Source organism: Tenrec ecaudatus, chromosome 6 (genome assembly GCF_050624435.1).
Source record: "Tenrec ecaudatus isolate mTenEca1 chromosome 6, mTenEca1.hap1, whole genome shotgun sequence".
NCBI lineage: Eukaryota > Metazoa > Chordata > Mammalia > Afrosoricida > Tenrecidae > Tenrec > Tenrec ecaudatus.
This window is the reverse complement of record NC_134535.1, coordinates 156,089,455-156,161,543: the sequence shown is the minus strand read 5'-3', so window position 1 is coordinate 156,161,543 and position 72,089 is coordinate 156,089,455. Positions and strand designations below refer to the sequence as shown.

The window sequence follows — 72,089 nt, the reverse complement described above, 5'->3', positions numbered from 1 at the left end:
ATTTATTAATATAAGCAAGTATGCAATCACTTATGTGTCTCTCAACATATCATATGACATACAGATTCTAAAAGAGTGAATAATCAGATGCCAGAAATGACAATTGCTTAATTTATAAAGCCTTTTTCTTGTATGAAAGAAGGGTGATGTGAATTGGAAAGGCAGGGTTTCATTCCCAAAGGAACACCTTTTGTCAAAAATTTAACCTATTACTCAATGCCATTGAGAATATATAGTTTTAAAAGTGTGGGTTTTTTTAATCCTTGAACAACAAGCCCCCACTCCCACCCCCACGCAGGTAAATTAAGGTGTCCCTGGTCACAAATGGTTAAATGCTCAACTGTTCACTAAACCATTGCTCACTCTAGCAACCTGCTTCCGTAAAGATTACAGCCTCAATGAAAACATTGAGGGGCAGTGCTGGTCTGTCCCTTAGAGTCCTATTGAAATCCACTCCTCCATAATGGACACTGCCTAGGGATCTAGACACCTAAAAGATATTTATATGCTATCTTACATTAGTCATTGTTAGCTAAGTTTAACAGGTAGTAAAATTGATGCGGGTAGCCTACCTGCACTCAAATGAAGTTCTTTTTGCCTAGCAAAATTTTGTATTTCTCTCAGTTTGATGCATTTCAGAATAACTTAATTTTAGGTAATTAATGTAGGATTAATTCAGGATGATGGGCCATGAAACCTATTTACCATATTGCATTCTGACTCTTGAATTATTTATACATGTTCATCATTATATCAAGTTAGAACTTATTAATATGGCATAATAAGGGAAAAAGCAAAGCTAAAATGATTGTACACTTTTGATTTATTAACTTTATGTAGTGTGGTTCTTATTAACCAATACGTAAGTGTAAATTTAGATAGAAAAATGATTACTCAGAATATATATCAAATATTAAAATGTTACAGATAAAAAACATCCTCTTCCATAGGATATTGATAGTATACTAAAATATTTTTATTAAACACACATTTTTTAACATGACTGATATTGATATGTCTAGCGGTGTGACTTTAAAATAAATTTTTTTTTAAAATCACTCAACTCTACTGGACATCCCCTCACAGAAGGGTCTCAGGGAGGAGACAAGCCAGTCAGGGTGTGATGTAGCAACGATGAAACATACAATTTTCTTCTAGTTCCTAAATGCTTTCTCCTTCCCCACTATCATGATCCCAATTCTACCTTACAAATATGGCTAGACCAGAGGATGTACACTGGTACAGAAAGGAAACACTTGGAATCCAGGGTGGATGATCCCTTCAGGACCAGTGGTAGAGCAGCCATACTGGGAGGGTAGAGGGAGGGTGGGCTGCAAAGGGGGAACTGATTACAAGGATCTACATATGACCTCCTCTCTGGGGGATGGACAACAGAAAAGTGGGTGAAGATAAACGTTGGACATGGCAAGATATGACAAAATAATAATTTATAAATTATCAAGGGTTCATGAGGGAGTGGGGAGCGGGGAGGGAGGGGAAAAAATGAGGACCTGATGCCAGAGACTTAAGTGGAGAACAAATGTTTTGAGAATGATGAGGGCAATGAATGTCCAGATGTACTTTACACAATTGATGCCTGCATGGATTGTGATAAGAGTTGTATGAGCCCCTAATAAAACGATTAATAAAAAAATTACTCAACTTGCTGACCTGTACTTTTGCTAAATTGAAAAGTTGAATGATCCATAGACATTTGGAGATTAATGCCATCCCAATAGCTGACATACAAAGAGCACATGATACCAGTGCTTTACTTTACTCCTGTTGCATGTTTGTACATGAAAAATAATTCCGTTTGCAACATTGTTCCTCTTTCTTTTGAGACCACGATCATTGGCTTGTTTTGGTTTTCATATATGGACTCAATCACCGTCTTCGGACTGCCACAACATCCAAATTAGCAGGTCCTGAATGAGTGAGATTAGAGTGTATGCTATACTACTCTAGTGTGTACTATCCAATTGCCCTGTCAAAGAAGATGTGACTTTGATAGCCATTCTGTATCACATTTCACAACGTCGAGGATGAATAAAAGATGGCTTGGTTATTGTGTGCAATGAAACTGCTATGAAATTCAGATAGTTTATCTCTGTTCTTCTCAAGGCCCTTAGTCAGTCAAAAATCTTGAAGAAGTAGGTGAGAACAGAAAAAAAAATTAATAGACATTATTGTGAACAATAACTGTACAAGGGAGAACTCCATCAGCATATTGGTACCCGTGCACTTTTACCCTGCAAAAGAACATAATTTAAATATTTATAAAATGTGATTTACATGAAAATATCATCCTACTTTTCATTGACTGTGCTCTTCCTGTGTCACTCAAAGTTGCCTTCTTTAACTATACATTTGGAAGCAAATTATATTATGATCCAAAACACAAAAAGTAAATACAATGTAGGATGGGGAGCTTGGAAGAAGCAAAGTGACTGCCGGCAGAGTGAAAAGAAACTAGCTTGTTGAATTTTCACACCCTGAACTACTGAGCAGGCTTATTTAAATCTATTCTCCTTTATGAATTATACATGACTATCATCACTGAGGTACACTCCCAAGGTAAAAACATTTTAAATGACAACTTACTGATAAGCTGTCAAATGGGAGAAAATCCACTCATTTCCTGAAATCTGTAGTTGATATTTTTTATTAATGTTTTAAATTATTCCCTGGCAGCAGTGTATTCTGGTTTGCCTTTGACGTTCCCAGAAGAGTTTCATGAAGAAGCTTGATCTCGCTTTTCACTGTCAACATGCAACACATCTGCATATATAGTTGTGAAAACAATGCAAAAGTGTTTGGTTGAGGGCCTTTTGCAGAAAGCACGTAGGGTCTCTTTGCTCTCACGTGCCTGTGCCAGTAAGAGAGATTATGCAGGTGTTTGCCTGCAGGAGAATCCTGCTAATTAGGGAACAAAGTAGACAGTGGAAACCAATCTGCAGGCATTTTCAGGTAAAAATGTTCAAGGAGCAAGTCCAAGGACTGATTCGCACGGTTTTAAGAACCGGGACATATTTATCTGTTGCATAAACTCACACAGTCCCTGATTTCTACGATGGGTAGGTTGTGGAAATTTTCAGATAAATGGTCCTGTATAAAAGGAATAACAATAACACCATCAAGACTGATCCTTATGATCCTAGTGCTGAAAAACCACCAGCCGACTCAAAGTTTACTTTTAATTCACAAGAGCCTTTTGGGCACTGTCTTGGTTACTCGTGGTGCAACCAGTATTTTCCCAGGAGAACATGACGGGCCAGCTTCACCTCAGGCCCTGCTGTGGCCCCATCTTCTGATGGTACACATTCTGAGCAGTGACGTCTCATCCATCATCTAAGTATTTGTTCACAAAGTACACCAAATATTTTCTGTACTGGGTAAAAGAGATAGTGCCTGCCCTAAAGGGCTTTGTCTCCTGGTCCAGAAGTATCATCCTTGGAAATAAATGTCAATTCCCATTTTCTTGCTCTGTCTAATGGACCTGTGTATAGGCAATTTGCTTGTTTGCCAACCAGAAAGCAAACTCTAGATCCTGGCTGTGTAGAACCGAGAGTTTAGAAGTCTTGTGTTTCAAAACTCTCATACAGTGGTGTTGATAACAGTGTATCTGTATGACTTATGACCCAATGAGTCTTTTTCCTCCTTTTTCTAGGAAAGAAATTAAATAAATTATGGAGTTTCAGATACATTAAAATGCCTATGCAAGCTTAACAGCGATTATATTTAAGAACATGGTAAAAATTCCCAAAATAAGAGTTGAGAAAACAAAAGACTACCTAACATTATGTTAAATCCAAGGCCTACAGTGCTTTTGTTGCCATTAGGTGCCATGGAGCCAATACCAGTAAACCCTCTGTACAGCAGCGTGTGCTCACCCTATCATTGTTGCTATGTTAGATGTACTTAGCTATTTATGCACCCCCTTATGCACGCAAACACAGACACATATGATATACCATTAAAGGTATTGCTACTGCAGTTCCTGTTTATATATTCATGGCTTCATTCCAAATTAATGTGATTAAACATGCTTGGTGATCAGTGGGTGGTTGTAAGCAGTTTTCTCAGTAATACGCTTGCTTTAGTCTCATTTGGGCAAAAATTCCAACCAAAATGCAGGCTGTCAAGGTGATCTGCTAGACCCATTAAAGACCAAGATGAGAGGACCTCTCAGAAGTTGATGGCCATTGTTTAGGGGATTCCAGAACGGTTAGCCTTGAAAGATTTTCTTAAAGAATTAAGAACAATTGCAGGGGCTTGTTAGGTAGAAGTCTTAAGAAAATCAAAAACTGCACTGATGAGAAAAAGGACAAGGACATCGTGTTAAAGATTTTTTTTTTCCCATCATGACAATTCATGTCCTCATGCTCCAAACGTATCAAGAATTGTCTTACATGAATTTAGATGGCTATCTTTATCGCCTTTACTCTACAGCTGTGCTTTGGCCCCTTCAGGCTTCTTTTAGTTCCCCAAACTCAAAAACAATTTAGAAGGAACCTGATGTAAGACCCTCGATGATGATAAAATTGCAGTTTTGATGTTACTCAAAAGAAGAGTATGAGGGAGGGGTTAGAGAGATGAAGACACTGCCTATGTTCCTAGAGGACAGGCCCAGTCATGAAAACTTCACAGTTTGATATGTGTATTTGATAAAGGTTTCTATGATTCTGTAGCAATCCTTTCATATCCAGTGAGCATGGTGGTGTGGTAGGTTATACACTGGGCAGCTAGCTACAAGCTCGGTCATTCTAAAACACCAGCCACTTCTCAGAAGAATGACGAGGGTTTCTACTGGGAAGATTTACAGTTTACAATCTTGGAAACTGATGGGGATCATGTTACTCTGTTCTAGAGAGTAAAGTATGAGTCAGAATGGACTGGGTGGCAGAGTTTCAGTATTTTATATGATACACACTCACACATTTAAACTTGTGTATGTGTACACCAAGTAAACTGGTATTCAAATAATAAAACAAATCCGTATTTTTCAATTATATCCCCCCTCCTAGTTAAAACAATGATAATAAAATGTTACCTCTATTCATTGTCATGCATTGTTTAAGTCATCAATTATTTCATATGAAATCAATGGTACAACACATTGTTTTAATATGTGAAAAAATATCATTGCACATGATCCTTGGAAACCTTTTACTTTATGTGTAAAGAAATAGAAAGAGAAACTATTATAAATAAAAGTTAAAATGGTGAGTATATCAGAGCAAAAGGGTAGACAGTAGGCTACGCATGCTATGTTGTGAATGAAGGAAGATTTTTTATTTCAACATACTGAATTCTATATTGTTGTTGTTAGGCACCTTTGAGTAGGTTGGACTAAACATCAAAATGTAACACTGCCTGGCCCTGCACCATCCTCACAATTATTGCTTGAGCCAGTGGTTGCAGCCACGGTGTCGATCTTCCTGCTTTTTTGTTGATCCTCTGCCAAGAATGATGTCCTTTTCCATGGACTGGTCTCTCCTGATAACGTGTCCAAAGTATGTGCGATGAAGTCTCATCATCTTTACTTCTAAGGAGCTTTCCAGGTGGGTTGCTTCAAAAACGACGTTGTGTTTTCTTCTGACAGCTAAATGTATTTTCAATATTCTGCCCCAAGATCATAATTCAAAAGCATCAATTCTTCTGGGGACTCCTCTATTTATTGTCCAATTGTACACGCACATGCGGCGGCTGAAGATACTCTGACTTAGGTCAAGGGCACTTTCGTGTTCACTGTGACATCCTTTCTCTTTAACACTTGAAAGCAGTCTTGTGCAGCAACTCTGCTCAAGGAAATGTCTCTTGGCTTCTTGACTGCCACTTTCAAAAGCATTGACGGTGCATCTAAACAAAATGAAATCCTGGGCCACTTTCTATTTATTATGATGTCTACCATTCCAATTGTTAAGTTATTCTGTTTGATTGGTTTTTGTTAAGTTAAAATCCATACCAAAGGTAGTGGTCCTTAATCTTCATCAGCAAATACTTCAAGTTCTCTTCACTTCAACAAACAGGATTGGAGCATCTGGAGAGCACAGGTTGTTATGAAGCAAAAGCCTTCCTCCACACCTGACGCCATACTCTTCTTCATCGAACCCAGTTTTTCAGATTATTTATCCACTATAGCTTTTGAATTATTCAAATGAAAGGATAAAACCCTCACACACAACTTTCTGATTTTAAACCATGTATTATTCCCTTGGTCTGGTTCTTGTACACATTCCGCACGAGAACATGGAAGTGTTCTCTCATTCCCATTTTTCTTAATGTTAACAGCATTTGTTATGACTCACATAGTCCCTAAAACATAGGCAATTATCTTTCTGATATTCTCCACTTTCAGATGAGATCCATTTAACAGGAGCAATAATAGCAATAATACCACATCATCTTCTGATTCTCACTTGGATTTCTGGCAGCTCAATGTCAAGGTACTGCTGAAACCATTGTTGATTATATTGGCAAGGCGTTTATGGCCTGTGATATTCCTGATACTGTTGAATGATTTCCACATTTCTTTTGGGTCACCTATCTTTGCAATGGGTGCAAATATGGATCTCTTCCAGTTAACTGGCCAGAGGGCTCTCTTCCAAATTTCTTAATATAGATGAGTATTTCCAATGCTTCCTCAGTTGGTTGAAACATTTCCATTGGTGTTTTGTCCATTCCTGGAATGTTGTATGATTATAATATCTTCTTCCTACAGTATTGTTAGGACTTGATCAGATACTCCCTCTTGAAATGATTGACGCACAAGCACTTCCTTTTGGTGCCACGTCTCAGGGTGTTCCTCCCCTTGTCTTTCGATGCTTCTTGCATCATTCCATATTTTGCCCATGGAGTCCTCCAAGATTTCAACTCAAAGCTTGACTGTTTCTTTGCTTCAGGTCTTTTGGCTTGAGGTATGGTGAGCAGGTTCTTATTTGTGGCTTTTGTCCTACAGGTCTGTCTTCAGGTAGGTTGTTGTCAGGTGCCATTGAGCAGGTTCCAACTCATAGCGACTCTGTCCAAAACAGAACAGAACACCCCCCACCAGTTCTTCCCCACCCTCACAATTGTTTTCATTTTTGAGCTCATTATTGTAGCCAATGTGAGAGTTCATCTCTTTGAGGGCCCCCCTGTTTTTCGACTGCCCCACCATTTTCCCAAGCATGATGTCCTTGTCCTCCAAATTGGTCTCTCCTGACAACATGTCCAAAATACTTGAGATAAAGTCTTGCTGTCTATGCTTTTAAGGCGCATGCTTGCTGTCCTTCTTCTAAGACAGATGTGTGCGTTCTTTTGGCAGTCCATGGTTTCTTCAATACTTTTCACCAGAACCATATTCAAATGCATCCATTCTTCTTCAGTCTTCTTTATTCAATGTCCAATTTTCGCATGCATCTGAGACCATTGAAAATACAATTATATAAGTGAGACCTATCTTAGTCCTCAGCGTAAACTCCATTTTCAGCATTGCTTAAGAGGCCTTCTGCTATAGATTTATGCAATGCAATGTGCTGTTTGATCTTTCATTTGGCTGCTGCTTCCATGAGCATTGACTGTGGATCCAAGCAAGATAAAATTCCTGACAACTGCAAACTTTTCTTCATTGATCATTAAGTTAACTTTTGGTCAATTTGTGAGGATTTCTGTCTTCGTCACTTTGAGTGGTTATCCACACCGAAGACTTCAATCCTTGGCTTTCATCAGCAAGTAAATCCAGCCCTCCTCATGTTCAGCAAGCAAGGTTAGGACATCTGCCTATCACAGGTTGTTACTTTCATTGTAGTACTTTATTTTGTTTTCCTGAACTGCACTTAGAAATGTCATATTTAGCTTTTTTATTTTGTGGTATATTAGCTACTACAAATGATATCTCAGAAGATAGCTATTGTAAAAGGATAAATGCCATAGCACAAAGCATTTCTCTCTTTGGAAGATCAAATTGATTTTAGTAAAATATTTTATGTCTTATTTCCCATTAGATACCTTGAAATGATTGAGACTCTGGTAATTTTTTTGTGGCTCATTTGCATTCACTGGCAGATGACCCAGGCATACCAATCCTAGTTTATGTGGCCTGTCTAAATTAGTAACGATAATTCAAAATGTTTGTAAATCTCAGTAAACAACTTTATTACAAATTCAGAGATATAATTTAAGAAATGTATTTTACTTATTCCGAGTTAATGAAGACTCTATACATAGAAAAGTTACAGTTTGATACATGTTTCTGGGATTAAATGAATAATTGTATAGATTAAGCCAACAATATATGTTACTATTAACATTCTGAAAATAGCATAAAGTCACATCATTTAAGGTACATCTATTTACACTGATTCAAAGGAGTGCAACTAATTAACACAGATAATAAACTATTTCCATCTGTGTTATAGCCTTGCTTTTATACTCTTCTGTGGTGTTTGTAAAGTTCAACATCAGCCACAATTAAAATGACCTGAGAAAATGTTTATGGGGGTGCAAGAATGCTGTGAAAAAAAACAAAAACTTGGAGTTTGATAGATCAGATTTATAATCCAATGAATTGAGCTACTCAACTCTCTCCAACTATCATATTCCTCTTTTGTAAATTGGAAATAATAGTTATAAACAATAGCACATTGAGCCAAGTATTCTGTTTCAGTAGGTTCACAGGTACATCGATGCAGAGGAACTGTGGCCCAGGACCAATATTTGACAGATTATACCTAGAAATCCAAAGTTGTGGCTATAAACTTGGAGAGCATGAATGTATTTGAAATATTTTCAATTATGAAATGTATATGAGTCATTAAGTCTAGAAGGCAGACTGTAAGAGTCAGAACTCTTAAAATGATCCCCCAAATCTTGCCAGTTGCTATACATATTCCAAATAATGCACTATTGAATTTTGGAAATGAGAGAGTTACAGATGTGTCAGATGTCAATCTATTGTTATGTTACGCTGTATTGCAGTGGTGCAGAGATTTTTGAAGACATAGTTAAAGGCACAAAGCAGTTGGTTTTTGCTTCACCAAAATAAACATATACACCCTTAAAAGAGGGACTAGATCTTTCCTCAGTAGATAAATGTCCTCTTTCTGGCCTTGAAGAAGCAGCCAGCCTTATTGTGAACTACCGATGGAGATGGCCTCTCTAGTTTTCAATGGCTTCAGACCTGCAAGAACAAGAGGCTGCATTCTGCTGAGTACCTAGATTTACTTGCACAAAGACCCCATGATGAGAACACAGCTTGGATGCTCTCTTGATTGCAGTCTTGTGAGACCTTGAGTAGTGGGCTCAGTGAAAGCGTGCCTAGATCAGTAACTCATGCAACTGTTGGATATTAAATGCGTGCTGCTGTACACGACCACGTTTGTGCCAATTGCTTGTGAAGTTGTCGAAAACAAAGACCTCCAGCCAGAATGTTCATGGAGAATAGAGAGCTGGTGTAAAAAATATGTGAATCAACTTGCTCAAAGCCAATTGCTGTTGAGTTGACGTCAAGACACGAGGACCCCTATTGGTCAAAGTAAAACTGTTATGCGTAGCGTTTTTAAAAGCTGATTTGGGGGGGGGGGGGAGTAAGTAGCCAGGTCTTTCTTTCTTCGAGTCTATAAATAGACTCAAGTATTCACGCTTTTGGTAAGCAGCTGAGCACATTAACTATTTTACTATCTGTGGGCCCCAAGAGGAATTTGTTGTAAGTTTTGTTAGTTGTTGTCAATTCCAATGTATGGTGACCCCAAGTGTGCCGAGATAACTGCCCCACAGCGTCTTGAAGATTAACCGTGACAATCTGGAAGCAGATGACTTCTCTTCTGAGGGACCTCTGGGTAGGTTTGAACTGCCAACTTTTCAGCTAGCAATGGAGGCCTTAACCATTTACTTCACCTGGCCAATAGCAAATGAGTGTTATAAGTCATCATGCTCATCATTCCTGGAAAGATGAAGTGCTATGGTGACAGAAGCTAGGTATCCTGGAAAAGAAGTAGATGCAAAACTATTACATGATTAAAAATATAGATTGGAAGTGGAAAAATAAGAAGGAATTCTGGAGTTCTTTTCCCATAAAGACACATCACAAACCAAGTTTACAGTTGGGTGGATCAATGACCTTTCTTCTTCCTGGAAACTATCTAGCCGAGTAAATTTTGACCAGATTAATTGTCAGATAGCTCATGACTGTGACTTCAACTTTATCGTAGCCAGCACGTCCTGGCGATACATGTAGTATATATATCGACTCTGACTACACCTGAAAGACTGGATCTTACCGGGTAGGTGCGACCAAAGTCACTTCAGAGGCCACCAAATAACATGTTTTTCTGTCTCTGGGAACGTCAATAGGTTTGCTGACATGGGACAGGGTGAAAGAGAAAGGAGAGGGATCGGATGAGGTCAACAGTCTGAGGAAATGAGAGTGGGCAGGAGTAGGAGACTGTTTATCTGCTTTTACAGACATTTTCATTTATTTTTTAGAAAATGTTACTCATCTGATTTTGCAATATTTATAGCTGTACTTATCCTTGTTTCTGATAAGAGAAGTACTTATATTTTTCTTTGCATTTCTGATCCAGGTTTTGTTATCTTGAAAGTCTAAACATTTGTCCATATACATGAACATTATATACTGGAAAGCAAGAGTCATCATCAGAGATACATGTTATTATAACTATGTAGATGTTTCTTTGGCAGTTGGAATTAATACAACTGCAGATCATAGTGGTGTAAATGTACATATATACTTTCTCATAAAGGTGTCGATTCCTGCCATCTTGTAGTTAATGTATAATTTGAATATTCCTGGACTCCAAAGTTATGGAACAAAAACCAATACCTGGAAAATATCTATGAATATCCTGAAAGTTTTGTCTTAGATTAATAGTCTGTAATTAAATTGGAAAGATAAATGTGTTTTTAAATTGGATTAAAATATTTTTAAAAAAACATGATGGACATTTTTAAAATAAGAAAAGCATAGTCTGAATTATTTTAAAATTTAAAAATATATTCTTTTGGGGAAATTTGATGCTTTAGTATTATATGTAATTTCCTTATAGTGAAATACCGTTACACTAGTTTCCAATAAGTCTGCTAGCTATTTATTTGGATTCTGACAGTCCAACACTAGTAATAAGAGACAGAACATAGATCGTGATACAAAATAAGAAGTATAAGGGCAATATGACTCTCGGTGGTGAAATGACTCATCCATTGCACAGTAACCCAGACCCTCCATCTCTTCCCTCTTGATTAGTCTCATATGCTTGTCACTTCATGGCTGTAAGATGGTGTGTCTCTTAGACAAAGCTATGTGGGTGGGTTATGGACTACAAAAGAATCAAGACTAATGACTGAAGAGATTTCCCGTAAGAAGCTTTGCCTCTTTCTTTCAGGAGGGATGGCCTTCCCATGCTCTCTGATCAGATTTCATTGGCTGGAATCATCACCTGGACACCTTTATTTTATAGATAAAGTGAACTTTTGAATATGAAGCCCATTGCTTCTTCAAACAAAATCAGCACGTTTTCAAGGGTGAGTGAGAAGAGATGACTTTGGCTGGACATTAAGTAAGACGCCCCACATTTGTGCACATGCCAATGTTTGCCGTAGTGCCACAGAAACCCTCTTCTGGATTGTGCAGAAAGGTCTTGTCATTGCTTAATTCATTTATCTGTGCTAAATCATGCGTATCAGACATAATTCTGTGAATTAGTAAGAATAGACTATGTTTATGTAAAGGTACTAAACAGGAAGATGTGCTGTTGGGATTTTTTTCAGTGCAACTCCACAAACTTTTGAAGATCTGAAATGCTCATGTATTTATTTATTCATGTACCACTCATTTAAAGAAATTAGTACTTGAACATCTACCTTGTATCAGAAGCTGTATTATTCAGGGTGGATATAAGGATGAGAAAAATATGGTGTAATGTCTGGGTAATTCAAATAATGACTTCTACTAGAAAGATAGATTCCAAATAAGTAGAGCCAACACATGCCAGCTACAACGGGGCAAGTAGGATAAAATGGCCCACAGTCCTATGAGGACCAGACTACACATGCTTCACTTAGTCACCAAAGTGAGGGATACAAGATGATTCTCTGTACAGGTCCCAGTCTACCATGAACCATGGTCTCTAGGAGGTTATAGTAAGCGATTATGTTTAGGACAAGGAGCCAGTCAGAAAACTAGGCTAACAATTATATTTTCAACCTTCAGTCTTTCTTTTACTCAGTTTGTTTTAATTAGGAGAACTATTTTGCACTATGTTTGGGTCAAGAATTAAGCTAGAAGCTGCTAGACATTCTTTTGGTTACATTTTTTGTAAGTATATGATCGTCTTCACAGACTGTGATGGAGATAGACATGGCTGAAACCTTGCTGTTAGTGTGACGGATGAGTAGAATCATCGATGAGGTATTATGTTCAAATTTACCCATCTCATGTAATTTAATAATCACCTGTTTTCCTGTTGTCATCTTTATATTTGTTTATTTGCTGCTATTACAGCATCCCCTTCACGAAGAGAACACAGTCACTTGGGCAACTTTTAGGAAGCACGTCACCAGGCCTCCATGGAGTATAATGGGAATCACCATTTATAACTGTGTACAAAATCTTGTGGGGAACAATATACTATGACCCTAGATCCTACTCTTTGGATGCATTCTAAATAATCCTTTTCACAGAAAGTGAGTTTCATATCCTTTGCATTCTTAAATCAAGGTTCACCCACTGGACATAAGCCCTCCAATGGCAAGTCTTGAAATACAAATGCCTCCAACAGTCACTTATAATTGATGCGTTTTGAGAGGACTGTTTGTGACAATCTTTATAAGTTAGGCGGTAGCCTTCAAAATCTCAACACGCCAAAGGGATATATGCTTGCCCATCGGCTCAGTTAAAGAAGCAGGGCACACCACCACAGAGTCTCAGGACACCCATTCTGCAAACCAGGCCACACACTTACTGTTCATGTTTCCTTTTACCCGGCAGAGAGTGCGCGCTGGAACAAGACAAGTGTCACAGTCCTGGCTCCAAGCATTCTCGTTCTGCCTAATTAACAGTTCTGACTTCTGCACACACAGCCAAGGCAAATAGCTACTCGCTCTGATGCCAGGTTTCAGGGGTAACTCCTTGTTACCTAAGACACTTTCCTCACCTAAGCACCAATGACTAAAATTCAGTCAATGAAATCAACGTCTTTTAATCCCAAATTAGCCGTGAAATCTAACATGGAAACACAAAAGCACATTCGACAGCCTTGTCCAATTCAAAGTCACCTCCCTACATGCGATGTCGCTTATTTCTCAATGTCTCCTGGAGTGGGCAGGGCCAAGGTCTTTGACCCCAGTGCACACACACAGCAGTCGAAGCTGCACAGATTTTTGACTAGGAAAAACAGGGGTCTCAGAGTTGTGTGGCTCTCTTGAGTTCTTCTTGATTTTATTCATCTTCTGAAGATAGATATGAAAAAGTCATTTTAATTCATAGGCAAACCTGAAATATGAAAAATGTTGGAACAAACAAACAGAAATGCCTTTGTGATTTTTCTGCCGCAGTGGAAAGAACACACACTTCTAAACTAGAAAACGTTGGGTTAAATTTGACTGGAAAGTTGACTGGCTGAGTTACTTTGGAGGAGTCCGAGCACGTCCTCCGTAAAAGCGCCTCACAATCTGTCCTAACAAATAAGTAAAATGAAAACGATGCATACCTCAGTGCACACTGCCTTGCTATCTAGGTACAATAGGGGCGATTTCTAGAAGCAGGATGGATAGGTGCAGTAAGAGCAGCAGTAGAATTAAATGAGATTTACTAATGGCTGTGCGTTGTTCAGGATCGGTGGGTTAAGCATTGTGTTGCTAACCAATGCATGGGAAGGTAAGCAGTCAGCTTCAGACACTCGGCTCTGAATAGGAATCTACTAGCTAGCAGTGGGTTTGGTCAGTTTTTCTGTACCATCTACGTTTTGTTGACTCTGTACTCCTATTGTCTACCATTTTCTGCCTGTTGTTCCATTGAAAATATTTTATTTAATCATTGTGCTTGAGACTTGTACTTTGTTTTCCTCCATCCATTTGCACCCTTTTCCTAAATACTCATCTACTTAATTAATGTTAATAAAAATCGCAGCTCCTCATGGGAAATCATCAATAAAGAGATACTTATTCAACATTTTCTCCATGAAAATATTACTCGGTTAAAGTGTCTCTGAAAAGATACTACTTCAATCATAGGAGAAATAGATTGTCTGTGCCTGTGCTGTGTAAAAACAAGATGGCTGCAAAATTCCGAGGACATAGTCCATTATCTTTGAATTCTATCTTTCCTCCGACTTTTCAATGTACCCTGAAGTTTATTATTGAAGAACTCTGAACTTCAGAGCCTCAGGAAATCAAAAGCCGCCCAGAGAACTAAAATGATATGCTCTTCATCTGGGCTCCTTTAGTAACCAAAAATTACAAAGGGAGAAGTTATTTGGGTGAGGTACTCTAATAGAGGTTTGCAATGAAAAGAACGGAAGATGACATCTGAGTTATTGTGCTATAGTACTAATCAGTCTGGCATAGGGCAAACCTCAAGAAGCTCTAAGCCCACTTTGAGAAAGCAATCCGTCCAATCAGTCCCTAATAAAATGTAAAAAAAGAAAAGGAAAAAAAAAAGAAAGAAAGAAAAGAAAATGATTAGGGCAAAGAACGTACAGATGTGCTTTATACAATTGAGGTATGTATATGTATGGACTGTGATAAGAGTTGTATGAGCCCCTAATAAAACGTTTAAAAAAAAAAAGAAAACGTGTTTGCGCCAGAAAGGAGTCAAATAGGCCTATGAATTTGATAAAGTGTTTTCTTGCAAAAAGGTACAAAGTGTAAACTTCAATTGATCACCACATGAGATTACAAACCAGTTCTGACCCCAGGGTACTCATGGGAAGCCAGGTACTTGAGGGCGAGTCTCAGGGCCAGAGTTTGCACCATCTTCAAATCCTGAAGACAGGCTCTCAGAGATGGTATCATCCACCTTGATCAAAAGATATCACACTTTCCGATACACAGTTTGTTCTAGCAGCGGTCAAAATGCCAAGGAGAGAGTGGCAAAAAAGATGATGAAGAAGAAAAAACATTAAAAAGACTATTTTCAAGATAACTGGGGTAGGAGCAGGACGAAGAAGGTCAAAGAGGTACAGATGGGTAGAACAAACCTTAGCAGTAGTAAGGTACGTGACCGATTTGGGGAGGGTGGCAAGGAAAGAAAATGTACCTTGTAAGTTCAAATTATTATTAGAGCTTCTTACTCAATGCAAGAGTAGCTAAGTCAGGCACTTCTGACATGTCCTAGTACTTCCATTCACTCTAGGGCCGGGCCTTCAAAGAGAAAAATACCAGAGAAATGGTGATTGTAAAATTTACCAACTTTGCTAAATAACTAGTTAGCTGAGCCTGGGAAATCCAGCACTGTTTTTCAAGCAAAATTTAAAAATTGGACAATGTGATTAAAACTTATTTTCTATTTGGATAATTTTACGAGATATTTCGACATTTGAATTTCACATTGACAACACCCAGGATATCCTTCAGTACAGAGAACTCTTCTTCAATAGATAAAAGTAGTATGTTTGAAAACAAAGATATTAGTGTTTTTCCTCTTTATATAGATCATATTTGGACGTAATAGACAACCATCTGCTCATCTCCTTGCCATACATTGGTCAGCCACACAAGAATGCCCCACTCAGCAGGATATTCCGTTCCCTCTTTGTTCCCTGAGGTATGTCACAACAAAAGCAAATGATCTAGAATCGCCGTAAGCCTCAATGAAACACCAACATTCAATCAACCTTAGCAAAGTTAAGGTACACGGCAAATTTTGGAGAACAATATGCCCCAGCTACATTAGGCATGAGCCCCAGGGAAGCAAGCATTCAGCCTTAGGGCTCGAATGCAAGGTGCATGTAGGGAGCTCCTGATCAGAGAAGCCAGCAGTTGGAACCAGGTACTCTCTGGGTATGCCCCTATCTACATGGAGCCATCCTATTTCTTACATTGTCTGTTCTCAGCACGGCTTCACATGGGCAAGAGTCACTTGTGCATGTGATTAGGATTTTGTCTCAGCGTCGATCTCATCATCTAAAAAAATACTAATCCCAACAGTCATTCGTGTACTCACGTCAGTCATTGAGAAATCCAGATAGAGATTGAAATAGAGGTCAGTAGTGCATCGGCGGTTAGGTTGACTAGTAAGTTCTAAATACCCTAATGAGGGATGGTTTTGTGTAGTCATGAGGCAAATAAGAAAGTTGAATCAACTAGTAATAATACAGCACATTTAATTTTTTTTCATTTCAGACATAGATGATCAATGGTATCATAAGTTCTCGTACCATTTCCACCACTAGTTCTTTGTAGGATAGAAATCGATTCTATAAACAGCATCACTTCTTGTCTTAAAAACACTCGTGTGTGTGTGTCAGTGTGTGTGTGAGAGAGAGAGAGACAGAGAGACAGAGAAACAGAGAGATACAGAAAGAGAGAAAGAGACAGAAACAGAGAGACATGGGGAAAAAAATCTTTCTTCTCTAGTAGCTCCTATCAAGATCAGATTTCTAACTTATTTGGAGAAGTTTCAAGCAAATTTACTTGAGATTTGGCAATGCCAAATTCTTGTGTCATGCAGCCAGCCACCCACTCCCTTCCCTCCATGGTGATTGTGACTCATTCCCCAAGTATTTGTCCTTGAGAATCTTGTTTTTCTTCATTTCTTCTATTTTAACTCCCTTTGATCTTGTTTTAATCAATTTAATACCCTTAATTGTTTTTTATCTGGAGACTTTCATTGCATCTATGTCTCCTGATATGGCCTATTCCCTGTCTGCCCATTTAATTTCCTCACAAAATTTGGACTAAAATAAAAGGGTGTTGCATGTGAACTAACAGGAGAATCTGTGAGAAATCAAAACTGCTTTATGTATTAAGGCCAAAGGCACTATTTTTAGGCATTCATATTTTTCCTCATGTTTCAAAGAATTTTGATTTTCTCAATTTCAAAGAAATTTGACTGTCTCGTGTTTTCTTCCTTTTAAATTAACAGTGAAATAATATATTTATAAAATAAATACTGTACTAATATGCAATATATTATAATCATTTGCATTTTTGTTGACAAAATTAACAAAGCACTGCTAACAAAATTCGCACCAAAAGACTAGATGGCCATGCTCATTATCCAAGTACAGCAGAAGTTTAGCTTTACTTATACAGTTAATTTTTATTATTTTTTAAAGTGACCATATTCTGTGGGACATCATATTGATACCTTCATATATCTGAGTGCTTAGTTTTTAGCTGTTGTGAGGATGGTATCGAAGGGAAAATAAAAAACAAAAGTTACGGTTAATGATTTAATCACTCTCCTGGAATCCGATTGATGTGATTACATAACTGAGAAATTTCTTTTCAGAAGTTACAAAAACTGTAGCAGATCATGTCACCCACGTAGAGAACGACCGATGGCAATAACCATGGGTTTGTTCAGGAGCACTGGCTCTGAAGGACGCTCCACCTTACGAGGCATCTGGGGATTGCCGGTTTTGTCCCTTGTACTCCTATTTCGCACTGCTCAGGACACGCCATTGTCATCTGCAATACTGCGCTGAAGGCAGCCTCTTTCTGCTTCCTGTGGGGCTTCTTCATACACATGTGGCAGGGGTGCAGACCACAGATACAACCCCCCTTCCTCACGGGGAGAAGAAAACTGCCACCCACTTGACCTCATCAAACAAAAATACAAATTCTGTTGATTCTGTGTCAATCACTGTGACCCAGAGCACGCTTCCCCATTTAAGTACTTCACCTTTTATATTTGCTCACCGCTTAGCTTTCTGCAAAGGTGACAAAAGCTTTTTAAGATCGTGGTTAGTTATAAACTAATAATAAATAAGGTCCATAAAGTCATGATTCACTGTTCAGAAACACTCACCGAGGAAGGCCTGCTGATGTTGAGAGTGCAGCTGAGTGGTGTTAATAAGGATTAACTTTCTGTCCTTTCTCATTGCAAGCACAAATACACTTTAAAATATATGCTGTCTTTAACTTTTCTCTGAACAGACACGAAAGTTGTAGCGTTAAGTAGTAAGTACAGTAAGAATAATTTGCAATGGTCTCTTAATTTAAAAATAAGCTTATGGAAATAGAAAGCTGCAAACTCCTCTACGTGATTGGGAATTATTGTTATATAGCTAATCCCCCACAATAAGAATCATTTTCAGCAATTCAAAGAGCTTGTGAGTTTATAGTGCGGGACTTACCTTTCTTTAGCTATCCAGTCAGGTCCCTTTCGATACTTCATCACTAATTAAGCAGAGTCTCCTTCCTTGTCTGCTGATGCTCATATCGAATTAGGAAACAATCCTTTCCCAGATCCTAAGCCACACCGGCCTCCTCATCTTAATGCAATCCAGCCCGTGTTGCCATAATCAACAACACTCACTGCTCTCCTGTGGTCTTTAACCTTTTTCATTCTCTCCACACAGATCGTCTTATGTCTCCTTCTTCTTCATGGGTTCCTTCATTCACACAAACAATGTTTCCATCAAGCACTGGTAAAGTACCTACGGCGGTTGGTCCTAACAATGAACATAGTCCTCAGGGATAAATAATAATACTTAATGTCTCTGGCGTAGACGGTATTATACAAGATAGATGTTTAATCACATGGGGACACAGTTAAGAAAGTGAAAGATAAGCGCATGTAGGTCGTTTGCGTAGTTGTTAAAGGCAACAATGAGAGAGTGTGTTCTATTAATTACGTGTGAGAGAAGAGAAGTTAATCCAAAAAGATGGCTTCTATCCTTTCTCAACAGTCAATGCACTCCCCAGGGAAGAGTTAGGGAAGAAAACCAACCAGCCAAACAAAGAAACCCAGGAAGGAAGATAGGCTGAATCATGTGCATCAAACCATATTGATGAAAGCAAGGGTAGTAGGAATGATGCTGAAGGAAAGGGTCACACGGGTGGTTGGAAGATAGTGTCCTCCTTTACATGCAGTTAGCTACATTTTTGCAAAGGCTGAAGATTCACCTTTTTTTTTCTTTCATAAAATATGTCTTATTTCCCAAGGTTGGTGTTCTATTCAAATATCCATAGGGTAATTTTTCTGAACTCTAAAAGTTCTTTATTTCTTTTTAAAGAAAGTTTCACCATAATCATTCTGGAAAATACAAGTTATTCTTCTCTCCAGGGGTGCTTCTGCTCTTTAGTTCTACATTTATGACTATAGGAGATGAGGTGAATTATGTTTTCAGCGTTTCTACTTAGGGCCTCAATTTAGCTAACCCACTTAAGAATCACCTTTCTTGTAAGATGCTAATCTAGTAAAGCAAAAATGGACACTAGTGACATATTTGAAAGTTAAATATCCACGGCTTGCGAAGAACAAAATATTCAAAATATGACATCATCCTTTCATCATTATCTTCACAAGTATCTGGCAAATTAAATAATTGAGTCTGTCTAAAGCATCCCTTCCCTGGGCATCCTATATGATTGGTAATGAGAGTTAGAGCTGAAATTTTACAAGATAAAATCTCTAGAAGAGAAAACGGAGAAAAAGAATGCCTGATTGGAGACACAACCGATAAATCCTGCATTAAGACTTGTTGTAGAGAAAATTCCTAAACTATCTAAGCCCCCGTTGTCTACCTGCCAAATGGGTCTCCTGATATCCATGTATTGCCTTTAGTTCATTCTTTAAGTTTCTTTAAAATTGCAATACTTTTGCATCTGCGCAATATGATTGTGCACAGAGCATCTGCCCCAAAGTTTTGGAGTACTCTGCAAATGTCCAGTGACTCGAGAAGACTAGAAAGGTATACTCATTAAACCCAGGGAGAAAACTTGATTGTTTTATGAGCGCTTCTTTTCTTCTGCTAACAGATGAATGCAGACGTACATTCTAGTAACTCAAAGACTAGAATGTTCACAGGAAAATTCATAAACGAGAGATCTTATTTGATAATTCTCATTGCCACTGACTGTCCGTCTTCAACATTCTCAACACTCTCTGTCTAGACCTACGTTGTTTTTGTCATAAGGACAAAAAAATCTGGGTGAGCCTGAATACATAACTAGATGCTCCCCCTTGTTCATTTTCGACCTCTTTGAAGATGAGACACAGGCTTTTAATCTAGAATATAGTTATTGAGCCATTTTTTCTCTGTCTTCATCCTATCACCATCGTCTCATGGACAGTATGGAAAAATATCAGTGTCCATCATTACCACAAAGTGGTACCCATTATTAACTATTTTTCTGAACAAGATAACAGCACACGATAAGCAAGTAGATATGGCCACCAGAATGCTAAGTAGAAGGAGTGCGATTCCAGGTAAGAGAGTGGAAGATAACATGTTCTTTACACCTGTGATTCTGTCCTATTGCTCTGCCATTTCTACCTGCTCTGCATTGATATTGCCTTGCATTGATCTTATCCGGAATTGTTTATCTATCTTTTCATCTTAGAAGCTTCATCCACAAAAACCTGCTTTATCAGCGAACTTAAATTTCAACCTCTAGCCATGTTACAGGATCAAATTAAACCACAGATAATTTTGTTCTGAAAATTGAGTGCCATCTGTAATTTCAATACTGATCGGGGGAAGAACACCCTAATTTTAGGGCCTTTGTTATGAATCCATATCGCGAATGTCAAATCAGAGTGTCGGTCTTGCATTCCGTGGAATCAAATAAAAAAAGTACACCATGCGGTTACACAGGATATGACAGCATCTCAGTGAGGCATTGGCGTGTGCAAAAGAAACACACACACACACACACACACACACAGGAACGGAGGAAAAGGACGACAAGTAATATTGGCTGACCTTTTCTTATTATTAATGTTCATTTTTTATATCTACCATTTTGTGCCCTTTTGTATTAGTTCGAGGTTTTAGGATCAGTGATGCTTAAACAAACCCTGAACTAGGCCTTCAGACTCTGTATTTTGCATATGTGGTTTTTAATCCGTGTCTCTGGCTACTTTTATGTTCTCTCCTGTTACTTATTTGCCTCGTTATTTAATTTAACATGGTAAGGCTTTTCCAAACAGGCAAACAGAGCTGTTTTACTGAGTAAATAGTTCCCCAAACATAAGATGACCTTTTCAATCTCTTGCTTCCATACCTCAGTATGAAATTTTTAAAAGTCACTTCATATTTTCACAACTATGGTTGTGTTCCAAAGGTTGTATTATTTGACAAAGCACTACATTTAAACGTGGCAAAAAATATTTTTTTTGCATTTTGATGTGAAAATCATCTGACATAGTCCTGTTATGTTGCTCTCACCTTATAGTACATTTATTACTAAAATACATAATTTGACATTTTAATATTGTCTGTTCTCCAGAAAACACAACATTCAAACACATAAATATGCAGATTTGTGAAAAACTTTTGAAATATCTTATTAAAATTGTTTTATATTGTGAAAAGAATTGTTATAATAAATGTTATTATATGCTCAATGTGCAATAAGATATATTTACAACCCATTTTCCAAGAATTCTTAACATATCTCACACTTATCAGGAAACATATTTTTAGATTGTGTTCTGTGTTCCACCAAACATCATTCAAATTTCATGTATTTTTTGTTTCAGAAAGTTGATAAATCAAAGATATCTACATGGGAGTGTGATCTACACATGGAATCTTGGGGGGGTGGGTGGCAAATGTGAAACATGGGGACTCCCTTGAGCCAAGAAACACAGAGAGGATTGCTTTTTCAGGTAAGAATCGGCAGGATATTTCTGGAGCCCAAATGCAAGTTGTCAGACTCAGTTAGTGACCTCCTCTGTTAAAAGACAAGCAGGAGTCATGTACATAACGAAATTGGATAAAGTACAGTATCAGAGAAAATGAAACCCTACCAATACCCGGGTTCAGAAAGGAGCGAGGCTATCTGTTTAGGCTCACCCACAACTGGATAGAAAAGATTTTTTTGGTGCTGTTTATTGAAAAATGGCTAAAACATATTGAGATAAAAAAATAAATTAAGAATATTTCCCCTACATTATCTCCTATCAAATATAGAAATACATCAAAATAAGTTTGGAGATATATAGTTGTAGATTATGATTGTGCTTGCATTTAGAAGGCTAGAGGATGAATAGGTTTAGATAATGACTTAATTTTTATCGCAGGAACTTGATTCTGAAATCATGACTGGTTTTGTGGTTGGAAGAAGTTGAGTTATTTTGAGGATGTTAAGTAGTAAGTTGTAAGTATCTGTTAATTTTACTCCTCCTTATCAATGTCTATCACAAAAGTATCAGTTACAGAAAGAAACAAATCAATTCTGAGAGAAAGAAAATGTTTATTCAAAATCACAGTATGAATTTTCTTTCCATAAGAGAGGAAGCGATGTATAAGAAGAGGAGTCCATCTGAATGGGTGAACAAATTTATATGAACTTCAAAAATGTGTGGAAAAAAATCCTTTATCGCTTAGTTCTCTTTCTCCATGAGTTTTTGAAGTCATATGCACATATACATGCATACATTATGCACATATATGATAAATGTTCCTAAAGTTTAACATCTATAAAAGGTATTGTAACTAATACATATCATGTGAGCTAAATTAAAGGTGGACAATATCTAAAAGTTACAAATAATAGAATGAGTTAAAAAATATGTGTCTATTTAGTTTTCCAAAAGTGAGCTAGGATATAAGTTCAATCTTAAATTAGGTGTAATGTTTTATAAAACTATATGCAAATAATAGTCATGGTAGAAATGATAAAAATGCACTAATATCAATATTACACCACTTTAAATAAAATCCAACAGGATTTTAAATAAAATGTATACGTGGTTAGCATTTAATAATGGTAAGTGGATTTGGGGGTAGGGGGCAAAAACATAAATGAAGTGACCTTGAAAATTAAACTCTTGGATCAATTTAATTTCCCAAATCTGAAACAAAACCCAATGAGTCAAGAGAAGAAGGAGCCCACCCCCACAGACTAGGTTTTATGTATGGAATATTTCACCCAAAGAAAGCAAATCAGAGTATGGCATAGGCTTTCAGATTCATTGCTACAGGATGCAAGCAGAAGGAAATGCTGTTCTTCTTAATTCAATAACAAAACACCCAACTGCCAATATTCCCACAGGTTGAGTAAACGCCCCACACAATTGCACTCTGCACACATGCTCATGTCCTAAGACACTTACAACCAATGTTCCATTGATGCCTGGACTGTTCTCTCTAGCCAGTGACAGCCCTGAGTGTAGGTAAATACAATCTAAAATGCATCAAATATAGTCAGAATTTGTAGTTAAATCTCTGTTCCTAGGTGATTGTTCTCATGGTGATCAGCAAGATCCATATTTTTGTTGTTGTTCATGCACTTTGAGTACCTATCTTATTCCAGCCTTGGTATGCCTGTGTACTGAATCATTCAGCCCAAGTGTTTGAGAACTTTGATTATGAATAAAAAGAATTTGAATTCTTTCTAGACGAGAAATTTAGATGTATCTGAGAAGCAGTAACATGCCTAAGATCATCAAGTTTGGTTCACTTAATCATATCCATACAATCATTGTAGAAAAAAAAGGTCAGAGGCCTAAAAGAACTTTTGTGGAGGTGTGCATGAAATAATGAGACATTTAATTTGTTGCAGACATTTAGCATTGAGATACTAATTATCCATTTTAGACAATAGATGTCATTATATTTTATCGGAGACTGGCCATTGTTTTGAGGAAAGTATGTTTCTCTTAAACCAATCCTTTTTCCATGACATAGTACATTTCCTGGATGCCCACTGACTAATATAAAACTAAAGGTCATTGGGATGAGACAAGAGTTTTGATCTTGGTATTGCCTGGTACTGGCTCATTTAAGTCCTTGAATATCTGTGATTCAAATTTCTCTAAATAGTTCTTATATGATGCCTTAGTATCAGCTCCAAGTATAGTGCTATGGTCTATCTTCCATCTGTTTATCTTTCTGTCTAACTGCAATTATTAAATGAACTTATAGTCAAAGTTCTGATTATGTTGTTGAATAAAAATTCTCCTTTCTGAAACATAACCAGATCATATTGTGATTTAAGGGCAGCTACACCCTGCTTTGGTTCTCATTTAGTTTTCTTCTTGGTCCGATTTTATTTTTAACATCTGATGCACTTTCTTCCCCTTAATAGCACTAGTAGCTGAATGGGATTTTGTATTTGAGCACTGGGAACTTTTAATACAAAAATTAAATAAATGTTTTTAATGGCAGTTTTGGAGAGAAAGGAATAGAAATATAACCTCAGAACGCTGAACCAAATTTAATTTTTGGAATACAACAAGTATTTTTTAATGTGTTGTTCTAGGTCCTGTAGAAGCTCCTATGACGTTGCACTCTTCATCATAGATTATTTGGTAAACATTTGGCAAAATAGGCATTTTTCACATTGCTTCAGGGCTTGAGGGCCTGGCTGCTAACCGAAAGCTGGAAATTCTATGACAGGCCGGGACATGGGTCAGGCAGTTCTACTGTGCCCCATAGACCCACTATGACTCGGAATCCACTCAGTGAACAATGGTCACGCTATTGTAAAAAGATTTCTCAATGTCACAATCAAGCTACCTGGTTGCTAATAATTCAGCAGAAAAAAATATTGCAATTGGGTTGCCTTGAAATCTCTCGTACCATTATATATCTATAGTTTTGTTTTTATTACAGTGGTTGTTAGTGACTTGCTTTAACCAGAAATCGCTTCAAGATTAGCTGTGGTCTCTATTTTTCTTCCTCTTAGCCGAAAGAAAAAAAAAAATTTTTTTTTAAGGCCAGGCCAAGGATAATGGGGTGGTTTTCTTTTATGTCTTGGCAAAAATGCATAAAATGCACCCAGGAAGCAATAAAATGTGGTGCACCTTGTTAGATTATAAATATAAAAACAAGAATGCTGTGGGGAGAGAGGGTGGTGGATGGGGCATGGGCAAAGTGCGTGCTAAACACCGAGCCATGCAGGCTGGCGCCACACTAAAGGGGCCCTTGTGGGACAACCTGTATGCACACTCTATGTGGCCAGATTGTGAATCATACCATGTGGCCTCCCTTCAGAGAAACCTTCAAGGAGTGTTTGTCAAGGAAGGGGAAAGAAGGAGAAAAAAAAAAAAGGACTTGGTATGGCTGGGTGGCAGTCACGCACATCTCACCTCTCACCGGGCAGTGACCTTCGTATGTTTTCATGTTTATCTAAAAAAGATAAAAGGTATGATTGCTCAGGAATGAAAACACGGGTAACATTCAAACAGAGGAAAGCAGAAACAGCAGTTTAAGACTATGAGGGAAATGTAAACCAGCCCTGAGAAACATTTGACCTTGCTTCTCGCTCTGCCGAGGGCATGCTTGTGTTCTATTGAAACAAATAGGACTGACCAAGCAGACGGTTTTGATAATGGGGAACAGAGCCGTCCAGGTGCACGGCTCACTGTCAGAATTTGTAAGATCCTAAAACTAACAACATGGTTCTAGCCGGGACAAATGGTTTCAAATTTTCTGAGCTGCAAAGAATGATTAGATTCAGGGATTTAGGCAGCAAATGAGTAAAAACACAAAGATTTGATTAGCTCAAATGTATGTAATGTTGTGTTCTGCCACAAAGGGATTATGTAGGGTTCCAAAAAGATGTAGTAATGAGAGGGAAAGAAGAGTCTTCTTTGTACAAAGTTTTAAAAGGCTAAGGAAACATATCACTTTCCCAAGAGCAACTAAAGATCGAATTGCCTTTGAACCTAGATACTGTGTGTCACTCGAGGTCTTAAGTCATATACACGTTTAGTATTAAATCGGAGTGGAGTTCCGACCTCCAGAAATGTCTTTAAAAATACAGAAGAAGCAATGTCAACTCCACATTGCTACCCAGGAGCTCAGAGAAGTGTCTGCATATCGTGGGACTACGTGATGGCTTATGCAGCTTCTTCAGCCATAAGTTTTCCATTGAAGAACAACAAAAAAGTAGTTAAATAAAAAAATCAATTTCTCATTTGATACAAAGTAAAGCATTACTTTCTTTTGGGATGCAGTACCTTTTCCCACTGTTGGTTCCATTTCCCATCATGCCCTTGACCTTGGAGGTCAGCTGTCATTGGAAGATGAAGCTCTGAATAAACAGAGAAGACCCTGTGGTGTCTCTTATCTCTGTATTTTGCCTCAAATCTCCGGGTGGAGCTTTAAATTATTCATCCACTAGGGCTCTCTCCGAGTTACACATCTCCATCACCCACTCCCCCTTCCACCTCCCCGTTTGTGAGTGAAGGCGGTATCCTTGGGAACCTTATCAGAGATCACAGATTCAGGCTCCAGAAATGAAATAAAAGAGGAAATTGGCTGTATTAGCATAAGAGGAGTCAGCCTGGAGTTGAATACACACATCACCCAGGAGCACACTGGCTTCTCTTATCAGTAGCTTTTGATCACGACTTACTTTTTTTTTTATATATATATACATTCTTTAATTCCATCCAGCCCACTCCTTTGTTCCAACTCATATGAAGGAACATATGAAATAAGGGCAGATGGCATAAGGTCCTGAATAGTTTTCAACACTTCCAACCTTTTCTAGGTTCAATAAAAACGGCATAAATAAAATGCTCCTTTTAAGATCGCTTTTATAGCATAACCCCTGTCTCCTACCCTCAGGGAAAAAGAGCTGTAACTGTGATTCCAGGCCAGGCGGGGACTGTAAATAGTAAAAGTTTGATTTGATGGATGTTGTGGCAAAAAGCTACAGAATCATTTAAAAAACATAATTCAAGATAGAGCTTAAATACAGTGACGCATCTTCTTTTCTTGTTGGAAGCACAGAGAGAAAACTATGGCCTTACCTTTTCCCTGAAAATATGTTTTCCCCCCTATTTTATCCTTCAAGTATTCGTCATTGCAAGGCCCTTAAGAATGCACTCTCATTAAGGATGTTGTAATTTTACATTTATAAAAATATAGAAGTACCTGCTCTCTTTATAGTTGTATTTCATCAGACTACTTTGTAGACAGGAGAATACATTAAAATGAAGGAAAAACGACCCCCTGATCAGCTAATATTAATCTGTTTTCTTTATAATACAAAGCATTTATGGTGCAATATACTTTTTTTCATTTTTGCTTAATATTTTCTTCCTCAAATTATCAAAGATAGCTCTAGCTTTCTTCAAAAGGATTAATTTTAGGCAGGTAGCATATAAAACATGACTTAACCAAATTACTAAAACTTTAAAATGGTCCGTTTCATTGTCTATTGTTATAGATCAGGTGGCAGGTGGGGGTGTTCTTGGTTTGATATTTCATGATCAATTTTATTTGTGTTTTTTTAATTTCAGAATTTACCATTATCTACTCCCTTAAGCAGAATCATAATTGGTATTGTGTTGTGTGTTTTTTTAATTCTAGGCTAAATGTTCAATTTGATGTAGCATTTTAAAGTTTTTAATTTGCTTGTTCATACTTATTCCATGTAAGGCCCATAGACGCTCTTTAAAGTAAATACCATCTTACCTTTCCACCCTCATCGGGACTTAAAAAAATAAAAAGAAGCCAAGTTTTGAATGTTTTCATGACGTAGAGAACATAACTCAGTAAAATAAAAAGGTAAGACCCCAGGTCAGATCTGATTCCTCAGGTCCTGTGTCTCTCTACAGGCGAATTTCACTATATTCCACTAGGGTACATGATCAGAAGACTGTCAGCCATATCCCCCAACCATGTGGAAAAACTGGTCAACAACACAATGATACAGTAGGAAGCTAGCAGGAGATTTTGACAGAATTAAAGCTGATGACCAAATTTTCATTCTTATAATATACTTGTTTCTTGGAAAAATTCCAATAGTGAAAAATGGTGTTTGATTTCAATTCCAGGGATAAAAAATTGGCTGAAAGGAACAGATAAAATTGGTATTATCTCCAAACATTTTATGACTGAAGTAAACAAGGAAATAATTAAGCTATTGTTTCAGGATAAAGAGTCCCAAGTCGAAGGTCTCACAATATAGTAGAAATATATTTTCAAAATTAGTGTTGCGAGTGAAATAGATAATTAAGATTTCACAGATTATTTTTCTTATAATCAACTCATCCACAGATGTTTACTCAATGCCTGTTATGCACAGTACTGAGAGATCCAGAATAAACAAATGCATACACCGGAAAGAAAATTTTAAGACAGCAATTTCACCTGTACACAAACAGGATGAAGACTAAAATGATACGAAAAGACAAATTAAAAAGTTCAGACACTGTATCCTACTCCTTCCGTACTTCTGCTCTTTATAAGTAACCACATTTTTTTACACTTTCCACTCTGTTTAGATGGCTTAAAGTTCCATTGCAACCTGATATCCTCTAAAATGAAAATACATTAACCTACTTTTCAGTACTCTAATAGCACACTCTGTCGTGAGCCTAGGAGTCTTGGTGGCAGCGTTGGACGAGAATCTGCAAGGTTAGTAGTCTGAAACCACTGGGGTTTCCACTTAGGTAAAGAATGGCAGTTCTACGCTGCCCTGCCTCTAACGTGGTTATGAATCGCTCTCTACTCCGTGGCAGAGTTTTTTGTTCTGATTCATTTGGGTTTGGGTGAGGAATTATTCATCTGCAGACATTATTTTAATCACTTGGTTTGTGCGTATGGTTTGAACCTTGGGAAGGAGAAAGTTTACAACCGAAAAAAGTTTACAGATGAAAAAGACTAAGGTCAAGATATGAAAGGGATGATTTATATTCTTGGCAGATGCTGCTGGTGTTCGGTGCTGGTGGCTTGGTCTGGTCTCAGAGCAAGCACAGTCTGCTCCTGTTTGAGCCCGTTGTTGCTCCCAGTGAGGATATTTCTCTTTGTAATGGACCATAACAACCATATCAACCATGGTATCCCATGTTTAAAGTATGGGAGACCAAGTCTCTCTACCCATGCTTCTCATGGGCTTTCCGGCTGTACTCTTCCAGCATAAATTTATTCATTTCCTGGTTGTCCATACACTGCAATACTTTATTTATTTATTTGCTGTTTTAACTAGAATTTTTATGCTGGAAAATATATGGGCTTCACAATGAAAATTCATGAGAAAAATCGTGTTTACATACACAAAATATTTGCGATGTTTAGTAAACTGTTAATTACTATGTGGTGTAAAAGTTTTTTGAATGTAAGTAAAGTGACCACAAATACTTATTGCATTACCGTTTTGAGTTTTATTATATCTCATAATTAAGCTGCTTCTATACCTTATGGGATACTAAAGATCTCTACATTTTCTTATATATTCATATTTCATCCTACTCCATGATATGATGTCTCAAAGCACATCATTGGCTTTCTCAGCTGTCTGCAAGTGGTTTATAGTAAATATTTTGATATGGATATTAATAATTTACCTCATTAGGCATTGAGTAAGCAAATACATGCAGTTCAAATGTCCAAATCTCACTTTATTTTCTGGATAGTACTTTTTATCTCACTGAAAATGTTCTGAAATTCACTTTCTCTTCTTCCTTCCTAGAATTTTGAGTGGTCTAATGCTAGTCTGCTGGAGAAGTGCTTGAAATATCTTATTTTGTGAATACAGACACTTTGCTCAGTATCTCGACCCTTTTCTGGAACAGATCTTCCCAATTTACATGGGGCTTTTAGTTTTAAAATTAACTTTAGATTTCTATGAGTTCCTGTTTCACAATGTGACATGCTCCCTTTTGGTCGCTCTTGTGTATCTGTGTTTTCTGCTCACATTATTTGAGAAGGCTAAGGTTACCATGCCACTGACCATCTTTTCAAGTTACTTTCTATTCCAATATTATTTCTTTACTATCCATCTAGTGCGGGTTCAGGGGGGAGTTCAGATAAACAAGTGTACAGCATCTGTCATTTTGAAGAAGAAATCTCCTAATAACTTTCAGGTATTTAAAAGATACTCAAGAGCTAAGAAGATGATTACTTAATCCTAGCTAACAACTATAGAAGAGCACAGTTTGCTATAAGTAATATTTTGAACATTTTTGGGGTATTATTGTTTCTACTACTGCTCCTAAATTTTTTCATGTTGTCATTGTGGATGTGTTACAGTCTGACATGTACAATTAATGAAAAGTGGCATATAACTAAACAATGAGATGGACTTAATTCTCTTATAAAAGACACTATTTCTGAACTGGCTGCGATATTTATACATAAATAAATACAACTAAGGAAAAAAGGAATGAGTATATAAAATTTTTATTTTAATGAACCAAGGAATAATGCTTGTCACATTTCCTGATATTGATTTTTATTTTGGGGGGGGGAGGTTAACAGTATAATTGTCATTTAATCCACACATTACTCAATTCACTAGTTCAATCATGACATGAAGCGTTGTTCAATCATGAAGAGTTACAAAAATCAATTTAAGAATACCCCCCAACAGGGTTACGTCACTTTTTAAATGTTTTGTTAAATGGGTGAGGTGGTTACGTTTTTTTTGTTGTTTTTTTACATTTTATAAGGGGCTCATACAACTCTTATCACAATCCATACATATACATACATCAATTGTATAAAGCACATCCATACATTCTTTGCCCTAATCATTTTCAAAGCATCTGCTCTCCACCCAAGCCCTTTTCATCAGGTCCTCTTTTTATTTCCCCTCCCTTCCCGCTCCCCCCTCCCTCGTGAGCCCTTGATAATTGATACATTGTTATTTTGTCATATCTTGCCCTGTCTGGAGTCTCCCTTCCCCCCCTTCTCTGCCGTCCATCTCCCAGGGAGGAGGTCACATGTGGATCCTTGTAATCAGTTCCCCCTTTCCAACCCACTCACCCTCCACTCTCCCAGCATCGCCCCTCACACCCCTGGTCCTGAAGGTATCGTCCACCCTGGATTCCCTGTGCCTCCAGCCCCCATATGCACCAGTGTACAACCTCTGCCTTATCAAGTCCTGCAAGGTAGAATTCAGATCATGGTAGTTGGGGGGAGGAAGCATCCAGGATCTGGGGGAAATCTGTGTTCTTCATCGGTACTACCTCGCACCCTGACTAACCCATCTCCTCTCCTAAACCCCACTATGAGGGGATCTCCAGTGACCGACACTTGGGCCTTGGGTCTCCACTTAGCACATCCCCCTTCATTCAATATGGTATATTTATCTATATATCTATATATATACACACATATATACATACACACATATATATATATTTTTTTGCATGATGCTTTATACCTGGTCCCTTTGGCACCTCGTGAGAGGTGGTTAAGTTTTTAACAAATCATTTGCAGGTCAGCAATTGCGGCTTACTTAGGAAACCAACTGCTATTTTTCCAGAAAAAAAAAAAGCATGGAGAATTATTTTCAATAGTGGCAAAATTCAAAGAAGAGATGAAAACTACAGAAAACACTTAACAGGTACTTTTTTTTTAAGCAAAAGGTGGCATTTCACACTTCCTATACTATTTAAAAAGTGGCCTATGAGTTAATAACCTTTTTAAATGCTAAATGAGCTTATGATTAAATTATTTTTTGAGATGGTAGTGTGGACTAAATTTCCTTTAGTAAGGATCATAGTTACTCTCCATTGGCATAGACATGAAACTATTTGGGGGGACAGATTGTGAATACAGTAAAAACTATCTCAGTGTCTATAAGGTGGATTATTAGGTGCCATTGAGTCAGTTCAGACCCAGAGCGAGCCTAAGCCCCACAAAAGAAAACACTTCCCAGGACTGTGCCATACTCTGATCCCCAGAGTGGAGCCAATTGTTGCAGCCGCTGTATCAATCCATTCTGTTGAAGGCCTTCCTCTTTAGCACTGTCCCGCTATTTTACTGGACATGATGTCCTTCTCTAGGGACTGGCTTCACCACACTGGATTCATCCAAAGCAGGTGATGTAATACACTATGAAATGTGTGTTGTTGTGTTCTACTTTAAACACTTATTTTTGAGGAGGTAAAGTTACTGATATTGCGATAGCTATGGTATGGGGCATAAGAAGGAGCTTTGAAGTCAATTCTTATGGATGGCTATAAATCTGTGCATAAAAAAGTCTTGCTTTGAGATTAGAGTAATTATTAGATTCAGAAATTACTTTATTAGCATAGGATAGATGAAGGTCTACAAGTTACTGTCTAATCATGATTCAAGACAAAATAAGCGGTGTGAAAAATGTGCGTCTGGTCAAATTGCAGTGGGTCTATTCTTACATCGTATTTTGACAAGAAATAAATCATTCATGGAAGTCTGTGTTTTCTATTACCCGGTGGGGGGAGTGGTGGGTGTGATTCTTGTATGATTTCATATGAAGAATAAGGTAGAAAATTGAGACTAACTATACAAATGCAAGCATCTTACACTACGTGGGTTATTCAAATTAATCATATGTTATATGGTTGATCTTGAACAACCTGAAGTGATCAGACAGGAACTCAAAATATCATGATTTTAATGACAACTATGACATTAGAACTTATTAAAATGACTAAAATATTAAATTTTATTCTTAGGTATCTAGGGCTAAGAATACATTAAAATCACACTGGATTTGGAGATAACAATCAAATAATTTAATTATCATGATTTTACTTTGTTTGTTATCAACATACTTTTTTATAGGTAAATTATAATTTAAGTGTTTGTTTGTATAGTTGAAATATGTTGAGTGAACCATAGGAGATTTTGTATAATCTGTAGCATAGTACTATATCAGAAGAATGACTTTCTGAAAATATAAATGACATTGACTACTACTATTATTATTAATAATAATAAACAAACAGTATTACTATTCCGTTTCTTTCAGATGCATTAATTAACTTTAAAGTTAACCTATTACAAAAGGTTCTACTAGTACTCATGAACCCAGTAATGAAACTCAATGACTAGTATACTGTCATCAGGCCTTCATTCTGGGCGACTCAAGTCAGGAAGAGGGTAAGTCTCAAAACTAGATTTTTGAAATGAATTATTAAGTCCCTTGTGCACCCTCTTAAAGAGGCTGGCAAGATGGACAACTTTTTTTCCTAAAATTATATTGAAATTTTAGAGCTGGAGGCCCCAAAGTTGCCTCCGACTTTTATTCTTCTGCAATTTTGATTTCCCTCGTTTTCTTCAAATGCTGTATTCACACATCCCTGATGAAAAAGGGTGAAGAGGAGCCACATGGAAGAAGCACACCAACCTGTGCGATCAGGAGGTGTCAATGGGATCAGGTAACAGGCACCGGAGGACTCAAAACAAACAGACAAAAGACAAATAACATATTGTTAAGAATGAGGGGCGCCAGAGCAGAGACCCCAAGCCCATCTGTAGACAATGGAATATCCCCTAACAGAAGAGTCCCAAGGAAGGGACCAGTCAAACAGGGTGCAGTATAGCAGCGATGAAATGCACAATATTCCTCTGGTTCCTTGAGGCTTCCTCACCCACCACTATCATGAACCCAGCCCTGCCTTTCACTTTGGGCTAGACCGGAGCATGTGGAGCATTTACTCAGGGGCAGAGAAGAGCTCACGACACACAGAATCCAGGTCAGGTCATCCCTCAGGAACAGAAATGGGAGTAAGAATACCAGGAGCACAGGGGGAGGAGGGAAGGAAGGAGGAACCTATTGCAGTGATTGGCAGATAACCACCCCTAGTGAGAGGAACAACAGAAACTGAAGGGAAAGGGAGACAGTGGTCAGTGAAAGATATAAAAATTAATAATTTATCAAGGGGTCTTGAGGATGGGTGGGCAGGAGGGAGGGGGGAAAAGGAGCTGATATCAAGGGCTCAAATAGGAAGTGAATGTTTAGGAAGTAATGATGACTTCATATGTACAAATGTGCTTCATACAATTGATATATGGATTGAGCTGTGGGAGCCCCCAATAAAATGACTTTTAATAATATAAAAGGGGTGAAAAGAGAGAGAGAGAGAGAGAGAGAGAGAGAGAGAGAGAGAACTCTGTGTACTTCAGAAAGAGTAATGCTTCTAGAACAATGAATGTGTCATCAGGACTATATTTGTCTCTGGATGGTACAAATGATTAACACCCTTGGCACAAGATGAACGGTTAGTTCATCCAGAGATCCTTGGAAGTGATGTTGAGTGATCGACTTTGAAAATTCAGCACACCAAGAGTTAGAATCGGCTTGATAGCAACCTTTCTTTATCTATTTTTTAAGTCAGAGTAATTACATTTAATTATTGAGGACGATTTCATCACGAGCTTTCTGAAATGAAAAGTGTGGAAGTTTTCAGCGTAGTTTGTGCTTCTTGTGAACGCCTGCCGCCTCTGGTTCCGTTTTGAGAGACAAGTTTAGCCTGCTTCCTTATGTTGCTCCTTGCATGGATCTCCTGGTTTATCCTCAACCCAGGGAAGTTGCTTCCTTACACTTCAGAGCATCCCCTGAAGAAATGCTCACTGAGCCCAGAAATTACGTGATTTTCCCAGATCCCTGGAAGCCTTGATTCATGGTGAACTGCTGTTGACAGGGCAGACACTGTGGGAAACTAGACCCAAAGCTCCCAACCAGTGACCTTCTGCCTCTGTGGTAAGGACGGTCGGTCGTTTGGCTATAAAACACATTCTCTGGTTTAAGGAACACACGAAGAAGAGAAAGGTTAAGAATGGGGCCGAGTTTCCCCTTTACTGCGGTCTGATTTATGGCTGAACAGCAGCTTATTGGTTGACCTTTGCCACTCCCTTCTTCCTGAGCCCAGCATCATAACAGCTGTGGAGATTTCAGGCAAGAGTCCCTTCCTAGCAATAGAAAGCGGGCCAGCTCCAGTGGACCACAGCTAGCAAGCCATTCTTATATAGGGGGCCCGTGGCACTGGAGGGCAGTTGAGGGGAGCTGTGGAGACATAAATGTGTATACTCCCTATGCCGGAAAAGGCAACACTTTGGGAAGGGGGTGGGGAGGGGAAGCCAGGGGTGTGCTCAATTGTGTGGGGCTGACTGGGAGTGCTGTAGGGATTTTTTGAGAGGAATAGTGGTGATGCTGGCATGGTGTGGAAAAGACGTCCCGTGAGAGGATTCCCAGGACCCTCCATGGGGCAGAGCAGCTGGTCAGCCAGGCATCCCATTTTCCTAATGCCGCTTAATTTTGGCAGGGGACTCTTAAGCTGTCCCCTTCCCTCTGGCCATCGAGCTCAGTGGTGTGAGAACAGCTATGCTCGCTTTTCACATGACTTAGCAGCTGCAAAATCCTTGCCAAATTTTGCATCAGTGAGGTACGCGTCCATGTGCGTGTGCGTGCGTACGTCCGTGTGTGTGTGTTTACGTGTGTGTGTGTTTACGTGTGTGTGTTTACGTGCGTGTGTGTGTTTATGTGTCACATGCACACAAGTGTTTTGTCTCTTTTGTTTTTCTTTCTCCTCCTCCGTACTGCCTGCATGAATCAGGGGTGGCATCAGAAAGACCCCGACATTTGCATGATTTGTGAGCAGCTCACACGTGTTGGCAAGGCCGGTGGCAGCTTAAACAAAAAGAGCGGCTGCCATAATTCCCAGATCTCTGGCATCCCAGCAGCCCCTCCTGCCTGCTCCCCTCGTGCCAACCAGGTCAACTGCACTGCCTCCCTTTAAAGCAACAGAATCCAAATACTCCTAATATACATAGCTCTATCTCACAGTTTCCCTCCATAATGTGAGCCTCCTGATAGGGGTTTCTTCTAATGTTTGGATTTATGATCACCGAGAACACCACAAACCAGCGGATGCAGCTCTTAAAGTTACACTACTTAGAGAATAAAATCCTCTTAAGACAATCATTAGTATATACACACACGCTTCTTTTCGTCAGGGGATTCTGACGATGTGGCACGCTCGCAGAGCTCCCAGCAGCTCTCCCACTGGAATGGAAGGATGGGAAAAATCTGGGAAGAGTGTTATGCTCTTCCAAGAGCGAATAGAAAAGATGGAATGAATGCTCCAGCCCCGGGGCCACCTTAAAAAAAAAAACCCCAAAGAAACAAAAACAAAACAAAACAAACAAACAAAAAAAACAAGGAAAGAGAGAGAATGTGGACAAGTCAAAAGAAAAGTTCTCAGACTTCCAGTTCATACATGTACAATGTATTCCAATGAGACATGTTTATACACGTCCTAGGGATTCGTGCACGGTTGCAGACAAGTTCTCTTGGACATACACTTTTATTAATGTTATTCACGTGTGTTTAATATTACAGTCCAATTGAGACAGCGGCTTCTGAGGGGCGCTTCTGGAAAGTTAAGTTTCAGACACAGAGGTTAACTTAGAAAATTATGTTGACTGGGCGTTGAGACTCCAACGGGGTGATGTGAGTAAAATCTCTTGAAGGACACAGGGCTGCCCTGGGGCGCATGGGGAGAGAGTTGTAGGAACATTGAACATGGCCCCGGCAAGGAAAACCAGGAGGGCTGTGCTGAGGATCTCTGATTTTCTCTCCCAACAATGTAGCTGCTCATGCTTTGCGTGAAGCGGGGGTTGGGGTGGCAAGGTTGTTTGAGGATGATTTCACGGCTGAACCTGACCTCATCCACCCCCAAACTCTGGACTTGCCTCGTCAGTCTTCCTCCTGTTGCTGTAACTCAAAGAGCAGTTCGAGAGAAGAAAGGTTGAGTCAAAGAGGAAAAAACTAACTTTTTAATGTGGTATGAACTGAAAAGCGTAGTATTCTTTGGGGGAGGGTTGCAGAGATGGAAATCCCTCCTTCAGAAGTGTACAGACCTGAGATGGTAGATCTATTGAGAAATAATAGCTTCGCATTTTAATATGTTTGTTTAATAAAATTTCTGTGGTTTGATAGAAATCATGTTTTACTTACTGTCATATATAAGACAATGATTCCACCTCCCCCCCACACACACATATTGGATGTTAGGTGGTACAGAACAAAGTCCCCAGAGACAAGAAGAAAAATGTATACCCTACATTTGCCTCAACTATGGTCTGGTGAGATAGTTGATGTATTCATGCAGGAAAAAAAAAATTAGACGGAGTATGTTAGTTTCCTTGTGTCGAAGAGATGGAGCTAGGTAACTGTGAAGTTGCCGCAGTTAGCAGAACTCATTGGAAGAGAAAAGCGAACGAACTGAAGGTGAGAGCTCTAGGCATCCCAAAAGGTGGTCCAGCTGAGCACTGGTCTGCCCACACCTACCAAAATCAGGCAAAAGTCAACCAATAGGAGTAATATCATTTGTTTGCTCACCATCTAGGGTAGAAGCCCTTTGTAATTCACAGGATATTGCTTTCATTTCTCAGAAGGATCTTGCCACAGTAGAAACTATTTTACCCTACTCTAAAGGCCTTCTGGTGATGCCCCCCCCAAAAAAAAAAAGTTTACACATAAGCCTTAATCACTGAAGAAAATAATAAGGCTCTTCTTAAAAAATACAACTTTTTAAAAGTTTAATAAATACCATTTATCCAACAATCCCACACTTAAAGAAATGAGAGCAGAGATATAAATAGACTCATGCACACCCACGTTCATCTACAGTACCAAAAGTTAGAAACAATCTAAGTGTTCAACGATGAACCAATGGGCAAACAAATGATGTCACATACACACAATGGAATACTTTTTCAGTGTTAAGTAATAATGACAAGTCTATGAAATATCTTGTAGTGTATATGAACCAAAAGGATATTTGCTGAATAATGTAAACCAATCACAAAAGGACACAGATTGTATGAGATTATTACTACAAAAATTCAAGAAAAGGTTTCTATGTAACTATTGTTTGATGGTTACCAAGGATCTCTAAGTCTGACTTGACCTCGTGACAGTGGTTTTCTAGAGAAGGGTGAAAGGAGGAGGGAAGATCACGAACTAGATGGTATCATCAAGTCAGTTCTGACCCATTGCTACCCTCTACAACAACGGAACGAAAACTGTCCAGTCCTGCATCATCCTCACAATGCTTCATATGCTGAGCCCATGGTTGCAGCCTCTGTGTCAATCCATCTCCTTGAGTGCCTTCCTCTTTTTTTTTAATGCCCCTCTACTTTGCCAAACATACTGTCCTTCACCAGTGACTGATCTCTCCTAATAACATGTCTAAAGTATGTAAGACAAAGTCTTGCCATCCTTACCTCTACCGAGCACTCTGGTGCTGTTGGTCCTTTTGGTAAGGATCATGGTATTTTCAATACTCTTTTCCAACACCACAATTGTAATGCATTGATTCTTCTTCAGTTTTCCTTATTCTATGTCCCATTTTACATGCATACAAGGCCATTGGAAACACCGGAGCTTGAATCCGGAACATCTTAGTCTTCAAAGTAACCTCCCTACTTTCAACACTCTTGTGCAGCAGATTTGCCCAATGAAAACCATCATTTGATCTCCTGACTGCTGCTTCCATGAGCATGGATTTCTTCTTTTATCACAATGTTGCCTATTGATCCAGTTGTGAAGATTTGGATCTGCATATTAAGCCGCAATCCTGGATGTTCACCAATAAGAGCTTCAAGTCCTCACCTTCAGCAGGTAAGGTGGTGTCATCTGCATATCACATGTTAATAAGCCTTCCTCCAATTCTGATGCTGAATTCTTTTTCATATAAGCCAGCTTCTCTAATGATTTGCTCAGCAAACAGATGGATTCAATGTAGTGCGAGGATACACACCTGTATACCTTTCTTGATTTTAAACTAGATAATATTCCGTTGTTTGGTTTGCACAACTGGCTCTAGACTCAGGTGCAAGTTCCTCATGAACACTTAATAGTAGGATGGATTAATTGGGGTCAAAGTAAAGGCAATGTACATCACTGGGGTGTAAAGGACAATATCACCAAGACTGAAAAAGACACTGAGAGATGTATAAGAATAACAGACAACATTGATAAATACTGTACACCAAGTCCTGCAATATCAGTGTGGCAATTGCATAACCTTTCCTTGGCTTTATGGAAGGGGTGGATTCTAGCCTGTCAATCAGGTCATAGCCAATGAAGATTGGCTTTCTCCTCAGGATTCTGGGAATTCCCATCTTCCTCCCTGCAAGACACATTCCTGTTGACAAGCCACATGGAGGTACACTGATGAAGCCAGAGCTCTGGAGCCAGAGGAGCCACGTGGAGACACTCCCAACCCCCATCCAGCACTGAGATGCATCCACTGCCACTGGATCCACAAGACTTTCCACCCACAGGCCTGTGATCATCTTGCATTCAGCATCATTTCATGTTTTATGTGAGTCTGAAGAGGAATTTATAGAGTGGTATTGGGCATAGAGGCTAATATTGGATTTATGGACTTGATCTAGACTGGGAAGGTATGTTTTATTAATATACAATTACTGTTTATATAAAGCTGCAGACTCTGGATTGGGTTGTTGGCAATGCCAGCTCTATGATAAGAGGAGAGAAGACTCTCCTTTGTAGCACACACAGAAGCTTGTAGGTCTGCTATTCGGCACTTGAGTTCTGCTTCTGAGGTTCTGAGATTTTTTTTTCTTTCCTTGATCACATTTTCTATTGAAAGGAGGACCAGCCAAACAGCTTCCCTTTACTTCTGATCCCCACGAAACTGCTGAAAAAGATCAAACACACGATCACCCAGTCTCATCATGCGAGTAGCTGTATTACAGTATCAGATGAACAGCAGGTCTAGAACAGTGTCTGATATTAGAGTAAGGCATTTTTAAAAAAGAAATGGAACCTCATAAAACATGAAATGGGATCCTATGGGTTAATCATCTAGAAGAAGAGGATATTGAGCTAGAGTCCATTGAGCCACTCCAGTCAATATATCCACCCTTACCACCTGAGGGGATTAATCCACTCTCAGTAAAACAACTCACACTCGGCAGATTAACCAAACTACTCAAACTGAAATGCCAGGGGGCTACATCTGTAGCATTGCCTGGGGGGGCGGGGGATGGGGAGATGCCTTACAAGATATTGATGAAAGCCCCCAGGCAACACCCCCACTCCCCATTATTTCCTCTAGACCTGTACCTAGAATTATTAAGTCTCAGAAAGTTTGTAAAGGTGAGGTTCGGATGCTGACTCAGGAAGAAGTGCACTATACTCATACGCCTCTGCTTGAGTTTTCTAACCCATATAAGTAGAAGCCTGGAGGATATCCATGGAAATGGTTACTAAAGGTGTGGGATACCGGTGCAACCAGTAATAACACAGAATATTTTATGAGTGGCTACATATGCAGATATGCAATCTGAACAGGTATGGGTAGGCAAACAGAACTATACCCATGAACATATGGAGCTTTGACAAGAATTCCTTTACATGTGTCTTTGTATATGTCCTAGAAATATACCCAGCTGTATAGTAGAGCAAAGAAGTGACACAGTAATGAAAACTTCTTTTCGTTAGGTGTCCCCAAGTTGCTTCCAATGCATAGAACCCTTATTCACAACAGAACAAACTATTGCCTGTCCCTTACCAAGCTCACAGTGGTGCCTGTGCTTGAGCTGTTGTTGCAGCCGCTGTGTTAATCCATCTCCTTGAGGGCCTTGCTCTTTTTCACTGCCTCTCCACTTTACCAAAGACTCCAGGGACTCGTCTCTCCTGACAACCTGTCCAAAGTATATGAGACGGAGTTTCACCATGCTGGCCTTGAAGGAGCGCAGTGGCTGTACTTCTTCCCTGGCATACGTGCTTGTCCTTTAGAACGTCCATGACACTTTCACGATTCTTCACCAGCACCACAGTTCAAGTGTATCAATTGTTCTTAAGGCTTTCTGATGGAAGGTCCAACTCTCACATGCAATTGAAGCCATTGAAATGCCATGAAAACTTAGTCAAACATCTTGAAGGAATGAATCCGTGAGCTGGAGCATTTAACAACATTTTTTCAGGGAACAGCTAAATCAGTTAACATAAATGTAGTTAGAAAGAAATATATTCAATATCTAAATAACTGGAAAAAATCTTCATAACTAGGGCCTAAGAGCTAGTAAGTAGTCATCCGAGATTTCTCCCAGTTTGGAGGAAAGAAGTGATGAAAATCAAATGCTCAAAGAAACAATTACCATATATACTCGTGTATAAGCCGAGTTTTACAGCACAAAAAAAGTGTGCTGAAAAACTGGGGTTTGGCTTATACACGGGTCAGTGGTAGCCCAGTGAGGTGTAACATCTCGCTGGGGCCCCCAGAGGTAACAAGACGAACACCCGTTATCTTGTGGGTGATTGGCATTTCTGTGCTGTTCATTCAAAGCCCCGCTGACACTGCAGGGCTTTGAATGTTTGTTTACTCACATCTAACCAATCAGAGCCGTCCTATGAGACGTGGATGACTCCAATTAGCAGAAGCACCCGTAGTGATTCACTTATGCCGGCAGCTGAACTGGTAAAGATGTGTCTGTGGCTACTCTCCTTCTCTCCCCTCTGGTCTCTGTGTTAATTCACATCCTGTATCCCCCGCCCACACAGACTTCCCCTTCCTCCTGGCTAACACGTCATGGGGAGAGGGGCATTACCATGAAATTTCTTTTTCAAAGTCTTGTTTTATTATCCTATTATAAATGGATACTCTTGAACCAAAACAAAAACGCCGGTCATATGAGGCTGGTTACAAAATGAAGGTTGTGGAGATAATAACATGCACAAAAACAGGACAGAGGAAAACAAAGCAACAGTTATTATCTCCACAGGTCTGTCTAAATAAGATAGGCTGGATGAACTGTCTGGAGGAAAAATAATGGGACCGACAGTTCCAGGGGGACATGGGATAGGGGGAGGTGGGGAATAAGGAAGTGGTGTTAACAAACCCAGGGACAAGGGAACAACATGGGATCCAAACTGGTGGTGAGGTGGTAGTGGCAGGGCTAGTAGGGAGTGATCAAGGGCTAGGTAATGTAATGAAGAGGTATAGCTGTAACACAGGTGGGGATGGAGCATGATAGTGGGGCAGGAGGAAAGTCAGGGGAAATGGAGGAAAGAGTTAGGAGGCAAAGGGCACTTATAGAGGTCTGGACAAAGACATGTACATGCAAACATATATATGAGGATGGGGAAATGATCTATGTACCTATGTTTACAGGATTAGTATTGAGGTGGTGGAAGGACCTTGGGCCTCTACTCAAGCACTCCCTCAATGCATGAATACTTTCTTCTATTAAATTGGCATTCTATGATGCTCACCCTCCCGACACAACCACTGAAGACAAAGTGGGTGAACAAGCAAATTTGGTGAAGAAAGCTGATGGTGCCTGGCTATCAAAAGAGATAGCATCTAGGGTCTTAAAGGCTTGAAGATAAACAAGCAGCCATCTAGCTCAGAAACAACAAAGCACACATGGAAGAATACACCAGCCTGGGTGATCACGTGGTTCTGAAGGGATCACTTATCAGGCATCAAAGAACAAAAAATCATATCATTGGGTGCACACCACCATGATACGATCGCTGAGGAAAAACAGGTGCATAAGCAAATGTAGTGAAGAAAGCTGATGGTGCCTGGCTATCATAAGAGACAGTGTCTGGGGTCTTAAAGGTTTGAAGGTGAACAAGTGGCCATCTAGTTCAGAAGCAAAAAAGCCCACATGGAAGAAGCACACCAGCCTGTACGATCACAAGGTGTTGAAGGGATCAGGTATAAGGCATCATCAGGGAAAATAATTCTTACCATAGTGAATGAAAGGGGAAGTGCAGAGTGGAGACCCAAAGCCATTTGTCGACCACTGGAGATCCCCTCACAGAGGGGTCTAGGGGAGGAGATGAGTCAGTCAGTTTGCGATGTAGCACCGATGAAGAATACAACTTTCCTCCAGTTCCTAAATCCTTCCTTCCCCCACACTCCCCACTACCATGATCAGAATTCTACCTTGCAAGACTGGATAGAGTTAGAGGTTGTACACTGGTGCAGATAGGAGCTGGAGGCACAGGGAATCCAGGGTGGATGATACCTTTAGGACCAGGGGGGTTTGGGGCGATACTGGGAGGGTAGAGGGTAGTGGGTTGGAGAGAGAGAACCGATTACAAGGATCTACATGTGACTTCCTCCCTGGGGGACGGACAACAGAAAAGTGGGTGAAGGGAGATGCTGGATTGGGCAAGATATGACAAAATAATAAATTATAAATGATCAAGAGCTCATGAGGGAGGGTGGAGTGGGGAAGGATGGGCAAAAAGAGGACTTGATGCAGAGGGCTTAAATGGAGAGCAAATGCTTTGAAAATGATGAGGGCAAAGAAAGTAGAGTTGTGCTTTATACAATTGATGTATATATATGTATGCATTGTGATAAGAGTTGTATGAGTCCCTAATAAAATGTTTTAAAAAAAGTGTCTAGAAAAAAAATGAAGGTTGTGTCAAGAGCTGAAGAGAGCAATAACAGTATTGTAAGTAGGGAATTCTGTGTTGACGAAAACAAGTGAGGGAGTGGCGGGAAATGAAGGCTGACATGGAACAGATTCCAAAGCTAAAAATTCTTGGAGTCCACATACATTCTCTACAAATGGCTAAGGATGACAAATATAAAGCACCAGGAATTGAAAAATTTGCTGCATCAGCAGGATGGTGTACCCACTTCGTGAATAGGTTTCGCCTACTGTGTTTGAGACAAAGATTTCCCAGCAATTGCCACAAGACCTTGAAGAAAAAATTATGTCATTCCAGTCATTTATTATAAAACTATGAAGGATTTATAATTATGACCTGGCAGTTATTGGGAATATGGATGAAACTGCCATGACTTTTGATCTTCCATGCAACAGAACTGTGGGAAGTTTAGGAGAAAAAACCACAGGAAATGAAAAAAAACACTTTACAGTTGTTCTATCATGTTTGGCTAGTGGAAATAAGCTGCATCCTGTCATTATTTTTAAAAGAAAGACCTTGCCTAAAAAGATCAATTTCCTACCAAGAATTACTGAGCGTGCACATGTTAAAGGCTGGATGGATGAAGACAGAACAAAAATATGGCTGAAAGAAATTTGGAACCGATGACCAGGAGCAGCCTTAAAGAAAAAGCCATCGTTACTAGTTTGAGATATGTTCAGAGCCCACCTATCGGATGACATAAAAAAGAAGGCAAAATCTAGTAAAGTTATTTGAGCCATTATTCCAGGTGGGCTTACATCTGTACTGCAGCCTCTGTATGTCTCTTTGAATAAGCCTTTTAAAGACCGTGTGCGAAGGACACTGTGGCATGAATGGATGTCATCTGGTCAAGCCCGACTAACAAAAGGAGGAAATCTCATGAAGCCTGACATAGAGTTAATAGCAAAGTGGGTTCGAGATGCATGGGAAGAAATTCCAGAATACATGGTTCGACGTGCCTTCTAGAAATGTAGTATTAGTAATGCTATGGATGGCAGTGAAGACTGCGCTTTGTATGAAAATGACAGCAGTGATGGCGATGACGGCAATCTCAGTGAGGACAGCGTCTATAATGACCTCACACCAGCTGAAGCTCTGCATTTGGATACAGATGATGATGAGGAATCCAGTTTTGAAGGATTTTTAACTCTTTATATTTTAGCTTAGTTGCTGATTGAGCTCAGGGAATAGTACTCTTAAGGTATCATATTTGATACCTTTTTGTTCGTGTTGAACCTATTTTCCACTTACTGTGCTGGTTTACTAATGTTAAATGACTTGTTGTCCTTTTATTAATGGATTTTATTTAAAATAAATATTTAAATACATTACCCCACTGATGTCTCAATTTTTAGTAATTTTATTTTCATTTTTTTGATTATTGAAACTCACCAATAGCTTCTGCATTTTCAACCTTATGCTTATACTTGAGTCAATCCGTTTTTCTGGTTTCCCAGGTAATTAGGTACCTCGGGTTATACTCGAGGTCGGCTTATATTCAAGTATATATGGTAGTTCAAACAGCTTGGACCATGCAAATGGTAGCTTCCTACCTGTAGATCAGAAGAGATTTACAGTGATCTCTTATCCTAATGACAATACTCAATGTCCCCCATCAACCAATCTAATTGGGAATACAAAATATCCTGCACAGAATGGGAGAAAATGGTAGAACAAAATTCAAAATCATGACAAAATGAGTCATGATACTGTTCTGATAGAGACTGGCAGAGTCCCCAAGACTGTGATGCTTAGACAACTCTCAAACCTGGACTTTAACTCAACCTGAGAAACACCTTGCAATCAAACAAAAGAGAGGTAAAAGGGAAGTAAGTGTAAGTATTCCTTAGAGAAATTAAATATATGAGGTAGCTCGTTTATTGTGCCAACCAAACATATATGGGGTTAATTGAAGGGCGGAGGGATAAATGGCTAGGTGAGCCTTTCTAGTTCACAGGTCTCTTGCTTTCTGATTGTCGGACCAGGGTGCAGCTGCCTTAGCCAGTTCCCTGCTTCAGCTTGCAAGGCTCACTTCCTACAAGACATCCCCTAGGAGAAGCCTCATGGATCTACCCCAAGGCAGTCCTGGGGGCTGGAGCAGCTGTGTGGAGATCTCTGCTAGCGCTGAGATGCTTACACATTCACTGATTCAGATTTCCTCCTGCAGTCGGCTCCATAGTGCTGTTTTTGGGTTTTTTTTTGAGATGGAGGAGGACTTTGTGGATTGGTGTTGGACATGTGGCTTAATCAATTAATGTTGGACTTGTGGGTTTGGGCAGCACTGGGTTGGGAGGTTTTCTTAATGCACTCTTAAACTTTATATAAAACTCTCTTTTATATATGAGTTTCTGTGGATTTGTGGATTCCTTAAAGTACCCAGACTAACGCAATATATAAGACCAGACAGGCAGCATTTTCTTCTAAACAAAGCTTAATAAGCATGGAGGGGAGGAAAGAACAATGGACAGATCAAAGGAACTCAGGGCAAAATGGGATGCGTGCTGTTAGGTGAAGAAATCAAAGCTAATGTTGGGAAATAGAATGTGTGTAAACTGTTGAAAGAAAAATAACTATTTGATGTACATTCACCTACACCACCACAATTACAGAAAAAGAGTGAGAATAAAAAATGTTCATGTTCTAACTGCAAGGATGAACGAAAAGAAGCACCTAGCAGCTTGGCCAAAGTCCCACTGCAGAAGTTGCAGAATGCGGCTTAAAGTGCCAGGACTTCCAACTGTATTCTCAGTCTCATGGCCCCAGCCACTCCAGTCCCAATCGCCACAAGGAGAGGATGCATGGTATCAGAGGGGCTCTCCAGAGGCTGCTCAGAGAATCTGCTAAGAGAAGCAGCAGGCAAGATCGCCAGTTCTCCAAAGTGACTTGACACCGGCAACCTTGCTTTCTGGAGCTGTCAGGCACCCTGAGTTCTCAAAAATCCAGTCCCCTTTCCTTTCAATTCCGCCTGGCCTAGTTTTCCCTGGGACTCACCGATCTGTTCGATGCAGCCAGGTCTTTGCATATGGGGAACTTAAGGCAAGAGGGCGTAATAGCCTGTCCAATATCAAATAGCCAATAAGTAGTACTGTTAACAAACACAGATAAAAATCTTAAATAACTACCATCAAGTTAATTTTGCCTCATAGTAACCCAGCCACCCTGGGTTTCTGAGAATGAAACTGCTAATGGGTATAGAAAGTATCATCTTATCCCATGAAGAGACTGGTGGCTTCAAACTTCTTACCTTGTAGTTAACAGCCCGATTCATATATCACCCAGGCTCCTCCCTATGACAATGATAGCCTAGAAAACTATATGGGGAAGCTCCACTCTGTCACGTGGGGTATGCACATACATACCTATTTTAAAGTATATGATGTATCAACTTCAAGTACTTATCCTTAGATTGTTTTGTTACTCCAGCATCTCGGTTGTAAATTCTTCTTTTTTATCTCCAACCAAAGGTTGTGTTTTTAATCAGCTGTCAGCCTCTTAATGCTGAAACATAAAACCAAAGAAGAAACCAGATGCTTGCCAATATAGGTTCAATTGATCATATGGTTGCGAATTTTAAACTCAGTGGGACAGAATGCATCTAGGTAAATACTGCGGGCCATCACACACCTGACTTTGGTCTTCTCTAATCTCTTGGTGTTGTACTGGATCTTATGATCTGCTTTCACTCTAATTGATTGAGGAAAGGAACAATTTACAACCCCATCTCCCCATCCCCCCAGCCCCAGATTTCCCCAGGTTCTTCTAATGTCTTAGGAAGAGACATTGTGAAGACAGAAGGCCACCACTCTCAGAATATGCAGAAGAAAGTAAGAGTAGTTGTATATACTTTAAAAAGAAAAGTTCCAATTGTTTCCAAGTGTTGTCCAAGTTTCAGAATAAAATAAAATCATATTTTACTAGTAACAATAATACACTTGGATATTGTACATTTCAGGTCTAATGTAACCATGTTGCATTATAGAACACCATTACATCAGCTGACAAAAATCCTCAGTTTACTAATATTCAGATTACAAGTGTGAACTGTATGATATGTGAGTTATATGCCTTAAATATATAGTCACACTAATTTGTTATTTACATAAAAATCAAAAAAAATTACTCTTGAATGGATTCTGAGTCACAGCAACTATTTGGGTGAGAATATTACAGCAACACAGGTGTTCAAGTCTAAAAATCTTCATGGAAACAGATTGCCGTATCTTTTGCCCACAGAGCCATCAAACCAAAAGGGACTGTGCCACCTGGCTTCCTTATTCACACCAGAGAGCACCACAATTCTGCTGGTCATTCATTTATGTTTTACATCACACGGAATCTTGCCTTGAAAAGTCACTGAGGATCTCACTGTTTTATATTCCAGGGACAAATACTCATTCTTATCTTATCATTCCGCTCTCGTCATTGTTCATTCATCCAGTCATCCACATCTTTTCACTGGCATGTCTCGCATGTCTCAAACGCTGAAATTTCTATCTCTAAGATCGATTTAAAATATTTTCTCAAAACCATTTTCTTCTTTTCATCTTTTTCCCCCAATTTTTTGAATATTACATGTTTTCTAAATGGTGTTCCTGAAAATATTTTGAGTCTATAAAAGCATTCTCCATTTATTAGTAATGGAGTCAAGGCAGCACAAGGTGGGCTACAAAAAACTAGATCACACTGCTCATTGAGCCTTGATGTAAAATTACTTAGTATCACTTTTGCTTGCTTATAACTTTTCTTAAACTAATATGAGTCAAAGGTACCAAAGCATCGTAGATTAGGGATAGGAACCAAAGATGCTGTGTAGCGTTAATAGCCTGGCAGTGCACATTATATACTGTTCATATATTAACTCAGCTCCAGTTTGCAAACTATTCCCGATAATGATCACACATATTCAGTCTATATGTATATAGGCATAACATTATGCATGAAGACTCCATATCATGTTTAAACAAAAGCTCATTTCTTATATTACTTATCTATTCCTATACTCTGAAATATTGTAACTCTTAGTCAGCTTGCAAGTTTTATATTTTGTTATTCCCACGTGATTATAACTTCAAGTGGACAACTTCAAAGGGAATTCATACATCATTAAAAATGACATCTTAAGATCTATTTTGAGGGACAGTATTGTCGTCTATATGCTTATAAGGAAGTTCAGTTTTTTCCTGTGTGATAGGTTGATTCTTTGATGACTGCATGCATGGGCATTGATTGTGGATCCAAGTAAAATGAAACCTTTGGTAACTTTCATAATTTATCTGTGTATACTGATATTCCTTATTGGTCCAGTCCTGTTTGCATTATATTTATGTTGTGAGTAACTTACACTTTCAGGGCAGTGAATTACTTACGGTGGCTCTTCTAGCCAGAGTCCCCCACCAAATAGCCTTTTCCGGATGAGTCTGGGTTGGTGAAGTTGGGGGAAGATATTAACAGGATTCTGCTGTGATGTTTTTCACAATCCTGCTGCATCTGAAACGAACGCTCTTAGAAGCAGGAAGGGAACCATAATACTAGCAAGAGCCAGGAGAAGTGTGCATCTTCTGATCCCTGAGATTTCTGAGCAGTGGGGACCTCCTTGAGCAAAGAAAAAAAGCTCCAACATCAGCGGCGTGACACAGGGGCCACAGCAACAGAACCAGGACACAGAACATAAGGTACAGCAGGGGACTTCCCAACCCACAGAGCATGGAAAGCTAAGTGCTTTGGGGTAGGAGGCTGCCTTAAGGAGTGGGGTGCCTGCGTGCACATAATTGGAGGAGTTGAGTTTGCTGATCCACAAAGCCGGAGTTCAATGTCTTTGGATTGAGGCTTATAGCAGAATGGCATGCATGCTATTTATTCATGGTCCTGAAAGGACTTTGTAACATATTTTAACGGAACAACTCTATCCTGAGAATTTCTACTTGAATTATAACTTGTTAACTTCTGTAATAGACTCTATAGTTGTTAGCATTGTCTGCTGGATTCGTGTGGCCATTGCAATGAGGGGATGAACCCAGCGATGGCAGTAGAGTGGTGTGTGATAGAGCAATAGCTGTTGATCAGTGTCAGCATATGCTTCGTGCTCTCTTCACTTGCAGCAAGCAAGATTATATCATCGCATATCTGGATATCACAGGTTGTTAATGAGTCTTCCTCTAATCATACTCTGCATTCTTATACATATAGTTCCAGTTTTCAATAGACAGATTCTTTTAGCATGCTGAAAATATATAACCAGGACAGACATCTATTTCAGATTTTAAACCTTCCTATGTACCCTTGTACTGATAGAATGACACCTCTATTGACCTCTGTGCAGGTTCTGCATAAGCACAACTAAATCTTCTGAATATCTTATTATATTCAACCTTTCAACTGTACAAAGTCCCCCGTGAACATAGTCTAATTCATGGAGGCACCATGGGTGTCATAGAATTTTTTAATTGTTTTTATTTTCAGTTATCTTTTATCGTGTTTCTGGTAGAATTCACACAGTGGGTTAGCTAAGCATTTGATCATGTTTGCACAAGTTGTTCAGTGACATTAGTCGCGTTTTATACAGGATGTCCGCATTCTCAATAATTGGCTCTTGCCGTTCTGTCTGTAGTACTCTTGTTACACTGCCCCCATCTGTGCTGTATAGAAATTGTTGATCTTTGGGTCTCATTGAGATTTTTTAACATTGAGTCCTTTACCCCTTTTATTTTATGCTATTCTTTTATTTCCCTAGAATTATCAAGAGGTAATTCCAGTCCAAGGAGTAATGCCTCCCAGAGGGTATGGGAAGGTGTGTGTGTGTGTGTGTGTGTGTGTGTGTGTGTGAATTGATAGCAATGATGATTGCATAAGCCTACTTGAGAGGAATGGATCACAGATCTGTAGGTGAATGGATAAATTGTATGTATAACATATGGCAAAATAATAATAATATTATATAATATAATAATAAGGGTTCCTGTGGGGGGATGGAAGGCGATAACAGGGAGCTAATATCAGAGAATTCAAGAAGAAGGAAGTGTTTTTTAAAATGATGGTGGCAGCAACTGTACAACTGTGCTTGATCTAATTTATTTATGGATTGTTATAATAATTGTAAGAGCTCCCAATAAAATCATTTTTTTTAAAGTTTCTCAGGGAAATAGATTCAGAGACACCTCCAAACTCCACTGATACCATAAGTCTGAATTTTGTTTTGTTTTTAATAATCTGAGTATTATTCTAGGTCCACCATTGTGTTCTTGATCTTTAATGTCAGTAGTGAGAACCACTGAGCATCTAGTACTTCTGGTGAGAGGGTAGACCAGGCTGTACTTGTGCAGGCTGTCAGAATGCGGACTTTGGCTTCTCTGGTTCTTTTGTTCCTAACAAGTAGAAACCAAGGATTGTACTTTACAGGACTATTTGCAAGCTTTCCCACACACTACTCAATAGGGATTTCAATGACTGATTTCTCAGAATTCAGATAACCAACCTTTTCATCTGCGATGCTTCTTAGCAAACTCGAACCGCCAAACTTTCTGCTATCAGTCAAGTTCAGTCACCATTTACACTAGAGACCCCATTTGCTTTTACATAGTTTTAGTAAAATAATGACATCAGAGCCTGAGCTCTTCCTAGGCTTTCCTCAGCAAGGAAGTGAACATATTTAATTCAAACGTGAAGACTGTGAAACCAAATAGCGAAAAGTTGGATAAATTCGTGGCTGGCGTTTCTCAGGATTTCTTGAGCTGCAGATGAACTCAGACCTAAAGACTCAGTTCAGGGAGCTGCCTTTACTGGCAGCCAAGGAAATCAAAGTTGTTGGTGGTCAGAAACCTATTATAATCTTTGTTCCTATTCTTCAACTGAAATCTTTCCAGAAAGCCCAAGTGGGGCTGGTACAGGCAGTGGAGAAAATAATCAGAGGATAGCATGTGGTCTGTATTACTCAGAGGAGAATTCTGCCTAAACCAGCTCAGGAAAGCTGCACAAAGCGGAAGGAGAAGCAACCAAGGAGACGCTGGGCACCAGGCCATCCACAAAACTCGGTCTTCTGAGCAAACCCGTGCACACAGAACTTGTGGAATGTTGGACAGCAGTGGCCTTGTCAAGGTTCATTTGGACGAAGCCCAACAGGACAATGTAGAACACAAGGTTGAAACTTCTCCAGGAGTTTAGAAGAAGTTCAAGGGCAGGGTGGTTATTTTTGAACTGACAGTTTCAATGGTCAACCAAATATGACTGCTTAAAATAATATTCACAATAGAAAAAAAGAGTCCAACAAAATAAAAATAAACAGGTGGGTGATATGCTGACACAAAACTTACACTAATTAGAGCAGAGCCAAAAGAACAACCCTACTAATAGCAAGAGGATAGATATAATTAAAATCAGAGCCGAGATACAGGAGAGGGAAAACATGAAAATGATGGAAAATGTAATGCCGCTAAAAGTTGATTCTTTGAAAGAATTAACAGAATTGATAGACCTCTGGCAACCTAACCAAAGAAAGGAAGGAACAAACGACATTTGCAAGGATGAGGGATGAAATGGGGGACATTGCAATGGACCCCAATGAAATCAAAAGGATAATTACACAGTACTATGAAGGTCTATATTCTAACGAATTCAACAATTTGGAAGACATGGACAAATATTTGGAAACACAATCCTTCCATAGACTATCATAGATGGATGCCAACAACCTCAACAGACCCATACCAATGGAAGAAATAGATAATGTAATCAAGGGATTACCAACAAAAATCCCCTGGGCCAAAAGGCTTCACAGGAGAATTCTACCAAGCATTCAGGGAAGAACTGACACCAATCCTACGCAAACTCTTTCAGAACATAGAAAAAGACAAAAAACTCCCAAACTCTTTCTATGAAGGTAGTATAACTTTGATACCTAAAGCGGGCAAAGGTGCCACAAGAATTGAGAGCTATAGACCAATACCCCTAATGAACAATGATGCAAAAATCCTTAACAAAATACTGGCCAATAGAATACAAAAGCATATTTAAAAAATAATTCACCACGACCACGTGGGATTCATGCCAGGGATTCAGGGATGGTTCAACATCAGCATTATTCACCATCAGCATTATTCACCACATTGGCAGGAAAAATTATAAGAACCACATGATATTTTCGATAGATGCGGAAAAAGCATTCGACAACATCCAACATGCATTCCTGTTTAAGACACTTAAGAAGATAGGAAAAGAAGCAAAATTCCTCAATATTATATAAGCCTTATTTTAAAAACCAACATGTAACGTGGTAATTAAATGAGAAAAGACAAAAACAATTCCACGGTAAAAGGGGACCAGACAAGGATGCCCCTTGTGCCCATTTCTATTTAATATCATACTGGAGGTCCTTGCTAACAACATAAGACAAAGGAAAGATATTAAAGGTATTCAGCTGGGGAAGGAAGAGGTGAAATTATCATTATTCACAGACGATATGATTCTATATATTGAAGATCCCTTAAACTCCACAAGCAGAGTGTTCAAATCAATAGAGGAATATGCCAGAGTGGCAGGATACAAAATCAAGAAACAGAAATCTATTGGACTGCTGTATGCATCACACAAAACCACAGAAGAGACAATTAAAAAGATAGTACCCTTTACAATTGCCAAGAACAAAATGAAATACCTAGGGATATACCTGACTAAAAGAAACAAAAGATTTGTATCAGGAAAATTATAAAACACTACTTTAAGAAATCAAGAGTGACCTCAACAAATGGAAGAATATCCCATGCTTGTGGATTGGCAGACTCAATATAGTAAAGATGTCAGTTCCGCCCAAGGCACTATATAAGTTCAATGCTATCCTGATATGAATATCACGATTCTTCTTCAAAAATTTGGAAAACCAGATTACCAACTTCATATGGAGGGAGAAGAAGCCCAGAAAAAGCAGAGAACTCTTCAAGAAGAAGGAAAAAGTCGGAGGGCTTGCTCTACCTGATTTTAGCACGTTCTATATGGCCACAGTAGTCAAAACAGTGTGATACTGGTATACTGACAGATATTCAGGCCAATGGAAAAGAGTTGATGACCCAAAAATAAAAACATCAGCATACAGGCAACTGATGTTTGACAAGGGCCCCCAAAATATTAAATGGGAAGCAGATGCCATCTTCAGTAAATGGTGCTGGAAAAAATGGATATCCACCTGCATAAATATGAAGCAAGACCCTTATCTCACTCCATGCAAAAGAATAAACTCAAGGTGGATCACAGACCTTGAAATAAAACCCCCAAACAACTAGGTCCATTAATGAGAGAATTGGGACAAACTTGAGAACCTTGGCACAGGGAATACATAGGCTATCAGAAATAGGGAAGGATACAAATACAGAGGTGTCACAAATAGACAAGTGGGATATACTGAAGATAAGACACCTGTGTACATTGAAGGACTTCACCAAGAGAGTGATAAGAGAGTCCACCAACTGGGAAAACATCTTTAGCAATGACACAGCAGACTTATTACTAAAATCTACAATACTTTGTGAGCTTACAATAAGAGAAAAATTAATTGCTCACTGAGGAGGTGGGCAAAGGACCCAAACAGAAGTTTCACAGAATCTGAAATCTGAATGGCCAATAAACATTTGAGAAAATCTTCCCGATCATTAGCCATAAGAGAAATGCAACTATGATATACCACCTAACAACTATGAGATACCACTTAACAATGAGATACCATCTATCTCAAAACAACTATGAGATACCACCTAACACCCTCAACGATAGCCCAATGTAAAAAACCAGACAGCAGCAAGTGTTGGAGGGGCTGTGGTGAGATAGGAACTCCCTACCACTGCTGGTGGACCTGTAGGTATGTACAGCCACTATGGAAACAGATTTGGTGATTTCTCAAACAGATGGAAATTTAGTTATCATATGACCCAGCAATTCCCCAACTGGCTATATACCCAGAAGAAGCAAGAAACAAACCACTGCCAGACATCTGTGCTCCAACGTTCTTTGCAGCACAGTTCACAATCACAAGGAGTTGGAAACAACCCAAATTCCTATCAACAGACGAATGGATTAAAAAACCGTGGTACATACATACAATGGAGTACTATACATCACTAAAAAGAAGTGATGAATGCATGAAGCACATCACCGCATGGGAAGAACTGGAGAAAATTATGCTAAGTGAAGTACGCCAAGCACCAAAGGACAAGTATAACATGAGAGGTAAGTTTACACACACACACACACACACACACACACACACACACACACATATATATACACATATATATATGAGAGAACAGAAAGGTAAGTGCAAAAGGGCACAGGGAAAAAGCTACTGCACACAAACACTCCAGGGGTGAGGTCCCGGTAGTATGGCAGGGGCCAGACCAAATCCAGGGATACATATGGTAGCCAACTAAAATGGGGGTGGAGGGAGGAAAGGGGAAAGGAAAAAAATATGTGTGATGGGGGAATAGGGCACTGACCCACCCAAGGGGAGTGTATTGTTTATGTCTCCACAGGGAAAGAGGGACCAGATATAAACCCAGGGCCAGACGAATGCAGTGTGCTGGTAAGGAGTGGGAAGCCAGTGGAGGGGCCTGAGGGTTTGGCTCCCATACCAGCAACGTGGACAACTGCCCCTCACCCCAGAAGAATTTACTTGAGAGGATGGCACTGACGCTGCAGCTAGGGGAGAGGGACCTGTCTGATCAGAGCAAATGGAAGCAAATGAAGGGGGAGGAAGAGAGAGGGGAGCACAGCCTGGCCCATCAGGCCTGGAGGACAATATCCTGGCTCTGAACAGCCAATGGACAGAGTGAACAATATGGCTGATCCCACTATGAGACATACCTTCTCTTGATGGCTCAGGGACTGACGGGGAACAACACTGGACAGGGGAGTAATAAGTCATCCAAAATCAGTGGCAGGGAGGGTGGGAGAAACCTGTTAATGATTCAGCAAGGGCAAGGTAACCAAGAGAAATTACTGAAACCAAAATGAAGGCTGAGCATGATAGTGGGACAAGAGGAAAGTAAAAGGAAATAGCGGAAAGAACTAGGAGACAAAGGGTATTTACAGAGCTATAAAGACTGGAATGTACGTATGTAAATATATTTATATGAGAGTGTAGGGAAACAGATCTATGTGCATATATTTATAGGTTTAGTATTAAGGCAGCAGATGGACATTGGACCTCCACTCAAGCAGCATAATCTAATGGGGTTGAAGAAAGCTGATGGTGCCCGGCTATCAAAAGAGGTAACGTCTGGGGTCTTAATGGCTTGAAGATAAACAAGTGGCCATCTAGCTGAGAAGCATCAAAGTCCACATGGAAGAAGCACACCATCCTGTCTGACCACGAGATGTAGCAGGGACCAGTTATCAGACATCAAAGTACTAAAAATCACATCAGTGGGTGCCCACCTTCCTGAGATGATCCATAAAGACAAATGTGAGCAAAAGCAAATGTGGGGAAGAAAGTTGATGGTGACCGGCTATCAAAAGATATAGCATCTTGGGTCTTGGATGCTCCAAGATAAACAAGTGGCCATCTAGTTGAGAAGCAACAAAGCCCACATGGAAGAAAAACACCAGTCTGTGTGACCACGAGCTGTCGAAGGGATCAGGTATCAAGCATCAAGGAACAAAAAATCATATCATTGTAAATGAGAGTGAGTGCAGAGTGGAGCCTCAAAGCCCATCATTAGGCAACTCGACACCCCCTTACTGAAGGTTTGTGGGGAGAAGATGAGCCAGTCAGGTTGCAGGGTAGCAATGATGAAACATAACTTTGCTCTAACTCTTAAATGCCTCCTCCCCCCCACTAGCATGATCCCAATTCTACCTTACAAATCTGGCTGGACCAGAGTAGGTACATTGGTACAGATAGCAACAGGAAACACAGGGAATCCAGGACAGATGACTCCTTCAGGACCTGTGGTGAGTGGCGATGCCTGGAGGTGGAGGGAATGTGGGGTTGAAAGGGGGAACTGATCACAAGAATCTACGTATAGCCTCCTCCCTGGGAGATAGACAACAGGGAAGAGGGCATGGGGAGATATCGGACAGTGTAACATATGACAAAATAATAATAATCTATGAATTATGAAGGGTTCATGAGGTAGAGGGGAGTGGGGAGTGAGGGGGAAAATGAGCAGCCGATATTAAGGGCTCAAGTAGAAGGCAGATGTTTTGAGAATGATGATGGCAACCAATGTATATATGTGCTTGACACAATGGATAGATGGATGGATTGTGATAAGAATTGTACAAGCCCCCAATAAAATGATTTACATATATATATAATATACAGAATAAATACCACTGCTTTAACACGAGGTCCTCTGAAGTACATTGGGCTTCAGAAAGTTTGTGGGAAAATGGAATTAAAACATACTGGAATTGTTTCACAGCTTCCTGAAGCCTTTGCACTGCTTGGGGGAATGAGTACATATGAGTAAAGGTGAACAGACCTTCCTGAAAAGTAATCAGCATTTAAAATTTGTCAATGGGGCATAAGCAAAATATAAAATAAAATAAATGGAAGTTTGTTACTCTGTACCCGCAGAGTTTATTTGGTGTCCTCTTGCTTCTTTATTATTATTAACATAATTTGTATTTAATCATTTTATTGCAGGCTCCTACAGCTGTTATCACAATCCATCCAGCCATCCATTGTGTTAAGCATATATTTAAAAAATTTTCATCCTTAAAAAAATCATTTTATTGGGGGCTTGTACAACTCTTATCACAATCCACATATACACATATCATGCCAAGCACATTTGTACACAAATTGCCATCATCATTCTCAAAGTACTTTCTTTCTAATTGAACCCTTGGTATCAGCTCTTCATTTTTTCCCCTTCTCTCCCCTTCCCTCCCTCCTCCTTCATGAACCCTTGATAATTCATAAATCATTATTTTTTCATGTCTTGCACTGTCCGATGTCTCCCTTCATCCCCCTGTCTGTTGTCCATCCCCCTGGGAGGGGGTTATAGGTAGGTCATTGTGATCAGTTGCCCCAGCTTCCCCTTACCTTCCTGGTATGACCACTCTCAATATTGGTCCCAAAGAGTTTATCTGTCCTGGATTCCCTGTGCTTCTAGCTCTTATCTGTACCCATGTACATGCTCTAGTCTAGCCAGATTCGTAAGGTAGATTTAGAGTCTTGATAGTTGGGGGAGGAAGGATTAATGAACCAGTGGAAAGCTGTATGTTTCATTGATGCTATAGTGCACCCTGACTGGCCAGTCTTCTCTCTATGACCCTTCTGTAAGGGGATGTCCAATTGTCAAGCACGCTTATTATTAAAGATTATTCCTTACCACAATGGTCACCCTTGATAAATGCATATTTTTATTGCAGTGGCATTTGAAACTTTAACACAAGAGGATACATGGAGATATTCACCCACAAGATTTAACTTTTTATTTTATTTATATGTTGACTACCCCCGTAGCCAAAGTTCAAACACAGTTATTGCCTGGGAAAATATAGACTTAACAATTTAATCTATGTCCATAATTATATATTAATTCAACAATATGTATTTTTTTCTTAATGTGTGTAGGATGTTGGAAGTTTGTCTAGCAGCATCATTCCAAAAGGTTTTGTTCTTTAAGGTTCTAATTGAGGTTGCATGAGATAGCTCCCCCACTACTTCCTTTTCTGTACACACATGGCATCTGATGCTGGCTTTTTGCCAAAAAATATAAAGTTCTGAAAGAGTCAAACATTTACCTCCAGTCATAATATCTAGTAACGTAACATCTATAGAAGAAATTTAGAGCATGGTTCAGATTCTGAAAACAATTTTTTGTTTTCCTAAACTGAAATGCCAATCGTTCCCCCATTAATTTGCAAACCAGCTGTTCAGTGTTCTATTGTTCTTCAGAACGACACTTTAATGGGAATCTCCAGAAATCACAGTTCCATGACAAAAGAAAATAGTTTGAAAAGAAGCAAAATACCTTTAGATCAAACTTTCTAGAGAAAGTTAATACTCATCTCAAAGAAGCTTTTAAAATAAAATGTTAAGGTATTAATATGCATTTTATTTCCAATATTTGCAGAAATGAATATGTTATCTTAAACCTATCAAGACCTAGTGCTAAAGTTAAGAGGTAATATTCCAGATTATATTTATATAGCTAATACTTGATGTATTCTATTTAAGATTATTTCATTATATGATTTAATTAATAGGTAAGATAAGGCAGGATCTAAGTTTAAATGACTCTAATGCAGTAATGGCAGTAGTTGAAGTAAAACATACTGAATTTTCTGTAAAGACTCTGTTTGAATTCTCTTATTTACTATACAGCAATAAAATAAACCCTTCCAAATGGAAAGTATTACAATTAAATTATCTTTAATTAGAGAAAATCCCTAACTAATGAGACACATGACTTATCACTATTTTGAGATGTGTAATATTATTTAAAAACAAAGTATCATGAAAGACAAAAACTCCATCTACTACCACACATGGTAGTGTTGTTAAAATGTTTTATTTTTTTAAATATACGCATATAAGGTTGACTGAGTGTTGAATCTCCCGAAGGCTTCTTTTAATTATTTCTTTTTAAAATACTATAGTTACACTGAAGAAGCTGCATTACCATCAGACATAAGGGTTGGGTACTTTATTTCTTAGGAGTGCATCTCATGTCAAATGTTAATGCTCCAAGTCAGCGGTTCTCAATCTTCCTAATGCCGTGACCCTTTTCCACAGTACCTCATGTTGTGGTGACCCCCCCCCATCAAAACATCATTTTTGTTGCTACTTCATAACTGTAATTTTGCTACTTTTATGAATCAGGTGACCCCTGTGAAAGGGTCGTTAGACCCCCAAAAGGGTTGCAACCCACAGGTTGAGAACTGCTGCTCTAGGCAGAGGACGCAAATAATACCTACAGGAATTCATTGAGTCCAAACAGCCTCTTCTATGTGTCAGGTTTTTAATATTGATCATTTGGCATTTACCAATCCAGATACACTCTGCTCCAATGCAACTAAGAGATCCTTTTCTTTTTTTAAATAATAACTGCCTGACTCTTAAAAGGGATTAGAGGAGATCCATTTTGGAATCATCTTACTCTTTTTCTGTGATTATTTTCTTCTTTGTCGTGGTGCTTTCCAATGATTGATAACTGCTTGTAGGAATTGCAGAAAAAACATAATAATATGAATATATAAAAATTATATTCATAAGTAAAGCTCCACCTTTCAGTACAGTGTGTCTATGTGCCCAGTTAGCTATTAAGAGCAGCATTGACACGTCCCCCTACCCCAAAGCACAAGTCTATATTATTCTAATGATGCTTTGCCTTCACCCTTTTTAGCAATTTCCCAGCAAAATGGTTTGCAAAAGCCTTTCATTTTATGCTCCAGGATATTCCCCAAAATACCTGAAAGTACAAGAATTAGCCAAGTAAATACTTAGAGTCAAAGACGAATCTACTAATTTGGGGGTAAAAGGTGCAGTGAAGCAATTGTATGGGGGAGCAACTAAAATAGGGGGAAGGGGGAAAAGGCATTGGGAGGATAAGGGCACTGATCCACCACAGAGAGGGCACTGTTTATGTCTGCACAGGAAAGGGAGAGAGGGACCAGACCTCAGCCTGGTGCGCCAAGCCTTGAGGTCAACATACTGGCAAGAAGCAGTGAACTAACAGAGGTCTGCAGGGACAGGCCAGCCCCTATCCCAGCTAACTTGACCCCACTCCCCAGAAGAGTGCACTACAGGGGACAGCACTGAAGATACAGCCCGGGGAAAGTGGCAGGTCTGCCCAGACCACATGGGAGTAAACTAAGAGGTAGAGAAAGGGAGACAGAGAGACAGAGAAACACGGGGGGGGGGGGGGGGGGGGGGGGAGAGAGAGAGAGAGAGAGAGAGAGAGAGAGAACAGCATCCTGGCCCACCCAGCTTTGAGGACAGCATTCCTGCTTGGAGCAGCCAATGCAGAGAGGACTGACCTTAGTGCCACCCTCACCACAAGACACAATGTCCCCTTAGGGACCCATGATGTTAAGAGAGACACTGTGCAGGAATTGTGCTCAGCATGACCCCCTCACACCAGAGTGCAACACAAAGGGAGGACAACAGAGCATCAAGGGAAGCAAAGCAATAATATCCCCCAGGAATTCTGAAAATAGATTCTGGACGCAGGGGACAGGGCTTGGGACTGCATCAGACCCGATCAGAAGACATAAGGGTCAGCAGACAAACCTGGAACATTCCATAGGCTTTCCCCCCTCCTTTTCTTTCTTCCTTTTTTCCATTTATTCTCATGTTTATCTACTTGTGTATAAGCCGAGGTTTCCAGCACATTTTTTATGCTGGAAAAGCCCCCCTCGGCTTATACTCGAGTGAGGGTCCACTATCTACGGTATTCTCTGGTGCAGCGGGGGTGGGGGGGGGTTCTCTGGTCTCTCCCACTCACCTGGGGCACCTGCAGCCTCTGTGGGTGGTCCGATGACTGCTGATATCACCGCTCTTCTTTTCTCTTGCATGCAGGCAGCGTCTGTGTTGTCTGAGCCCTACTGGGCAAGAACCTGCCCACTTCTGTGCGCTGGTACCCTGGGCGCACCACATCCTTCTCAGATGCATGTGGATGCAGCGGTTCTCTTCTCCTGCTCCTCTCCAGGTCTGTGACCAATGATGTAGCCTCTTCAGTCTGATCCATGCTAGGTCACGCCTTCTTGCTCCGCCCAAACATTGCTGAATACAAGTACTGATATATTTCTGGTCTTGGATATACAGTGCTTTTATTTACAGCACGTAGTCTGCTATATTTTATTTTTTATTTTCTTATTAGCCCCTATATGGACCCAGTGTTGACTATGTTTATGACTTTGACCATTATTCCAGGTAGACTTACATCTGCATTGCAGCCCCTAGATGTGCACTTAAATGAGCCTTTCAAAGACTGTGTGCAAAAGATGTGGCATGAATAGATGTCATCTGGTCAAGCCCCACTGACAAAAGTTGGAAATGTGATTAAGTCCGACATAGAATTGATAGCAAAGTAGGTCGTGATGCATGGAAGATTCCAGAGGACATGGTGCATCGCGCCTTCAAGGAATGTGGCGTTAGTCATGCTATGGATGGCAGTGAAGACAGAGTTTGTATGAGACCGACAGCAGTGATGGTGGTGACTGCGAACTCAGTGATGATGACAATGTCTGTGCTGATCACCCCACACCAGCTAAGCCTGAAGTTGCTCAGACATACAGATGATGATGAGGAATCCAGTTTTGAAGGATTTTAACTCTTGTGTTTTAGCTTGGTTGCTGATTGAGCTAACAATATGATGCTATATTGTTTTTGTTGACCCTCTTTTCCACTTACAGAGCTAGTTTACTGTTTTTCTTTGAAATATATATTCAAAAACATTTACCATACTGATGTCTCAATTAATATAATTTTATTGGTATCTGTTTTTATTTTGAAATTTACCAGTAGCTGCTGCATTTCCCAACCTAACCTTACACTTGAGTCAATAAGTTTTCCCAGATTTTTGTGGTAAAATTAGGTGCCTTGGCTTATGTTCGGATCATCTGATACTTGAGTATATATGGTATATAAGATATGGAGGATAAACAATCTCAAGGAGAAAACAATGAGACTGATAGTTCCAGGTGAACAGGGGAGAGGAGCAGATTGGAAGAATGGAGAGGGGAGCCAACAAACCCAAGGACAAGGGAACAACAAAAGATCTAAAATCAATGGCGAGGAAGGCATTGAATGCCTGGCGTGGTTCCCTCAAGGGCAATGCAGCCAAAAGGAAGTACAGAGAACCGAATGAAGGTTGAACATGATAGTGGGACAGGAGCAAAGAAAAAGGAAATAGAGGAAAGAACTAGGAGACAAAAGACATTTATAGAGGTATAAACATAGGCATGTACACATGTAGATATATTAATATATAACAATAGGATATAGGCCTGTGCACATATATTTATAGGTTAAATATTAAGGTAGCAGATGGACATTGGGACTCTGTTCCAGTCTTCCATGAAAGCAAGAACACTTTGTTCTACTAACCTGGCATTCTTTTATGCTCACCTGTCTGACACGAGGACAAAATGGGTGCATAAACTAATGTGGTGAAGAAAGCTAATGGTACCTGGCTATTAGAAGATATAGCACCTGGGTCTTAAAGGCTTAAAGTTAAATAAGCAACCATCTAACAGGGAAGCAACAAAGCCCATATAGAAGAAGCACACCAAACCGTGTGATCAGGAGGTATCAATGGGATCAGGTATAAGGCATCAGAAAACCCCAAACAATCATTTCAATGTAAAAAAGGGGGAGGTTTTAATGGACCCCAAAGACTATCTATAAATAATTGAACATCCATTACATTGAACATTTAATGGGCTGAGTGAGGAACGATCCAGCCAGGGTGCAGTAGAGCACCTACAAAATGCGTAAGGTTCCTCTAGTTCTTTAGTACTCGCCCTACCCCACCCCTCGCCTGACTATCATGACCCCAATTCTATCTTACAAATCTGGCTAGACCAGAGCATATACACTGGTACAGATAAGAGCTATCAATACACAGAATCCAGGACAGACAAACCATCAGAAACAATAATAAAAGTAGTGATACCATGAGGGTAGAGGGAAGGTGGGGAGTAGGATGAGAAAGGGGGAACCAATCACAATGATTGATATACAACATCCCCCCAGGGGGGTGAACAACAGAAACTTGGGTGAGGGAGACAGCAGATGATGTAAAATATAAAAATAAAAATAATTTACAAACTTTCAAGGGTCCACAAGGGTGAGAAGGGGAGGTGGGGGAGAGGAGCTGATACCAAGGGCTCAAGTAGAAAATGTTTGGGAAATGATGATGGCCACATATGTAAAAATGTACTTGATAAAATTTATATATGGATTGTTTTAAGAGCTGTAAGAGCCTGCAATAAAATGATTTATTAAAATTTAAAAGAAAAGAAATTGAAGCTTTTCTCATGTTTTCATTGAATGAATAAACAACTAGTTGAGGACAGCGTTGTCAAGTAATATTATTTGAGTGGATGTTTTCTGGAAAAAGAGGGGTAGGTCAGTAAAATGAAAATAATAACTGCAGCAATAGTCATGTATAACATAGGAAGTCAGAGGAAATATGACAGAAGTGCCCAGATGTGACATCATCAGGCAAGTACTGGCAATGGGATTAAGGGAAAGAATTGGAAGAAAGCCCACCCTGAGAAGTAGAAGAGTATGGTGTCCATTTAAGGTAAGCAGTCTATTCATTGGAATCTCTGATTCATGCAAATGGTTAACACACTTTGCGGCTAACCAAAACATTGGGGGTCTAGTCTACCCAGAAGCACCTTGCAAGAGAGTTTTGGTGATCTTCTCATGGGCACAGTTGAACTCTGGCACACCTGTACTTTTCATGCGTGAGAGTCAGCTCATCAGCGACTGGTAGGGTCAGATTACACAATAACAGAGTTGGCAGGGACTGATTTGTATTTACTTACTAATCTATAATGGAAAAAAATGTGATTCTGCTTCTAGGTGCAGCTGACATTTGCCCCTCCCTCAATTCCACAGGACTTTTCTAAAGAAACAAGGTCCCCTTTCAGATTTATAATCTGTGACAGGGATGCTGTGCTAGTCTGGGTACTTTAAAGAAACAAATCCACAGAAACTCATATATAAGAGAGAATTTTATATAAAGGTTAAGTGTGCATCAAGAAAACATCCCAACCCAGTGCTGTTCAAACCCACAAGTCCAATATTAACCAATTAACCCATATGCCCAACACCAATTCACAAAGTCCTCCTCCATCTCACATAAACAGATACAATGATGCCAAATGCAGGAGGAAAGCCAAATCAGTGAATGTGTAAGAATCTCAGTGCTGGCAGGGGCCTCCACACCGCTGCTCCAGCACCCAGGGCTGTATTTGCGTAGATTCATGCGGCTTCTCCTTGGGGATGGCTTGCAGGAAGTGAGCCTTGCCAGCTGAAGCAGGGAACTAGTTAAGACAGCTGCAACCTGGTCCGACCATCAGATAGCAAGAGACCTGAGAACTAGAAAGGCGAGGCTCACAGAGCCATTTATCCCTCCGTTTATTGGCCAATAAACTAACTACTCAGATAGCATGCCCAGTAGTAATGGAACATATAGATTTACTTGTTGCAGATTTAATGTGGTGGAAACCATATAACACTGTCAGTGCAAATTAGCAAATGAGCGCAAGTAAGTCCTTCCTTACATTACTTATTGGGTAATTTACCCCTGGGTGGTAGTTTAGGGTGTTTTGGTGGGGACATGGTCTATTAAGTTGATGTTTCAGAAATTTGATGGAGACCAATAAGAAGAGACATGTAGTTATGAACAGAATGCATACGAAAAGGTTGTAAGGTCTCAATCTTTGCACAGAGACTCATGACGCACTCTCCCATGATTAGGAGCATTGTAAGAGAAGAGGCAGATAGGAATTAGAGTTATTCAGACATTTATCCATCATTCATTCATTATTTATTAAACAAAGTTTGCATCAGTATGAAGTCCTGGTAGGCTAGTGTGTTACACTTTGGGCTGCTAACCACAAGGTCATCAGTTCAAAACCATCAGCGAAGAAACCACCTCCTACGAAAGATAAAGCATTCTATTCATGTAAAGACTTAGTCTCAGAAGCTGAGTTAGTTAGTTTATTGTGTCAACCTGGCTGATAAACACATGTGGGGTTAATTGAAGGGTGGAGGGATAAATGGCTCGGTGAGCCTCGCATTTCTAGTTCTCGGGTCTCTTGCTTTGTGATGGTCAGACCAGGGTGCAGCTTCCTTAGCCAGTTCCCTGTTTCAACTGGCAAGGCTCACTTCCTGTAAGAAATCCCCAAGGAGAAGCCACATGGACTTACCCCTATGCAGCCCTGGGTGCTGGAGCAGCCGTGTGGAGACCCCTGCCAGTGCTGAGATGCTTACACATTCACTGACTTGGCTTTCCTCCTGCAGTCTGCATCATTATGTATGTTTTGTGAGATGGAGGAGGACTTTTTGGATTGGTGTAAGACATATAGGCTAATGTTCAACTTGCGGGCTTGGGAAATACTGGGTTAGGATGTTTTCTTGATGTGCACTTACCCTTTATATAAAACTCTCTCTTATACATGAGATTCTGTGAATGTGTTTTTCTAAAGTGCCCAGACTGACACAGACTCCCATGAGGGAAGTTGTACTCTGTCCGTTATGGTTGCTCTGAGTTAGATTCGGCTCAGTGAGAGAATGTGGTTTAGGGTTTGGGAAGACGTCAGGAGCCCTGAAGATACAGGGCAGAATATCTTGGCTGCCAACCAAAGGGTCAGCAATTCAAAACTACCATCTTCTCTCTGGGAAAGAGATCTGGGTAAAGATCGACAACTTAGACAGCTCTTATAGTTGGTCTACTACATACAGTGGTGAGGCTACAAGTCATAATTGAGTTGGCAGCAACTGGCTTTCAGTATGTTAGACATAGACTGACTTGTTATGATCTTAGAGTCAAGGAAGACCAATAACATGCAATGTGGCAAGTGATTTAAATGATTCATAGGATCATAGAGATTGTAGTGTCTCATTTGGATTTTAGGTCTAATGAAAAGATTTATACTTAAATCAGATATTATGATTGAGCTCAAAACTTCTCCATGGATAAAGAAAAGAATATTACCATTAATTTTGCTTTCTGCTTTTGTCCTAACTGCTCGCTGTATAGGAAAGTCCCTGATAAGTGGGTTTTTGCCTATATGAGCTGGCTATTATCTTAACTTGGGACTGCAGCCTAAAGAAATGGTTTTAGATGGTTTCAGTGTGATTACGGAAAAAAAGACTCTTCTAAAAAATATTCACACACAGAAATCAAGAGCAAAGGAAAGAAATTTTGACTATATAGATTTGGCAAATAAGTATTTCAGTAAAATTAGGAGCTTAACATGGAGAAAAAAATAGATTAACTAGTATGCATAAGTAATTAAGGGTCAGACAGATGAATTTAGATAATTTTTCTAAAAGGCTCTAGGGAGTCTTGAAATATTTTTTGAGCATGATATTTGTGTTAAAATATCTGCTCTGAGAGCAGCAGACACTATAAATAAATAATAATAAAATGAGCTGAAAGAAGCAGGGTGCTAAGTCGGTGGCTGTAATATGTTCATGCCAAGTATCTGAATTTTGGGAGCCATGCAGACTAGAGAGTAGGCATATACAGAGAGGAGAGAGACTTTACAGAATATGTCATTAGTTGGATATAGGATGGCAAATGGATAAAATGAAGAAATGATGGAATGTCCCTTCACCAAATAACATAAAAAATAATAAAGCATTACAAAGGAAACCAGCTCAGCATACTATTTTAATCTTTAGACCTAACCTTATGCTCTGAGCATCCCTGGTGTGGACTGCAAATGTGCTTCATATGACTGCATCTGGGTTCTGAACAGGTGCTATCTGCTTAAGTGTCTTTATTTAGGTGAGCTTTTATTTTATCAGCATGTCATCTTCATCTTAGGCTGGGTTCTCTAGAGAAGCAAAGAGAGTGAAGCTTATGTAGGTTTATATAGAGAGACATTTATGTCAAGGGAATGACTAACTCAAGCAGACAGGTTCCACGTTATGGGTGAGATGTCAGGCTAGAGATTTTCCTCAGTCCCATAGCTGAGCTGCAGGGACTGATGATCCCCAAATTGGTAGGTGAAAAGACAAACTTCTGGTTTCGGACGCAAATGAGCCCAAGGCTGGCATGTAAGATGGCTTTCTTTTGACAGTGGCTGTGATTAGTGGGTATTGCAGCAGATCACTGGCTTAAATCCAGGGAACCAGAAGTACAAGGAAGAGGCAGATGCAGGAAGCAGCTCCGACCAAGAGAAAGCAGGTAGGCCACACAGGAAGGGATCTCATTTTGAGAGAATTAGTCTGGAGGACAATCTCTCTGGCTTCCCTAAGGCCCCCAGGCAGGGGCCAGACAAGTTATCTATGATCTATCCTATTTCCCTATGCTGACACCAACCGTTCCTTCAAAACCACTCTACATGAAATCTGGGTTCAATAATTTGTTGCAATGACCACATAGAACTCACAGAGAATAGGCTAAATTACGGGGGGCTATTAGGGATTAATAGGTTACCACAAATCAGGACCAGTAAATAGTAAGGATATAGTCATTGATCTCCTAAGCCAGCAGCCAAGTCTCTCTCGGGTTCTCAGCCTTTTGGCCACATGGCAATCAAGTCTCTCTCCAATTCTTAGCCTCCAGCCATGTGGTTCCTTGGCCTCTCTGGGCCAGGAAGCCAACCCACCTGTTACTGTGGACTAGAGTTCTGTACTCTCAGGGCAGAGAAGGAGAAGGCACCCCATAGTCTCAGCACTGCTGCTCTGAGTGTCCATGCCAGTCTGTGATGCATCTGGTCTCCGCGGCCTCCACCACTCTGAACAGAGATCTTGAATATTCTCTTCAGACAAGCCTGGGGTTTCTTTTCTATGTCAATGATGCTCATCCTTACAGCCAGTGTGTTGGTAATGAAAAGTGATCGATCCTCTTGATTACTGCTGCACACACTCGGTATGCATGGTCCCACCTCACCATTCCGTGTGAGTTACAGACTTGAGTAGAAGAGCTATCTTATGAAATGTCATGCCTCTCACAGTGTCCCCTGACAAAGCAAACTGTCACCCTGAACCATTGCCTGGCTTTACCTGGTTGGCTTAAGGCACTGAAGCGGGTTGCACAGTGAAAAAAGAAAGAAAGAAAGAAAGAAAGAAAGAAAGAAAGAAAGAAAGAAAGAAAGAAAGAAATTTCACTTGAGCACAGTCTTCCCTGCCCCAAGACTCAGAATCTTGGCCCAACTGAATCAACACAAAAATAGTTGTTCCCTTGTCATTCAGGAAACTGTACATATCTCCTTAAATAATATATAAAAAGGAGACATAAGTATGAAAGTCATATTTTCTTCTAATATAATACAGTTCACATGCATATAATCTATATCTTTTGGTTTATAAATGAACAAAACAAAATGTGATGCATGCCTCTAAGGAGGAGGAAATACTCAGGACCATCATTGTCCCAGTGTTTACTACCGATCATGTGGCCATAGCTGGTGTTTAGAAGAACCGCTTCCACCACCATTCTGCATCCCTTTTGCCCTCACCAAGCACTACAGCTGGCCATGATTCCTTGCTATAAATAATTATTTCTGGTTTGAATTTTGGGCATCTCCCCCCCTACGTGAAGTCCAGTGCAGAGCAGACTGTAGGTGCAAACTGGAAGAATGATGGTCATGTGATAGACATGGATAATCTGGGCATTTGGGCCACTTCATTAGGCAATTTACTTGTGCCTTCAAGTCTCGGTCAAGACTTATCTCACATATACCCCTTCCATTGAGTGATGGGGTCCTGCTGGTTACCTCCAACTTGCTGACTCTGTGAGTCAGAAAATACACAACTTATGAAGGCAGCTAGCACACAGGGTGATTGTTGACCCATGGTTAGGCATTCAGTGTCTCTTAGCCTGCAAGCTTCCAGGTCACTGGTACATTCTCTATAGGGAAGGACCTCTCTTTTGTACTGTCAGCTCTTTCAATAAAGTCAAATGCTTTCTTCAAACCACTCCCTGATAGGGCATGTGTTTATTTTTCAGCATATTGATATTATAAGCACGTACAACACCAGTATGTTAACAATTGCAACATTTATTTTAGCTCCGGTTTCCATCTGAACATTCTTTTCACCATCTTTAGAGATGGAAGTCAGAGGAAACCCCTCTGGGCAATTCATTTGTTCTTCATGAAGGATTTCTTATTTTATCTTCACCTGGATAACAGCAGTGGGTTTTCCAATCTGCTGGTCAGATGATACTTCAAATTTAATATCTTCTACTTTAAAGTTATTGTGAGTCATGGAAGATAGTCTGAGTTCATGTTTGGAACACTGAGGAAATGTACCCTCTCATCATCTGTATTGTTCATGAGTCCATCAGGAGGGACTCAGTTGAGAAAACTACTAGTTTTCACAGAACATGCAATTCTATCCAGTTGCTTTTTTTTTTTTTAAAGAACAAACTCCTCCTCAGATTAGGTGATCCTTTGATGAGCATTCACAGGAGATCCACATTTCTCTTTTTATCCATTCAGTAAGATCTCTCCACATACCTCTTTCCCTTACTTCCAATCACCAATTCCTCAATCAAATTCTTTCCAAGTCCCTGATAATCTGGCTAAACCGTTAGTCACCACCCATGGATCAGTATACAACATACCCCTGGCCAATTATCCTTCCAAGCAAAATGAACATAATGCACTGCGTGAAGTACTTCATTTTTGTCCTTCCAGGGGGAACCAGCAAGAGCCCGGAGTGCTGCTGCTGTCTACTTTCAAGTGATGTTTGCATGTGATGCCGGGCCACGTATAATGGAATAGAGTGTTCTCTTCCTCCGTCCACTGATCATAAGGAACTCTCCATCAGGTCACTCCATCATTCCATCAAGCCAGCTGCTATTGGGTGATGGGAAAGGTGTTCAACAAAACCTAACTCACTGCCATCAAGTATAGACCGACTCAGCAACCCCAGAGGAGCACTGGGTTACAAACTGCACTGTCATCCACAAGAATATCCGTTTGAAGTCGCCAGTTACTTTGTGGGATAAAGAGGGGACTTTCTACTCCCATAAAGAGTTATGGTCTCAGAAACTCACAGGGGCCAATTCTACCCCATCCAATCATGTAACTGCAAGTTGGCATCGACTCCATTGCCAGTGAGTTTGAGCAACCTTTTAGGACAGAATAGAACAGCATCTTGCGGATGCAAAATAGCTCATCGTTTCCCTATAAAGCAGCTGCTGGGTTTGAATTACTCACCTTTCAATGAGGAATAGAGCAGAGGTTTGGAGACGCTTTTCAGACAAGATGTCACATGTTTGAGACTGGAAAGAGGATGTAGGGATTGCTCAGAGTAGCAGTGAAAAGAACAAAGGTTTTGGAGAGGGTTTTATGTAAAGGTGCAAGAGATTTACACAGATTTGTTGTGCTAGGAAACCTGAGGAACTGGAGAAATAACCTTGCAGAAGAGACAAAAAAGGTGAGCACCCAAGTGGATGGATTAACTTTGTACATGAAAAAACTCAAAGCATGGAAATGACGAATGCTTCACTATATAGAGATTAACCATACACACCAGGAAGAAAAAAAAAATGGAGAAACCGATGTATGGGGAAGGAGCTCTTAGGAGAATCTCTGTTATGTAACTTTTATTTTCTATGAAATACTTCATCCTTATAGTCGAGAAGGAGTTATACTGGTTTTAATAAAAGGCATACTTATTGGATGAGTGGAAGGGGACTTTGACTATCTTATAATTTCTTTGAGTTATTTTACTATTAAATAATTAATAATATATGTGTTTTCCAAGTTTGATTCAAATGACCTGTTGAAATATAAGACAGAGGACAGTTGCCCCCCAGAGTTCCCAAGGTCACAGTATTTACAAAGGTGGACTGCCCCATCTCTCTTCCCGAGAGTGTCCAGTCAGCAGTTGAGCACTGTAACCGCTGTGACATCAGGGCCTCTTTTTACATACTTATACCTTTCAAATTTATACCTCTCGAGTCTATGATTCACTTCTAAACTGAGAGTCAGATATTAAATTGTATAGTCATCATTTCAATGATAGAGGGTATAGAGAGGCGGTAGCATTTAAATATGTTAAAATAAGGATTCTGGAGTCAGACTGCATAGTCTTGAGTCCCCAAATGACTACTTCTTAACTCTGCAGCATGAGATGCTCTTATTTAACGAATCTCACCCTCAATTTTCTTATCTGTAAAAAAAGGGTCAAAATAATGGAAAGAAAAAACCCCCAATGTGTTCATCCAAGATGTGTAAAGCTCTGCCTAACAAGGAAGCATATGGTAACTATTCTCCTTTGATTCTTACCCACAGGCAACTGCATTTAACACATCGCAAATAGGTTCCTTTATTTTCTGTCATCACACCTGTGCAATCACTCTGCTTCTCCCTCATCTCCATAAATGACATTGCCATCTATGCAGGAGCTCAAGCCACAACATAGTCTCCGTGTGTATGGATACCCTTGCTGTCTCCTTCCCTACACTAATCCAGTGTCAAGCCAGTGCTTTCAGCTTCACATTGATTTGCTCCCTTCCACACCCTTCTCTAAGAAATATATCATCTTGAGACAACTCTACCAAAAGAGATCTTAACTCCTCACTTATCTACCAGACTTTTCCCATTCAATTGAACTCTCCACATTGCACTAATAGTAATTTCATTGGGCATAGTACAGCCCACAGATCCCGTTCACACAACTTAAAATATACAATGGCTCCCAGTGACTCTTAGTACAAAATCCAAATCTCTAATATGTCAGACATGAGCCTGCCAACTAGCCTAAACTTGTGCATGCTAATTTTGCTGTTCTTACTCATACTGTAGCCATTATCCTTGCAGGATGACTGTTTTCCAGTCCTGGCAGATGGAAAATAACCGAAGCATCTTCCCTGGTGTAAATACACCCAGTGACCTGGTGTCAGGAGCACCCTGTCAATGCTTCAGTCCGAGTGTTCTCTTCTGAGGATTGTGACCTGAGACATCTGTCACTGAAGTATGCCTATGAAGCCCGGTTGTGATTTCCAAACATTTTAATATGACTTTTGAATTCTCTATAATTCAGCAAACATTTTGCCATGAATACTTTGGCCTTAAGACGTTAAATTTGTTTTTCTGTGACCCCTTAACCCGAGCCATATGTTTCACATTTATTTTCACTTCAAGGGAAATGACATTGTCTGAAATAAGATAAAGCTTCT

General features: G+C 39.7%; 1 pseudogene; it reads left to right on the top strand.

Annotated features, from left to right (window-relative positions):
• The first annotated feature begins 37,002 nt into the window (after positions 1 to 37,002).
• LOC142451719 (small ribosomal subunit protein eS7-like) lies at positions 37,003 to 51,492 on the top strand (annotated as a pseudogene).
• Positions 51,493 to 72,089: the final 20,597 nt, after the last annotated feature.